Raw genomic sequence first — 67441 nt, 5'->3', positions numbered from 1 at the left:
CAGGAAGCCAACCCCCCTCTGGAAGAGACTGTCCGGCATCGTAGGCCAATGTTCATTACTGCTTCTGACACTGCAGAAAAGAACACAGAAGGGGTGATTCACTGCTGGCAGTGGTGGCACCTGCCTTTAATCCAAGCCCTCCAGAGGCAGGAGGAGCTCTGTAAATTTGAAGCCAGCCAGGTCTACAGCTAGGGCTGTTACACAGAGAGGTCCTACTTCAAAAAAAAAAAAAAAAAGAGTTTGCTTCACAAGTGTGAGGACCAGAGCTCAGATCCCCTGAACCTACCTAAAAGTCAGGAAGGCATGTGTGGGGCCACCTATAATCCCAGCATCCTGGAGAAAGACAGACAAGGGGTCCCCAGAACAAGCTGGCCAGACTATCCCAAGCACACAAGCCCTGGGTTCAACTGAGAGACCCTGCCTCAACAAACAAAGAAGAGTGATCAAGGACGGTGGCACCACAGCACCTTCAGGCTTCCACACATCCGTACGTACACACACACACACACACACACACACACACACTGCACGCACCTTCGCACGTGTACCACATAGATACACACATATGTACAGTGCACATGTATGTTGTAAAACATTTTGTCCCAGCATGGTGGCTCACACCTGTCCTTCAAACACAAAGTGAGGCCTTTTGGGGTGAGGGGAGGAGGTTTGGGGGTGATGGTAGGGATAAGTTAGGTTGTGGGTTGGAGCTGTGGTTCAAGGTAGGGCAGGGTGAGGTTGGGTTAGAACTTGTAGACAGGGGAGTTTGAGGCTGAGTTTAGCCTTGCAGCTGGGTGAGTCTGTGGCCCCATGAGGGATGAGGAAAGCCTGTGAGGAGGCCCTCAGCAAGGTTGGGTGAGGGCTCCTCACGTAGGGATCTGAAGCTTTGCTTGATCTTCTTGTCAGTGGCTTCATCCATGGAACACAGTGACCTGCTGGGGTCCAGAAAGCCCGGGACAGGGAAGAGGAGGAAGAGAAGTGAGAGGTGTTTCATCCTGTAGGAACTGCAAGAGACAAGCAAGAGCCCCAGCTTAGTTCAGACCCTTCCCGTACTGGAGAAGGAGCACAGTGTCCTTCTGTCCCAGTGGGACACAGGGACAGACATTCGGTGGCCCTGGGTCCCCCACATCAGAGCTCTGACTAGGGGAGGGCTGTCACTTACTGTGCAGTGGACTCAGCAAGACACAAATCAGTTCTGCACATGAGCTCCTGCCCCACGGCTCCTTCTTGTAGACGTCTGCATGTGGCCCATCCTGCCTTGGGTAATAAGTCCCTTGATCCCTTGCCCTCCATTGCCACATCTGGGCCAAAAGAAGCGGACTCTAGAGGCCCCAGAGGAGGGACTTCCCTCCTGCACAGTCCTTCCTGCATCAGCTACTGCTTAGGAGGTCATGTCTGAGGATAACTCCAGGGACCACAGTGGGAGAGGCAGGAGTAGGAGTCAGGACTTTACCTTCAGGGAGGGGCTGGAGATGCAAACTGAGACCCTGTCCCTGTGTGACCACAGTTCAATGTATGTTTCTTTGTTTGCTTGGGGATATACACTATAGTCAAGCCTTACCACTAAAATCTAGGCGAGTGCTCAGTTGCTGAGTCACACCCCAGCCCCTCACTAGGAGATTCTAGGCAGACCCCTACCTCTGAACCATGGTCCCTGCCCCTCACTGGAAGTTTCTAGGCAGGTGCTTTTCACCTGAGCTACATTTCCAACCCTTCAGTGGTTGGAACCAACACAGATGGTCTAGCTGGAGCCACGCCCCCAGCCTCTCACTGGGGGAGTGTAAGCAAGAGCTCTACCATGGAGCCATGTCCCCAGCCCTTCCTAGGAGGTTCCAGGAAGTCACTCTACCTGTCAACCACCACCTGAAGCTCCTCACTGAGGAATTCTAGGCAAGAGCTCTACTTTCTGGTGCAGGGAGCAAGGGGTCAGACCCTCTGGGTCCTTTGGAAATCCATCTTTCTCACGTGTCATTTACATGATAAACATGGGGTGGTCATAGTTCCAGCCCAAGTACAGAATATCCATGTGTGTAAATGACTCAGTGGAACCTAGTTTATCTTCTCCGCTTTTAAAACATTATTCAGTTGCTATTATTACATGTATGTGATGTGTATGCGTTTACACACAGTGCCTATGTGGAGGACAGAGGACAACTGAACTCAGCACTCTCTCTCTCTCTCTCTCTCTCTCTCTCTCTCTCTCTCTCTCTCTCTCCTCCTCTCCTCCTCCTCCCCCTCCTCCTCCTCCTCCTTCTCCTCCTCCTCCTGGTTTTTCAAGATTTTTCTGTGAAACTGTCCTGGAACTTGGTTTGTAGAACCAGGCTGGCCTTGAACTCACTGAGATCCTCCTGCCTCTGCCTCCCAAATGCTGGAAGGCAACCTCTATAGATTCAAGGCCAGCCTGATCTACAGGAGCAAGTTCTAGGACAGGCTCCAAAGCAATACTGAGAAACCCTGTCTTGAAAAAACAAAAAAACAAAACAAAAACAAAATCAAGCAAAAACCATAGGCAGCAGCAATATGTTTGCATCTGCCAGGTAAGTTAACATGTCCCTCCCATCCCATGGTTACCCATTCTCTACATGTGTCTACAGCAAGAAAACCCAACATCTTTCCACAGAAACCCCAATTACCAGAAAGCATTATTTCTAAGTATGTGTATGTGCATGCGTGCGTGTGTGCGTGCACAGTGCATGTGTAGAAATCAGAAGACAAAATTCAGGAGTTGGTTCTCTCCTACCATGTGAGTCCCAGGAATTAAACACTGGTCCTCAGGCTTAGATACAAGTTGCTTTACCCAGCGAGCCATCTCATCAGCACCCAGTACAGTATTAGTAAGCGGGGCAAGGCACACACTTGTAATCACAACACTTGAGAGGTAGAAGCCTGAGGCTTGGGAGTTTAAGCTCGTCTTTGGCTACCTAGTTCCTGGCCTGCCCAAGCTGCATGAGACTCTGTCTCAAAGGTCTGATATCGGACCATAGCTGTTTTTCTGTGAGGATTGCTACCAAAATCACTACAATGCTGCTATCAGTTAAAACCTTGACTGGGGTCAGAGAGGTGGCTTAGTGGTTAAGAGTGCTTACTGCTCTGGTGGAATTCAGTTCCAGCATCCACATCAGGTGGCTCACAAACACCTATGAACTCATTACAGGAGACCTAACGCCCCCTCCTGATTGCTGTGGGCAACTGCACTCACATGCACATACATGCACACAGAAACATAATGGAAAAGTCCTTAACTAGACCCTAGAGCTTGAACCCAATGACACCATCATGTTAAAGCAAAGATCCAAGGTAAAGCTGGGCGTTGGTGGCGCTCCCCTTTAATCCCAGCACTAGGGAGGCAGAGGCAGGCAGATTTCTGAGTTTAAGGCCAGCCTGGTCTACAGGGCGAGTTCCAGGACAGGCTCCAAAACAATACGGAGAAACCCTGTCTCGGAAAAAAAAAAAAATGTCTGAGGCAAGAACAGCATCACACCAGCCCCAACCAGCACAGGTTGATCTTTGCCAGCAAGAAGCTAGCAGTTACAGGTGGTTGTGAGCCACCGTATAGGTGCTGGGAACCAAACTTGGGTCCTCTGAAAGAGCAGCCAGTGCCCATGTTGGTTTTGGGATTGTTTGTTTACACAATGTTAAACCAATGTTAAAAGGAACTTCAAAATATACAACTTTACTGAAAAAAAAAAAGCAAAAAACAACTTTCTTAAGTTTATCTTGTGTGTTATATGTACAGGACTGTGTGTAATGTATGTGCACATGTGTGTACACAGGTACATAGATGCAGAAGCCAGAGAAGGACATCAAGTGCCCAGATCCATCACCCTCAGCCTGACTCCCTTAACAGATGATCTCCCACTGAACGTGGGCCTAGGCTGACAGCCAGCGAGCCCTGCACACCTCCTGTCTTTGCCCCGTTTACTGCTGGGGCTAGGGGCAAACAAACACCTAAGTGCAGCTTGTCACATGGGTGCTGGAGATCCACCCTCAGGTCCTCATCCCTGAGCAGCAAGAGCTCTTACTCACTGGGCGTCTCTCCAGTTACCTTCCTTGCATTTCTACTGCCAGGAGTAACCAAAGGGGGGTGGGGACGTGGACTTATGGAGCAACTCAAAACTTCCTCCAAAAAAAGTGTTGAGGAAGGGAAAGTTGGGGGGGGGGGCAGGACCATCTGGTCACCATTTCCTGGAACAAAGTTGAGCCATCCTCCTTCCAATTCCCTCCTCCCATCTCTTCAGCCTCTACCATTAAACTGCATGACTACACAACGCTCCCTCTCTGTTCTTGCAACAGTCCTGTGCAATTTTACAGATGACACAACTGATGTCATGTGAGGTGGATGCACATTCAAAGGGCCACTGGGACCGCTGGGAGGGTGGCTCAGTCAGTAAAGTGCTTGTTCTGCAAGCACAAGGATCTGAATTTGAATTCACTGACCCCCACATTAAAAACAGACAAAAACCTGTGTTCCTATAAGCCTGGTGATGGGGAGGCAGAAACAGGAAGTTTCCTAGGGATGGCAGGCAGGATCTAGCTGGAATCAGCAAGCTACAAGTTCAATAAAAAGACCACCCTGGAGCTGGAGAGATGGCTCAGAGGTTAAGAGCACTGGCTGCTCTTTCAGAGGTCATTCATGAGTTCAATTCCCAGCAACCACATGGTGGCTCACAACCATCCAAGATAAGATCTGGTGCCCTCTTCTGGTATGCAGGCATACATGCAGGTAGAACACTGCATATCTAACAAATAAATAAAATCTTTAATTTAACAACAACAAGAAAAGACCACCTGCCTCAAAAAACAAAGAAGGTGGAGATCTAGTGCTATGGCTCAGGAGAAAAGCCCCTGCCAAGGATCCCTCAGTGAAGGGCTGGGGCATGACTCAGGGATATGCCAAGGCCTTAGGTTCTATCCCAAGCACCACACACAAACACAAAACAGACTATGGACTGGCCATCGCCAGGTGTTGCTAACACTAAGCCCAGGGGACATCATCCTTGGCCCAAAGAGAACACCCTTTCCCCTAGCAGGCCTTTTCCTCACCCCAGACACATTTTCACAATGTTCTTGGCAGCAAGGAGCTGTTGGTCAACTTGTGTTGCCAGATTTGAGCAACTTCACACAACACAAAAATGTTCTGGGTAGAGAATTTGATGGCTTTTTCTCTTATTTATTTTTTAATTTGTGCAGCCGTGAGGATTGAATCCAGGCCTTAACCATGCTAGGCAATGCTATACTGCTGAGGCACACACCCACCTGACTACTGGATTCTAGGCAGGGGCTGTACCTCTGAGCCACACCCCCAGCTTTCTGGGAAATGTTAGGCAAGCACTCTACCACTAAGTCATGCCTATAGCCCCACATAACATCTTACCTGGAGAGTTACTGAGGGCTAAGGACATCCCCTGAGATGACAGCATAGGCTCTTGACGTGAGGCAACAGGAAGGATCCAGCAAGCATAGCCTTTTCTGGCTGCTGACCACTGAATCAAATTAAAATGGGTGCTGTGTTCTAAGCCTCTGTTTAGGGAAGGCAGGAAGGCAGGCGCGGGGACCCACAGATGCTGGGGGACCTATTATGGGTTGTGCCAAGGAAGCCACTAATCAAAGCCACAATGTGGGACATTCCACAGGGCAGGAAAATGGAAACACCATGTAGCAAGTAGTGATGTGGTGGCACGAGCTAAGGAGAGACAGCAGATGAGCTACAGATGCAAGGCTCTGGGGCAGAAACAACGTGTCACTGGTTAGGGGAAGGTCAGCAAGCCCCTCCCCCCCCCCACCCCCACCCTCAGGGGTATACCACATAACACAGAAAGCAAGAGTGGACATTTTATTCTCGTAATATGAGAGGCGTGCCAAGACATCAGATGATGACATTGGCCATGGGGGCCAATAAATTCTTGCGCAATCAGTATTTGTGTTTGCTACAGACACTGTGCTGGCTAATTTTATGTCAACTTGATACAAGCTAGAATCATCAGAGGGAGGCTCAGCTGAGAAAATGCCTCTATTAGGCTGGCTGTAGGCAAGCCTGTAAGACATTTTCTTAATCAGTAATTGATGTGGGAAGGCCCAGCCTATTGTGCGTCCTAGGTTCTATAAGAAAGTAGCCTGATAGGCCAGGCAGTGGCAGTGCATGCCTATAATCCCAGCACTTAGGAGGCAAAGGAGGGGTGGATCTCTGTGAGTTTGAGGCCAGCTTGGGCTACAGAGTGAATTCCAACACAGCCAGAATTGTTACACAGAGAAAACTTTTCTCGGAAAAAGGGGAAGAAAAGAAAAAGAAAGCAGGCTGAGCAAGGCATGAGGAAAAAGCCAGTAATTAGCACCTCTTCACAACCTTGTCATCAGCTCCTGCTTCCAGGTTCCTGCCTTGCATGAGTTCCTGCCCTCACTGCTTTTGACAACGAGCTGCTATATGGAACTGTGAGTGAAATAACCGCCCCCCCAATTGCTTTTGGTCATGTTTCATCACAGCAGTAGTAACCCTAAGACAGACACACCACTTAATGTGGGTAGTGAAGCATGCCTTTAATTCCAGCACTGCCCCCCCCCCTGGTCCACATGGTTTCCATAGCCAGGACTACATTGCATGATGAGGTTTTTCTTGTTTTTAAAGGAGAGATGAGAGCAGTTTAAGCAACAGAACTTTGTTTCTGTTGAGCACCGCTGAATAATCCTTAGCCCACTTCCCAGGCTTCTCTTATAATTAAGGTCACCCAAGCCCTGGCTACAATCTGGAATTAGAGAAAAAAAAAAAAAAAAAAAACGGAAAATTGAGCCGCAGCGTCCCCTGGCGCTCACCTTTCTTAACTACGCAAATAGATCCTGGGAAAGAAACCGCAGTTTTTCCACTAGGGATCGTAGGTTTACGTTTTAAACCTTCCTTCCTTCTTTCCTTCCTTCCTTCTTTCTTCCTTTCTAGAAAGGGAAAGGAAGGGAGAAGGGGGAGAGGAGAGAGAGAGAGAAGGGAGGGGCGGAGTCCTGTCTGTCCTTCAGAGGAACAGAAGGAAAGAGCGGTTTTAAACTTTAGAATTACCTCCGTGCCAGACAACCCCAGCACTTCAGAGCCTGAGGCAAGGCGATAGAGATTCCCAGGCCAGCCTGAGCTACAGAGCAGGAAAAACACCCTTCTCCTCCCTCCACGAAAAACCTGTCCCTTCAGCACTGAATCCAGGACAGCCTGTCTCGGGGAGGGGGAGGGGGAGGGGTGGGTCTGCGACAGCCCACTTCCTCACACACACACTGATATTAATCCCACGAATTTCATGATCTTTCTGTCTGGAGTTGGGGCGCTCAGAACAATCCGATTAGAATCTCAGGGGCTCGTGTTCTCAACTGTTTGGAACATGTCTTTAGATTCCCTCAACCAAAATCAAGAGGGTTCTACTTGCTGTCTGCAACTCTTTGCATGCATGGTTCACTTGCCCAGAAGAGACCCGCGAAGTAAACCTAGCGCCGCCCCCTGATTCGTTCGACTCCAGCCCAGGCCACCAGCACACTTGGATCCTCTTTCTAGATCTCCCTGCACGGGACCAACCATGGTGTCCAATTGCCCATCAGTAACCAAAATCTTCAACAAGTCTGCAAGGCCCCATGTAGTTCTTACCTTATCCTAAGGCCAGGGATGGGACCAAGGGCAAGCACTATAGGCCCAGCGCTTGTCGGTCAGTGGTGCAACAGGCATCCTTCCACGTTTTCGGCTTGAGCCTCCCCATCCCTTCTACTCACACCATCACCTCCAGGAAAAAACTTTAGGGTGCCTCCCATCCCCATGCTCCCTTTGCCTGCAACACCTGCCTGGCTGTGACCCCAGAGATAATGACCCTTCTTTGAATTATTCAGTGAAACAAACACACTTCCTGTCCCCCAACTACTATGAGTTAAATTGTATGTTCCCCAGAGTTCATGTCCCAAGCCCTAGTATCTCAGAGTGGTTATATTTAGAAAGAAGGTCTTTTAAAAGATCATTAAAAAAAAAAAAATGAGGCCACAGGGTGGGCTCTAATCTAGTATGTGGTGTCATAAGAGGAAATTGGAACGCTGTGTGAGGACACAGGGAAATGGTGACCTCAGGGCTGGAGATGTGGCTCAGCTGCAAGAGTGCTTGCCTAGCATGCATGGAAAACTGCTCATCCCCGACCCTGCAGAGACTGTATGGGTGCACTTGGCTTTAACCTCAAAACTCAGGAGAGTGAGGCAGGAGAATCAGTTCCAAGTCATCCTTGGCTATTTAACACGGTCAGCCTGAGGCTACAGGACACCATTCTCTGAAAGAAAACAAAAGATGGCCATCTACAAAGCCAGCCAAGCCAACACCCTGGGTAAAGACCAAGCTTCCAGAGCTGGGGAACAATAAATTCTTATTAAGTCATACAGAGTGAAGTACTTTTATTTATTTGTGTGTGTGCACATGTGTATATGTGTGCACATGGGAGCGCCCACACACTTGCATGTATTCTGAGTTCCCACAGAGGCCAAGAGAGAGCACTGAATCCCCTAGAGTTGTGAGCCACTTAGTATGGGTGTTGGGAACCAAACTCTAGGCGTCTGTAAGCAGCAAGCATTCTTAACCTCTGAGCCATCCAGGTCCTGGGGACATTTTTTAAGTTGGCCCTAATGAACTAGTATGTCCTGCAATTAGAGTCTACAGGCATACCTTGGGGTTGGGGGTGCGAGCAAGTTTGCTGTGTTGTGAATGCTGGCTCTGATTCCTGGAATTGTGGCAGCAAGTTCCACTTGCAGTAGCTCATGGAAGGCTTCAGGGGAAGAGTCAGCATTCAGGCCTAGTCTACCTGCTTCTATTTCTGGGGCTGGAGAGATGCCTGTGGTTAAGAGCACTGCTGCTGGGCTAGAGAGATGGCTCAGAGGTTAAGAGCACTGACTGTTCTTCCAGAGGTCCTGTGTTCAATTCCCAGCAACCACACGGTGGCTCACAACCATCTGTAATGAGATCTGGTGCCCTCTTCTGGCGTGCAAGCATATATGGAGGCAGAATGTTGTATACATAATAAATAAATAAATCTTTAAAAAAAAAAAAAACCCAGGTTTGATTCTTAGCACCCACATGGCAGCTCACAACTATCTATAACTGGTCCCAACACTCTACTTTGACCTCTGCAGGCACAGCATGCATATGCACAGATATACATGCAAGCAAAACACCCATAGACATAAAATAAAAGGTTAGATTTTTTTTTCTGTAATTCTAACCGAACAGCTAAAGAATTCTAGTAACAATGGGGGTCCCAGCCCTGCTGTACCCTGACCTGCACCTTCCTGCTCTCTCCTCTCAATTCGTCTGCTAAGATCAGGCCCTGGGTTTCAGATGGGGTTCCCAGCAAGATAGTCAGGGCCTTGTAAACCTCCAGCCAATACTGAAACCACAGCCCAGATTCTCAAACTTCATGATAGTTGATGATGTGGCTGGGGGCCAGGGAAGGTTCAGGCAGGACAGTAGGGTGTGGGAGGCCTGTAGCACAGGTCTGGCTCAGTACAGCTCCCCCTGGGGAGAAAATGAGGTGAACCCTGAGGGAGAGACAGAAGGAGGAGTTTATTTCTTAGAACAGGAGAACACAGAGAGGCAGGGGCTGAGTCAAGGCAGGGCCATGTCCTCCAGCTTCTGATCCAGGGTCTTGAGGTCATCGAGGAAGCGGGTTGGAGTGAGGATGTGTGAAGAGCCTGGGCAGGAGGGGAAGGTGTGGAGGTAGAGGTCCTGCCTGGGAGTTTGTCACTCCTGGCTAGTGTCCTGGCTGCTAAGAGCAATGTCCTGCCCCTCTGCAAACCAAGGCCCTGTCTTTTCAATGACTCAGGAGTCCCAAAGCTTAGAAACATGGGTGCCCAGCCCCAAGTGATTACTCCCCCTGGGGACTCAAGCCTCAGCCCCTCAGAGACCTCAGATGCCTGTCCCAAAGCCCCAAAACTTCAGAGTCTAATCCTAGGCCTTCAGGGACTCGAGTTCATCCCCAGACCCTCACAAACCACACAGGTGAGCCCCAGACCCCCAAAGGGGTCTCAGAGGCCAGCCCTAGATTCCAAGACTCCAGAGTCCAGCCCTGGGCTTTTAGGGACCCAGAATCCAGCCCCAGGCTCCAAGGAAGCCCAAATCTATCCCCAAGTCTTAAGGGTCCCCACGTCTTGGCCTTTTGGGATATCAAATCTAACTGCAGACTCCAAGGGACCCTCAAGTCCAGCCCTAGATCTCAAGAACCCCTACAGTCAAGCTCCCAGGGACCCCAGTTCTGGCTACTCACCTATAAGCACCTCCCATTTGCCTTCAGTGGCCCTGGTCACCTCATAGGCAGCCCTCATTTCAGACATGGCCACACCACCCACAATGTACACAATGAGCCTGGGCCCAGCACGAGCCTCGATGCCAGCTTTGTTTTTATGCCAGTGGCCAAAACGAGCACTGCTGGGGTGATGGGTAGAGGTCAGTACAGGCTGGCTGCCCCCCCAGGCCCCACCCCAGGCCTCTCCAGGGCCCTCACCTGACAGCTGCCTGGGAACTAGGCACAGGGGCAGGGTCAGACACGAAGGGCCACAGCTTTCGGTCCAGCCTGTCCTCCACCACATCCTAGGTGGCCAGATAGGAAAGGTTAAAGAACCCCAGTCAGTGGAACCCAGGAACTGAAATGGCCATGGGTCACAGCACCACTGACTACAGCTCCTTGTCTCTTGGGGACCCAGGAGTCCAAGAAGCCAAGGTGCAAAGTTGCTGGGCTCCCAAGCAGGACATACCACTTTCTAAGGACTGGGAAGAACAAAGCCCCCAATACATTAATATTTGAGGTTGAGGCTTTGGGGTATCAGGGTGGCCAGGGGCCAGCATAAGATAGGCTTCTTGGGTAACAAGGTATGGATAGACGAGAACACAGAGTATAGAGAAAGCTATAATCTCTAGCAAGGAGTTCCTCTGCAGCCCCAATTCCTGGGGTGCAGTTTTGTGTATCTCCCTCCCCACAGAGCAGATAGGGTGCCAGGGGTATGCTGATAATGAAGGATTTTCCACTAAGCTCCAAGGCTTAGCACTGAGAGCCTGGGTGAGTGGGGTGAAGGGCTTAGTGGCTAATGGGATCAGTAGAGAGGTACAGGGGCCCCAACATGTGTACCTCCATCACATCTTTGATGATTGGGGTCCAACGGGACAGCTGGTAGGTGGGCTCCATGCGCTCCCTCCGCTCCAGCCGACTGAAGGTCGCTGAGCCCTACAGAGGGGGCCAGGTGGGGACGGAACGGGGTTGGGAAGGGAAGGAACCCATCACAGATGGGAAGGGGCTATGAGTGAACAAAAAGATGGGAGAAATGGAGCAGAAAGAGACAGAAAAAGATAGACAGAGAGACAGAGACACAGAAAGACAGAGCAGAGCAAAGAGAGACAGAGAAAGGGATTCAAGAGATACAGACAGGCAGAGGCAGAAACAGGTTGACAGAGATGAGGGCACACATAAAAAAGAGGGGAAGATAGAGACAGAAAGACACAAGATGCAAGAGACAGAAAAAAAAAAGACAAAGAAACAAAGACAAAGAAAGAGGCACATAGACACGAGATACAGAGACGGACACAGAGGCAGGGAGACAGAGGTAGGGATGGAAAGAGAGACTGAAGAAACAGAAATGGGAGGGGGAAAAACAGAACAAAGAAAAAGAAGGAAGATGGAAGTCAGGTGAAGGATACAGAAACGGCAAGAGACAAGCCAGGCACGGCAGGTCACATCTTTAATCCCAGGTACTCAGGAGGCTAATGCAAGGGAATGGCCATGAATTTGAGGCCAGTCTGAGTTATGGTGTGAGTTTAAGATCAGCCTTAGCAGCCAGGTGATGGTATCTCATGCCTTTGATCCCAGCACTAGGGAAGCAGAGGCAGGTGGATATCTATGAGTTTGAGGCCAGCCTGGTCTACAGAATGAGTTCCAGGACAGCCTGGGCTACACAGAGAAAACCTGTCTAAGAAGAAGAAAAAAAGATTAGTTTTAGCTGCTGAGTGAGTTCAAGGCCAGCCTGAGCTACAGAGTGAAATCTGCCTCAAAATAAGAAGAATGTGTGTGTGTGTGTGTGAGAGAGAGAGACAAGGAACAGGGGGAAGGTCAAGGGACAAGGTCTCAGACCTGTGTTACAGCAGAAACAAGGAAAGCTGAATACATAGGTCAGGGAGAGAGACTAGAGGAGAGCATAAGAAACCACCATGTGTGTTGAGTGGGGTGAGAGGTTTACTGAGGCCTCCAGAGGCCCCACTTTGACCTTGTCTCCCAGTTAATTATGACTCACTCTCCCACCTGTCCGAGAGCTGAGGCTGCACACCCATACTGTACCAGCACCTAGAGGGCCCATTTCAGCTCTGCTACCCATCATGCTAGGGAATTGGGGAAGGCCTTGGTACTCTTGGTTCCCAAAAAGCCATGCCATGCTTGCACGTCTGGACTGGGCATGTATGACCCCTAATCCTGCAAGGGCCCAGCTCCACGGCTCATCAGCTCCCCACATACCGCAGAGTTGGTGACGGTGCCCCCTAGCTGCTCCAGATTCCGGATGAGGCTGCTGTAGGCCTGCACATTGGCATGCTGGATCAGCTTGGCCAAGTTTTCCTCACTCACACCTGGGGAGAGTGACAGGGTCACAGTAAGTGACTGGTGGTGTTCTGTGTAAAGGGATTTGTAGAGAGTCTCACAGCTAGGACTTCTCCAATACCCAGAAGTTTCTAGTGTTATAACAAAGAGGAACTGTAGACACTATCTCTGAAAAGGGAAAATGGAAGAGTCTTCCAGAATTAGCTGAGAAAGCTGGAGAGACGCTTGAGTGGGTCAGACTGTTTGAAGCACAAGTATGAAACCCTGAGTTCAAATCCACAGCACCCACTTAAAAACAGGAAGATATTTCTAGACCCCAGCCTAGGTCAGGTTCAAGGAGAGACCCTGTTGCCGAGACTGGAGAGACTAGAGGCCTGACCTGACTAGGGGCAGTGAGGGAATAAAGAAACAAACACTAAAGAAATGATAGGCGCATGTCCAGAAAAACCAGGGTCAGGTGGGCTGTGCACACTGCACACTGATGGAGTGGCAGCCCATTAGTGTTTTTGCCCACATTGGTCAATCGTTTGAAAACACTCATTGGATCAGAGAAAGCCTTTGCTATTCCAAGTCTGACCTAAGGAAGGCTTTGCCACCCCGTGGATCTGAGGCAGTGGGTCTTTGACATGGCTGTGCCCATGTCAACAATACACATCCACTCATGGCTTCCTCAGCTTTCCCACACCCTGTCTCAAGGGGATAAAGCAGAGAATGACACTGGTATTCAGCAGGACACCCAATGCCATACTCTGGTCTTCTCACATACATGCAAAAAGACTTGAGTTCAAATCCCCAGCACCCAGTGGTCATATGCACCTGTAACCAGTGCTTCAGGGATGGGGACAGGCTGATCACAGACTTACGGGACTCCAGCCTAACACAATATTCAGGGAGAAACCCTGTATCACAGGAGAAAGAGAGGGACTGAGAGAGCAAGGTTCAGTGTCCTGCTCTGGTCTCCCACTTGAGCACACAGCACATATAGCTGCACACATGCCCCACACAGAATCGGATGAGATGGGAGTCTTTTCTTCTTTTTGTGTTTGTACATATATGCATTGTGTGTGTGTGTGTGTGTGTGTGTGTGTGTGTGTGTGTGTGCACAAGCATGCACACGCGAGCACGCTCATGTAGAAACTGAAGGCTGAAGACCATCACTCTTCATATTGTTTTTTGAGTCTCAGTAGCTCAGAGCCTGCCAATCCAACTAGACTAGATAACCAGCAAGCTCCAGGGTCCTCCTGTCTCTGTCTCTCCAGGTCCAGGATTACAAGTGGGCATCACACGGGCTGGGGAAGTGGCTCAGTAGTTAATAACACTGGCTGCCCTTTCAAAAGACTGAGGTTCGGTTCCCAGAACCCACGTGGTGGCTCACAACCAGCTAAACTCCAGTTCCAGGGAATCTGATGCTCTCTTCTGGCCCCTACAGTACTAGGCACACACACGGTACACAAACATACCTGTAGGCAAAGCACTCATTCATACAAAATAAGCCTCTTTAAAAAACAATTAACTGGGTGTTGGTGGCGCACGCCTTTAATCCCAGCACTCAGGAGGCAGAGGCAGGTGGATCTCTGTGAGTTCGAGACCAGCCTGATCTACAAGAGCTAGTTCCAGGTCAGCCTCCAAAGCCAAAGAGCCTCCAAACCCTGTCTCAAAAAACAAAAACAAAATATTAACTAGAGCAGGCTGGCCTGTGGGCATGTGAGGGACTTTCTGAATTTCACAGCTGAAGTGGGATGACCTGCTCACTATGAGTGGCACCATCCCCTGGGGAGGGTATCCTGACCTGGGTAGAATAAATAAAGAGCCAAGCACAAGGATGTATCCATTCTCTCTGCTCGACCGTGGACATGCCCAGCTACTGCAAGCTCCTGCCACCCCAACCTCTCCTCAATGGTGATGTCAAATAAACCCTTCTCTCTCTTAAGTTGCTTTGTTGGGGCAATTTATCGTAGCAACAGGCAATAAAACTAAGACAGCATGCTAAGGTGAGAGGCCTTGTAGTTGCAATATTTCTAGGACCTGAGCCTCCCTGGGCCACCGCCTCACCCACCATTCCGAAGAAGGATGTAGAGCAACAGAACCCGGATCTTGTCGTAGGGCGGCACGGAGGCATCCAGCAACACAGGGACAATCAGCTTCATGGCGTCCTTGATCTTCTCGCCCTCAGCATCGGAGCCCATGGCCAGGTCCTGCATGGCATGAGAGTTAACTGTCCAACCAGCTGCTGGGGAAGCATTAGGAGGGTAGCAGAGTGGGGCAAATCAGGGACTTTGGTAAGATGTTCCCACCCTTCTTAGCCTAGAAACTGGTCTCCTGAAACCCACCTAACCGAGCACAGGCCATGCTCTCCCATAATCTCCAACTCTCACTCGGGTCTTGTCTCTAAGTACAACTCTGCCCACCTCTCCAAAACCTTCACCAGGGCCCACACCCCACCAAGACGCCTCCTTCCCCAACCCCACCCCTCCACAAGCTGACTATAAAGCTTCTACCCTCTATCTGAGGCCCTGCCCTTCCCCAAGTTCTCCCTGCCAGAGGGCCCCAACCCTTGTGTCAACACCTCCCTTGCTCCCCAAGTTTTGCCTCATGGAGGGCCCTGGCCACCTCCTCCAGGCTTCACTCCTCCCCTCCCTAGGTTCTGCCTCCTGGGGGACATCCCTGAGGCCCCACCTGTTCCACACCGCACAGCTTCTCCACCGAGCCTTTGAAACGTTTCATGCAGTCGTCTGCTAAATGCAGGTGCGTAGAATACTGCAGAGTGGGTTAAGGTTAAGAGACACGATCGATCGAGTCAGACATCCAGACTGAGCCTGGGGGCGGGGCGGCTGTCCAAGCTTACCTTGTTTAGTTCCTTCTGGTACTGAGGCATCTTTTTCAGGATATGTGACAGGTCTTTGATGTTGGCCTGAAGTAGGGGGAGAAGAGAGTAGAGAGGGTAGGGGTGAGGCCAGGCCCCTGCCCTACAGCAGGGGAGGTTCCACTCTGGGCTGAGGCTCTTGTCCCACCATGGACTGCTACCTTGTCTGTGGTTAGCCGCTTGCTCTCACAGAATGTCTTCAGGAGCTCCGTGACCTTCCTAGCCATGAGCAAGGGCAGGGGAAGAGAAAGGGTGCTGAGACAGTTGAGGAGGGCCTCTTCCTGACAGCTGATGGGGTACACCTAGTACCAGTCCCAGCCATGGGGTGCACTGTGGTGAAGTGCAGTTAAAGGCAGGTCATGGGTCCCCCTGCAGTATGTAACTTATAGGGGGACGATCATGAGGCATGAGGCCTGGGTGCCCCTCCCTCCAGCACTCACTTGGAAACATCTGCTATGTGCATGTGCCGAAGCTCCACCCACAGATCATCATCTTCATCCAGCAGTACAGCCTTCTCCCGGGACTCACTCAGTCCTGTGGTCTCATACCTGGAGGGATGGAACATGTTGGAGCATGGAAGGGCCCAAGTTGGCAGAGGAAGGGGTGGAAAGCACCTTCCTAGATCTGTCTACCTGTATGTGTCCTGTTCAATGTCCAGAAGATCATAGGCCATGGCTTGGAATGTGAGTTCATGTAACAGTGGAGACACAGGATCTGCTGCCCGGTCCATTATGAGTAGCTGTGAGCGTGTTTTCTCTGGGCCCTGGGCAAGGAGAGAGAAGGATGAAGACACTGACTGTGACCCTCTAAAGCCTCCCTGGCTCCTCCCCAGCATCCCCCTCACCTCGCCCAGACTGGGGGTGTCTGCCTTGAAGGCATTCAGCTTGGCCAGGACAGCATGGGCCAGCTGGGCTGTGTCTTCTGGACCCCTGGAGGTGATGAAGACACGGGGCATCAGAATGTGGGGGCTGGGAGGATTGAGCACATTCTGGGGACATCAAGGGTAGGGGTGAGGATGGGAGTTGGGAGACTGGATGAGGATCAAGCAAAAGACTGAACACAGGCACCAGGAAGATGGCTAAGTTGGTAAAACAACTGTCACGCTAGCATGAAGGCCCGCCGATTTCAATCCCTAGAATCCATGTTTTAAAAGTGTGCTTGAATTTACAGCTCTGCAGAGGTGAAGACAGGGGGTCCTTGGGCCTGACCTGCTAGTCTAGTCAAATGCAGAAGCCCTGGACCCAGGGAAGTACCTTGTCTCGAAAACATGGCTAAGCGGTTAAAGGCTCAAACTGCTCTTCCAGGGGACCTGAGCTCAGCTCCTAGCACCCACATCCAGGGGCTTACAGCCACCTGTAAGCTCTAGGAGATCGGACATCCTCTCCTGGAGTACGTGAGAACCCTCACATTCACACACAAAAACATACACATAATTTTTTTTTTAATCTTTAAAAAAATAAAGGTGGAAGGTAACTGAGGAAGACACCTAAGGTTGACCTCTGACCTCTATACATACACACATGTACACACACATGAACACAAGCACACACACTGGGGGGAAATGGACACAGAATGAGAGTGAAGGTAAACAGGTAACATTGGGTTTGGGGTAGAGATGGGTCCCCACTTGCGGTAGCGAATGGATGGGTATTCCTGAAGGGTGGCACATAGTGTGGCTATCTGCTGGGCCAATGCATCAAGCTGCCGTGTCCTTTCCCCAGCCCGGAATGGGCAATAAAGGTTGTAGGTGCTGTGTGGCGCATCCAGAGAGAACACCTGGGGAGGACAGAAGTGTCATGGCCACACCATAGGGGATACCCAACCTGACTTCCAGCCGCTGTCCCTGCATCTTCCAGAGGCCTTCACCATCTTCTGGAATCTGTTTTGCCAGCCTTGAAGCAGGCTAGGGTAGCTCCAGCTAATGTTGAAAGGGAACAGAGATAGCTCCTGGTTCCCTCCCACTTGGGGAATGAGAAAGTTCTGCACTGTGCTTTATGTTGCCTTTTAGGAATTCCCAGAGAGCTAGCGCTCCTTGTTGGTGTTGTCTGTTCTGGAGGGAGCCTGGACTGTTTGGTCAAGGACAGCCCACCCCTTCCCATCACAAGCTGCGGCTGTACCTGGGCCTCATAGGGGAGGAAGGCAAGGTGGATCTCTTTCAGTGTCTTCACCACCTTTGCCAGGCGAGAGCGGCCCAGTTCACTGAACAAGGGTTCAGGGCATGCTGGGGTTGGCAGAGAGGGACCATCAGACCAATGTTCTGTCACCATACTCCCCACCTCATCACCACACCCAGCCCCCCTGGTTCTCCTCACTCACTGTCAGTGAAGAAGACATGGGCTGCTTTGTACGTGAAGGTCGGTGTTCCCCGGAAGTCTGCAATCAGGGCCTGAACCGACTGAGGGGTTGGGGTGCAGATCACTGTTGGAATCAGACCCTACACCCCAGATCTATCTTCTGCAGGGGATCCCCAACTGATGCTCATCCCTCACTATGTGCAATTGTTGGGGGGCAGTGCTCACATAAACACATAAATTGACATATACATGCATTCTGACATGTACACCCATACATACACACTTATACAAATGCCTGCAATCTGATATGTGCACACATATACACACACAAATTCTGGCACTGCACACACATATATGCACAAATAAACACATTTTGATGTGTGCACACTGACATGTACATATGCATATGCAGCATACATATGCACTGGCACTCGTATACACACATGCACATATATACACATACATTGGCAGATGCATACACATGCACTGAGACATGTGTGTACACACGCATCATGTATGCACATACATGCATTATGGCATGTGTATGCACACTCAGATACATGCATTGACATGTGCGCCATGCAAGCACACGCAAACCCATGCACACATAGGCTAACTCCTATAGGCACCTTCTCCGTGGGGCTCAGCAAATAAATGGCCTCCAAGCTGGGAATGGGTTCTCGCCGTTTGTTGATGTCTTCCACAACTAAAAGCAACAGAGGAAGAGACACGCATAGGTGGTGGCATGGAGAAAGAGACGGGGAGTCTCAGGTTTAGAGAACTTGACCCATGGTGTGGGTGTTTTAAAGGGCTGTACTACTACTCCCTTGGATTCCTAACAGAAATATATACCTAAGGTTCCCCCATTTAAAGAGCTACAGAGTCAGGGTTCTGCACATCTGGAGTAACACAGCCAGCCATACTCATGGGGAGTCTACAGACTCTTGAGAACCCAGAGTCGCTGGGCAGTGGTGGTTCACATCTTTAATCCCAGCACTCAGGAGGTAGAGGCGGGAGGAGCTCTGTGAATTCTGGGACAGCCAGAGCTACACACAGAAACCTTGTCTAGAAAAACAAATAGAAATATATAAGTAAATAAATAAATAAGAGAGCCCAGAGTTCACACAAGATTCTTACAGAGACACCTATATGGGGTGCACAGTCATTGTTTTATTTGTTTGAGACAGGATCTCATGTAGCCTAGGCTGGCCTTGAACTCACCAGCTGACTGACTGAACTTCTGATCCTCCTGCCTCCACCTCCTGAGTGCAGGGTTTACAAACACTTGCCACCATGCCCATTTGATATGGTACTGGGGATCAACCTCAGGGTTTTGTTCACCCTAGGCAAGCACTCTGCCAATGGAGCTACATTCTCAGCCCGGAGGGTTGAGTTGGTTACAGTCAATGAAGCTGACCCTTCAGGGGGTGCCACCAGGAAGGTCTGTATGTGCTCTGGGCTATATAGGGAGAGCTATGTGCTGAACCAATCTGAAAGGATCCCACACTTAAGGCTACACCCAAAGGTCCCACACTCAAGAGGCCCCACACTTGGGTTCTATCTGGGGAACAGGGGGCAGGCATCCACTCACTGGTGATGCCCTCTGCCAGGATGTCTGACATTTTACAACAGGAGGACAAGATCCGCATGCTTGGGTGATCCATGATGAGCACCTGTTCAGATGGATGGACACACATAGAAAAATGAGCCATGCAAAAAAAGCCTGTAGCTGGTCCCACAAGGATCAGAGGCATTGGGGCACCCATCTACCCAACCCAACTCCTGTGGACCAAAGGATTCTATGAGGAGTTTTTGAGGGGATTCTCACATTCTGGGAGTCCTACACAGACTGGGTAAAATACTACCCCTGGATACCCAGACACTTTGCCTTGGCCCTACCTTCCACTCGCCATCCTTCTTAACGCTCCGGATAACACCGCTTAGAATTTCTACAGGGAAGGAAGAAGGGGAGAAGAGTGCTTGGGACACTTGTTCTCTGCGCTGGACCCCAACCGGGTTCCTGAGTGACAGCTCCTGGCATCACTTCCAATTTACAGATAATCAAAATGAAGTCCTGTGAGGTCTGGTAACTTACCCAAGCACCTGCATGTCTAGATGGTACAATGCTCAGAACAGAGATACATCTTTAAGAACTGAGTGAATGGAAGTGAGGGCCTCCTGGTGTCCCTTAGACTAGAATACTTGGTTCCCATCTCTGAGGGGTCTCATCAACCTCCAAGCCTGTTTCCTCTATCTCCCACTAACCCTTGCTTAAGCAAGGCTCTGTTCTGCCCAGAGAAAGGAGTAGGGGAAAGGGGAAAGAAAGGTACCCTTGCCCGGGCCCTGGCCAGTGCACCAGAGTGTCCAGTCCACTGTTATCAGGGCGGAAGAAGCAGCTGAGGCCGGAACTACTGGAGGTGGGGGAGGGGAATCCTCAAACCCTCTTCTCCCCACCAAGAACCTGAGCTTGAAAGGCAGAGAAGCCAATCCTCAGTTGCAAAGACCTCTTAGGCATGATGCAAAAAGGAGAGCGCCCATTTCTCCACCTCCATGGGGAATGTGCACACCGCCTGTGTGCTCATAGGCTACTTGAAGGTGGCTGACCAAGGCACTGTGGGACCTCCGGAGTCCAGCCCCTGAACTTTCCGGGTTAAGACTCTCAACAGCCTGTAGCTGGAGCGGGCCCAGACGTCTAGACTCGAGCCTGTGCCTCCCTCTCCTTGCTCCTTTGAGTCCCAACTTTGTTCCGCCGGCTGCATTTAAGGGGCAGGCAGTCCAGCTGGGCCCAAGTCCCCCGCCCGTCCCCTCAAGAGTCAGGTGCTCTCCCCACCGTCACGGTGCCAGGATCCCAGAATCCGTGCACCGCTCCTCTCCCGAGGCCTCCAGCCCCCTCCAAGGGACAGCCGAGGGAACACCAGAGCCCAGCCCTGGGGTGACACTCACTTTCTCCCACCACCGCCTTCAGCCCCGAGGGCGCCATCTTCACCCAAGGAGTACGGCCGCTTCCGGGTTGGTCCCAAGGTGGGGGCGTGGCCCCGCCCGTCATCCACGTGGGCCCCACCCCGCGGGCTCGGGCCACGCCCCCTGCGCACCTGGTCCCGCCCCGTGGTCATCGGTTCTCTCCCCGCCTCCAGGAAGTTGGGTCCCAGCTGCAGCTGTTTGTTCCACTTCGAGGGCAGGTGCACTGACAGGGGCTCAGACCTCAGACCTACAGTCCCCAGCTTGTGTGAGCCCTGGAGGAGTCCTTCATGGGAGTGCTCCCTTGCTCACACACATTAAGATCAGTTTGCTCAGCGCGATGGCAGAGCTGTAAAAATACCCATCTCACCTGGGTACCAGGACCACCCTGTCTAGAAGTTCCTCCGTCTGTGATTATAGTGCGCCCACTCAAAGGACAACCGGGCCTTCTAGATCTGGAACTGTTACAACTGCCTTCTGTAATCCAAAGACTAGTGGCACCAGATTGAGCAATATTTGGTAGACTCTGGAAGCTTAGAGACCCCACCATGTACTATGTACTTTTTCTATGCAGTTTTCTCAGTCTTATCATTCTGTGGCAGACCCGGGCAGAAACAGAAACTTAAGACCCGGGGACTGTGACCACATATCTGTGCCTGTTCATAAAGATATGTTTCCCAGTCTTTTATATCAGCATATATTAATTGCAGGTGATATTTTCATACATGCATGTAATGTATGTTGATCGTATTCACCCTCATTCCCCTCTTATGCACATTCTGCATGATCCCACTCGCGGTCCCAACTAGGAGACACCCCCCCCCCCCCCGCTCAACAAGGGCTCCCTCCCGGACCCTGGATTAGGCGCAAATCACACCCAAACACCTCTTTCCACAGAGATCCTTTAAGCGGGGAAGAAAAGTTAAAGTGACTCCTTTCTGACTCAGGCAGAAAACAGCAAGCAGCAAATGACCTCGTGGGTGTAATTTTTCAGAGGAGTAAAGGGAGAGGTCTGTGTTAGGATGGGCTAGGATGCAGGCACATGTTAATTACGGGAACCCAAGCAGGCTTATGATCGCTGGACTTTGGTACACATCCTCAGGAATGGGTCTGGCATAGGAAAATGTCCAAATAAGGGAACAGACCTTGGGGGCTAGTTTTAGGGATTAATCTCATGATTTTTTGGTTTTTGTTTTTGTTTTTTTAGCAAGGCAGAGGGAATGGAGAGGGGAGGGCAAGGCCTGCCAGTGTCACCCGCTCAAGTGGTCTAGGGTCCCTTCAGTGCCCCTCCTACCTGCAGCATGTATACGTGGAGTCCTGATGGATTTTAACTGGGGTCGCTTACAGGAGCATAGCCAACTTACCAAGGACTACATCACTGAAGAAAATGTCTCCCTCTCCTTCAGCAAATACTAACTTCCAATAGTTCTGTGCCTGTGATAATCATATCCACCCCAGATTCCTCCCCCCACTACCCCAGATCCCTCCCAATATGTAGCCCTCCCCACTTCATGTCTTCTCTTGCTTTGTTTGTTTTGTAAGCCATTGTGTCCAGTTAGTGCTGCCTTCTAGAATTTTGACTGATACTGTTGGCCTGATCTTGTGCAGGTTAACACCTTAAGTGCAGGTTCTTCATGAATGTAATAGCCATGTCATGGCCTGAAGACAGCACTTTATAGCACTTCCTCCCCCTTTCACATTCGTCCCACCCCCTCATCCACGTGTTTTCTGAGCTTTGAGGAGGTTCCTAGTTCCTAGTTCTTAAAAAGGGGAGGGGAGAGGGACCATGACTGAGAATCAAACCCAGGACCTCACATGTACTAGGCAAGCACTTTATCACTGAGCTACAACTCCAGCTGTTTGTTAGTCTCATTATATGAAGAACCACACACACAGGCTGGGAGGTGGTGGTGCTCACCTTTAATGCCAGCACTTGGGAGACAGAGGCAGGTGGATCTCTGTGAGTTCAACACCAGCCTGGTCTACAAGAACAATTTCCAGCACACAGTCAGAGATACACAGAGAAACCCTGTCTCAAAAAACAACAAAAAAGAACGACACAGGATGACAATTGCATCTGTGTGACTATTTAACACATCAAAGTGGACTCGGCCACCAGGTTCTCCCAGCATCCTTTAGTCCCTACCTTTTACAGGGCCCTCCTGGCTGTTGCACCCTGACACCTACCCTGAACTCTCCACCCCAGGGACCAAGCTGGCCTTCCCTGCATACTCCAAGCATCTCAGTTACTTGCCCTCTTTGAACCTTTGGGCCTCCTGACTGCTACATCTGATTCCCATCCCCTCCCACCTCCCTCCTCACATGACTGAGCACAGTCTGGCCATGTCCACTCTGGACTCTCCCAGATGTCCCTGTCCCTGACAATAGCTATGTTGTCCCACATATCTGCCTTCTCCTCCATCATACATAGGAGCAGTCATGTTCCCTTTCTTTCCCTTTTTATTTATTTATTTATTTTTCATTCACAATGATTAAAGCAAGCTGTGCTTTGGAGTGCACCCCGGCCTGGCAAGTTCAGCTGCTTCTCCCTAAGTCGGGATTTAAGACAGCAGCCCCTGCCTCTTGAGGTCCCTTTTACAGGAGAGAGAAGGTGTTCACAGGGGTGGGAGAGTTGGCTGTTATACATTGCTAGAAAGGTACAATGAAAGGGAGGGAGCAAGTGCCAGGATCGTGTGAATGGGATCACAAGTTTAGTGTAGGTTGAAAAACATGTTTTCCAGAAACAGGAACTTATTCTTTTTTTAATTTGTTTATTTTTATTTTATGTGCATTGGTGTTTTGCCATGGGTGTTGGGTCCTCTAGAACTGCAGTTACAAACAGTTGTGAGCTGCCATGTAGGTGATGGGAATTGAATCCAGGTCCTCTGGAAGAGCAGTCTGAGCCATCTCTCCAGCCCAGGAACTTACTCTTAATTATAAATAGAAACTTGCAAGGACTTAAACACAGAACAAACAGGAACTTATTCTTTAACTACAAACAGAAAACTTAACCTGCACAGGGCAAACTTACTCTTCATTGTCTTAACTGCAAAGAGAACCCTTAACCTACAAGGTATACTGTTCCTGTTTTGGTCTCACAGTTGTTTGAGCCTGGGTATCCTCATGTAACTCTGGCTGATCTGGAGCTTCTTGGTCTTGAACTTGAGATCTTCCTGACTCAGCTTCCTGAGTGTTGGGTTTACAGATGTGTATCTCAAAGGAAGTAGACAGTGTTTCTGACAAAGGAATTGTCCTCTGGCTTGAACACTCATGTATACACACATGCACTGTAGACATATGAATACACAGTATTTTTTTAAATGGCCTTGAGCTGGCAAGATGGCTCCATGGGAAGCACTTGTGCAATTCTAAAATACTGTGTGAGTCCCTAGAACCCACATGACGGTGGAAGAAGAGCTGACTCCAGGAAGCTGTCCTCTGACATACGCATTCACCCACACAAAATAAGTGAATAAAAATGTAAATGGCCTTCTAGCCACTGAGTATGGTGGCACACTCAGAAGGCAGAGACTGGAGTGTTGCTGCAAGTTCAAAGTCAGCCTGATCAACAAGCTCTAGGCCAGCTGGCGGTGTATTGAAAATCCTATCTTAAACAAACAAACAAAAACCCAAAGCTGTTAGCTTATAAAGATGAGGACACATAGAAAGAGTATCATGTGTCTACACAGGCAAGAACCCAAGTATAGCGGCTGCCAGCTACAGAACCCCAAGACCAGAAGTATGGAGAGGCAAGGCAGAATGCCCCCACACCTGGGTTTCAAAAGGAATATGATACAGTAAATCCCTGCAGCTTTAAACCACCTTATGAGGGACACTCTGCTCCAGGAGGCCATAGGAAATGCAGACATTCTACAACGAATAGGACACCATACTGTTTACTAAGGATTGGGACCTGGATGCTTGTGGCAGAGCTAAGGCGGGTGGTAAGAGTACTGATTTGATAAGAGTACCTTGGGAGGGTTTGAGGACTAGTCTTGGTTGTTGACACACCTGGAAAAGGGAACTACAGTTAAGAATTGCCTCCCATCAGATTGGCCTGTGCGCATGTCAGTGAGGGCATTTTCTTGATTACTGATTGATGTGGAATGTTTAACCCACTGTGGGAGGTGCCATCCTTGAGCAAGTGGACCTGTATGTAAAAGAAAGAGCTGGGCTCTGGTAGCATCAGAAGGAAGAGAGAGTTGTGAATTCAAGGCACCCTAGTCTACACAATGAGTTCCAGAACAGCCAGGGCCACATTTCAACATTTCAAAAAGGAGGGGGGAGTAAGGGGGGAAAGGAGGGAGAGAGGAAAAGGAAGGGAGAGAGGGAAAGAGGGGAGAGAGGGAGGGAGAGGGAGAGGGAGAGAATAGAGAAAAGATAGCTGGGAGCTGGAGAAATGGCTCAGTGGTTAAAAGTGCTTTCTCATCTTACACAGAACCCAGATTCAATTGCCAGCTTCCACACGGTGTCTCACAACCATTATAACTCCAGTTCCAAGGGACCCAATGCCTGCTTCTGACCTCCCCGGGCACATCACATATGTGATGCACATACATACATGCAGGCAAAACACCCATACACATAAAATAAATATAAAAGTACTTTTAAAGCCAGAATGTTCGATGCCCGGCCAGTCTTGCCGAAGCCAGGAGCTCAAGGTTTAATTTTTTCAGTCTGTGTCTCAAAAGAAGGTAGGTAGTGAGAGAGGGAGAATACCTCATGTGTACCTGTGGTCTTTACAAGATCATGCACACACCACATGTGCACACATACACTAAATATACAAATCCCATCCACTCACCCCCAAAAGAAAAATGTAACTTTTTAACTTATTTGGACTTTTTAAAAGGTTTGTTCTATTTTATGTGTAAGTATTTTTGCCTGTATGTATGTATATCTGTACACCATGAGTGCGCCTGGTGCCCAGGAAGGCCAGAAGAGAGCAATAGATCCCCTTGAACCAGAGTTACAGAAGGTTGTATGCTGCTATGCAGGTGCTGGGAATTGAACCTAGGACTCTAGAAAAGCAGCCAGTGCTCTTACCCAGGAGTCTCTCTAGTCCTGGAAAAGGAGCTTAACTGGTTTCCTAAAAGGCTCTTGGAGACAGGACCAGGTTCTCAGGGCACGGTCAGAAAGCCACAGCTGTTTGCTGTGGTAGACAGGGACTTCCTCTCCTGTTCTATGTGGCAATGAGAGACTGAAGACACTTAACTTGGCCTTTGAGGGGCAGATGAACAGGAGATCTGAAGTTTCTTTCAGGGTGGCCCTAGGGGTGCTACAGGACCTCAGAGGTGGTGAGGATCATGAGCCAAGTTGCCTTGTGTGTCTGTGGAGGGTACAGGGATTTGAAGAGGAGTTGTAGACCCCTAACTACCTCCTTGGCTATCCCCCTGCAGATGTCACCTGCCCTGCAAGGGGATGAACCTACAGACAGCAACTGGATGGCTTGGGTAGGGACATTGTGCAGGCTCCACCCTCCTGTTGGTTGGTCTTCAACATTGCACTGGCTTCTTCCTGGCCCCACTTGAGAATCCTCAAGGCCCTGTGAACATGGCTGTGCCCAGTGAGGTCCTAACCAAGACTGCCCCACCCCCTCCACCCACACCCACCCCCTCCACCCACACCCACCTCAGCATCAGTCTGGATGAACAATTACCTAGAGATCATCTTTCTGGGGCTTAAGCGTGGATGGGAGCAGATGGGATGTGAGCTGGGGATTTGGGGATGGGGAAAGTATCTGCCCCCCTCCCCCCCCACATCCTGGCCCTTTAAAAGGCCCTTTCAGGTGTGGGGGACCTGACACAGGCCAGGAGGAAAGTGTGGGAGAGACACATGATGGATCAGAAAGAAGCAAGGGGCGAGGGGGCCTCAGACCTTCTGGACAAGGTAAGAGGGCTCTGCCTGACTCTACCACCAGCTCCTTGAGGTCTCAGCACCCGTGATTGGCAGGATCACTTCATTTGTAGGGCATCTAATTAGCAAGCAAGTCTCTGGGGTCCTCTGACCCAGTTACCATAACACATGGGGGGAGTAGTAGGAGGGTATAAGCATCCTCCCCCTGCCCAGGGCAAATGGATGGATTCTTAGTACTGTCTCCCCCAAGAGATGGTAGATGTTATGATTTAGGGGCACTTCTGAGCCCCATTTCCTTGGTAAGCGTCCCAACCCCCCAAACCATCACCAGTCTGGTCTTGATCTAGGACAGTGGTGGAATACTGTCTCTAGAGGCAGTACCTTGTAAAATTGTGCTGCAGGCTGGGGCCCCAGGCTGGGAGGTAGGGGGCAGGGGGTGGGGGTGGGGGGTAGGGATAGGTCAGGGAAGGAGACTCACGTTTCATTTGGAGAAACTCTACAGACCTGTGAGGACTATGGTGAGAGCAGAGATGGGAAGGCAGACACCGGTTCAGGTGGGAGCTGGAAGGAAGACAGGAACTGTACAGCACCCAACTAAACCAAGCATATCTGTCCCCAAGGCAGGTTCACCAGACCAAGAAGGCTTCTTCAACCTGCTGAGCCACGTACAGGGCGATCGGATGGAGGAGCAACGCTGTTCCTTGCAGACTGGTCCGGGCCAGACCCCAGAAAGCCGTAAGCTGGACACGCTGCAGGATTGGGGTGGGGGGTGCTTCCTGAGAAGCAAATGTGGCAGGGATGAAGGGGTCCTGAGATTTTGTGGGTCTTGGGAGTCAGGGTGGGGAGCACCATGTGACCTCCTTTGGAGTCTGTATCTATGGCCCACCTGTCTCTGCTCCAAGTAGAGGGTGGCTCTGCTCCAGAGATGGATAACCTCATGGATATGCTGGCAGACACCCAGGGCCGCCGCATGGATGATCAGCGGGTAACAGTCAATTCCCTGCCTGGCTTCCAACCTATCGGTCCCAAGGTAGGTGATGTCTCAATAACCTGTGGAGTGTAGCAGTGTAACTCTCTAGGTCTATGCCCCATCTCCAGCCAAAATAGGATGGGACCCTATCTCTACACGTCTTGAACTCTGGGAAAGGAAAGTGCAGGTGGATGTCAGAGGGGCTGAAGATCATACAGGGCTCATTCTGGTATCAGAGGCATGGCTGGAAGTCACAGCTCCTGCCACAACATCTGTGTATCTGAGAAAGGGCACAGGGAGAAAACAGTTTTCCTATGGTCACCCTGGTGGGAGGAGGGCATATGAGCTCACACACCCATATTAATGAAGAACATGGGTTGTTTGGAGTGTTTTGTTTTATTGTTTTTTGCAATAGGGTTTCATGTAGCTCCAGGTGACCTCAAATGCACTAGCCAATGATGACTTTAGACTTTCAGTTTTCCTACATGTACCTCCTGGGTGCTAGTGTTACAGGTGTGAGCCACCAGGAGCATCTGTGTGGTTGGGGATGGAATCTAGAACTTTGGTGAATTCTCTGCCAACTGAGCTACACCCTCAATCCTGTGTCTGGGTACACTAGCATACATGTTACAGGTTCATGTGCCCATATGCAGGTGGAGGCCAGAAGTCAACCTTGAAACTGTTCCTCAGGCGCTGCCATCACCTTGTTATTTGAGACAGGATCTTTTGCTGCCCTGGAACTCACCAAGTAGACCAGGATTCCCTAGGGATCCTCCTGACTACTCAAGCACTGACCGAGATTACAAGTGCATAAGGCCACATCTGGCTTTTCACTTTGGGGTTGGGGATTAAACTCAGGTCTCCCTGTGTACACAGCAAGGATTTTAATGACTGAGTTATCTCCTCAGCCCATTTATTTGTTTGTTTTTGAGTCAGGGTTATGAACCTGGAACTTTTTGTGTAGACCAGGTGGCTTTGACCCTGAGATAATTCTCCATCCTCTTCTTGAGTGCTGGGATTACAGGTGTAAACCAACAGCCCAGGTTCTGATCAAGACCCCACTGGGAGCTAACCATGTCATCAAATACCACCCTGATTGGCAGACAAAAAGAAATGTTGTGTGGAGGCACCTCTCTGGCTTGCACTTTCTTGGTCCCCTCCCTATTTCTGACCCTTCTTCATCTGCAGGATGGAATGCAGAAACGACCTGGGACCCTCAGCCCTCAACCCCTGCTCACCCCTCAGGACCCTGCTGCACTCAGCTTCCGCAGGAACAGCAGCCCCCAACCCCAGACACAAGCTCCTTGAGAGTTCTAGTCATCCTGGGCCCCAGACTGGCCCCTGAAAAGAACAATAAAACACTTGGCACTATTAACAAAGAATTGAGTGTGTGTTATTTCCTGGGTGGAGGGGCTGGGACTTGAGGACTTGGAGGTCTCAGGGGTTCTGCTGAGCAGCTTTAAGAAGTCTCTCTTCCCTCTGCTTCCGGATCTTCTGTTTGAATTCTTCTAGTTCCTGGCGCTGGAATGAAGAAAGGGGTGTGACAGAAAGGAAGGAGGGGCACACACCTCAGGGCCTGGACTTACTCCCACTACCCTCCCTTTGGCTTGAGAGTTCAGTATCCATACTGGGACCCCATGCCAATCATAACTACCATACCAGTGCATTCAATTCATCCTTCAGGGAGAAGGTAAAATATTAAATCATTTGTGTCCTCCCACTTTCTAAGACAGGGTCTTACATACCACAGGCTAGCCTTGAGCTCACTATGCAGCAGAAAATATCCAGAATTCCCAATTCTCCTGTAACCATCTCCTAAGTGCTGGAATGCTGGAATTACCTCCCCCTCTTCCAGGCTCCCTCTCTCTAGCCCTATACAGCCCAGGCTGGTTTCAATCTGGTAATCCTCCTACCCCTGCTTCCAAATGATCGCAGGCGTATACATCATGAACAGTAAGAAACGTGTGTGGAAACAAGGTCTCTAGCTCTGGATAGCCTGGAACTCCTATTCATTTTTCTGTTTCCAATTTCCTATTTGAGGCTGAGGGTGAAATGTATTCCAAGCCCCCTGGAAGAATGGGTTACTTACCTGACCCTCCTTCTCTCGTGGCCACAGCTCCCTCTGTGGGACAAAGTCACAGGTGAGAACACAAGCCAGAAGAATCCAGAGTCCCACATGCAGCGCAGGGTTGACTTCATGGGAGGCAGGTAATGGTCCCAAACACCAAGCCTCCTACCCTGCTTTCCCCATCCCCAGGAATGATCCAGCAAGCACTCTCCTGATACCCACCTTTCGCTGGATAACAGAGTCCTCAAACCACTCTGCCTGATTGGAGATCCAGAACATAACCACGGGGAAAGTGAGATAGAGTGACATCTGCAAAAGCAGAGATGGATAGACAGAGCCCAGAACTGTCACCACCCTGGTACAGGGAGATTGCAGGAGAGCCCGGAAGAAGATCTATCCTCCTACACAGGTCAGGATCCCGGCCTCAGCTCCTCCCCCGGAGCCCCAGAAATCCTACCAGGAGAACGGAAACCCGGCACCTTAAAGCCTGGGCTTCATGAGTCAGAAAGCTTTATTCGTAATAGTCCTGTCCTAAACACACACACACACACACACACACACACACACACACACACACACACACACACACACACACGGGAGGGGAGGGGGAGAGAGGCAGAGCAAGGGGGGGAGAGAGGCGTGCATAAAGGAGCGCGGTGGAGGACGGGGGAGGGGAGGCAACAGTTCAAGAGCTCCTACTACAAAGACACATCCTTCAGACGTTATTACCTCCCAACCTGATCGTCGAAACATTTCAAATAGAGGGGCCTCGTTTTTTCAATCATACTCTCCTACATCTAGGAGTAAGCCTATCTGAGGCCCATTATGAGCCCAGGGATCTCCTTCTGAAAATCCCGCTCTGTATCTGAAGCCTCCCTTCACCCTCACTGAGACGCTTCCTCGGGCCAAACCCAGACTCTCCATTCAAAGCCCCCACACCTAGCGCTCCTTCCGCGGGGGTTCCAACACACAGCTCAGATACTTTCTCCGTGGAACTCCCCACTCTGCACTTCTCTCACTTCCCACATCTATCCTCAAATTCAGAAAGAGCCTGGGTCCACACGTCCGACACACTCCTGGGCTCACTGACCCGAAACACCTCCAGCTTCACCCCCATCTCGCTTTTCCGGTTCTACGAAGCCACTTCCGCCCAAAGGCGATTCTCCAGCAATGCAAAATCTCATTGGTGCATCTCAAGAAGCAATACTGAAGCTGAGTGGCCATAACCTCTCGTTGGCTGCGTCATCTTCCGGCGCCCCCTCTCTGCTTCCGGTCACAGCCTTGACGATACGGGTCTGGTCGGAGGGGGCGGGCCTTCTGTGAATGACGCCATCAGAGCACGACTCTCGTCTGTACCTGGAGTGCCAGGAAGATGGTGGTGATGGCGCGAGTACCGCGTCCCGAGCGGCCGGATCTTGTTTTTGTAAGTCTGCAGCGAGGCCACGGGTGCTCCGCGAGGGAAGACCCGAAGCTAGTCCTTCCAGGGTCGGAATCTGACTCTCGGGCGTGTAGACCCAGACTGTGCTTGTCCAATCCATGGAGAGCCTAACGAGCCAAAGGCGACATGTCAAAACATTGGCCATGCCGGGATTAAAGAACCGGATCTTTCGTCGCCTGAGTGAGGGGCTGCTGTTGAGGTTAAGGCCTAGATGTCTCGGGCCGGGAGAAGTGAGGTCAAGAGGGGAATGGGATAGCAGGGGAACGGCATGGATGTTGATAGGCATAGTGGCAAGGTTCGAGTTGTGGCTTCTGGATGGCACCTTGATTTCTGGGGCTACAAGAACCTTGGAGTATGAAGAAAAGTCTAGTGATGTAGATAGCCCCTAGAATCCTAAAAAGGTGAAAATTTGGTGGCTGAAATAGAGGCCTCATATTTAAACCGCGTTCATAGTGGTCTGGGTTAAGGGCCATAACGGGGTTGTGTGTTTAACCAAGGGTCTCGTGCATGCAAAGCAAGCACTCTACAATTGATCTATATCCCACCACACACACACGCACGCACGCATGCATCCCACCTCCTGAGAATGTAAAACCTTTAGCTTGCAATGTCTGGGATAAAGTTGAGCTAAAGTACAGGTTAATGGGATCCTGGAGGGCCAGAAGTTTGATGGACTAGGTGGCTTAAGTAAAGATTTAGTCACCTGGGGCTGAGGAGGTGGCGCAGTTGGTAAAGTGCTTGCTATACAAGTGTAAGACCTCAGTTCAGAATCCTAACACCTACATAAAATGCTAGTGAGAGACCCTGTCTCAAAAATAAGGTGGAGAGCAATTGAAGAGGACCTCCAGCCTCTGCCAGCACCAGCTCCCACATGTGTGTACATGAATGTATACACAAACACACAAATTATTTTTGTTTGAGATAGGATCTCACTATGTAGCCCTGACTGGACTGGAACTTACTGTAGACCAGCCTGTCCTTGGACTCATAGAGATCCACCTGTACCTGCCTCCTAGAGGAAGCTGGAAGAAAAAAATTAATTAATTAAAAACATTAAAATTGGGCTGGAGAGATGGCTCAGAGGTTAAGAGCACTGGCTGCTCCTCCAGAGGTCCTGAGTTCAATTCCCAGCAACGACATGGTGGCTCACTACCATCTGTAATGAGATCTGGTGCCCTCTTCTGCATACAGGCCGAACACTGTATACATAATAAATAAAGCTTTAAAAAAAAAAAACATTAAAATTTTGAGCCCAGTGTAGTAGCACATACCTTTGATTCCATCACTTGGGAGGCAGAGGTAGGCAGATCTCTGTGAGTTTGAAGGCAGTGTAGTCTACATAGTGAGTTTCAGGACAGCCAGAGCAAAAAGTGAGACTCTGGCAGGTAGGGGTGTGTGTGTGTCTGTGTCTGTGTCTGTGTGTAAACCTTCGTTATCTGGGCCTGGTATAAAGATATGGTGACAGTGTGAGCATGGGGAACAAAGGCCTAATGTCTGGGAAGAAGTGTGTTGTAATTAATACAACCTGCTGTTCGTGGCAAAGGCTTGGCACCTGGACCTGGGCCCTGGTGTTATGCAAGTCTGGAGATTATGGGATTGCATGGGAGAGGATAATAGATGGTGAAAATGTCTAAAATTCACTGCATATGTGTATGAAATTGTCAAAGAATTTTTTAGAGTGTGGGGATTGTGATCAGGAAGTGGGCAGTAGAATTTACTGGCCACAGCTGATATCTCATTAACCACTAGTGGCTGAGAAGTCTGTGTGGACAGTTGAGTTCTGAGGGCCAGAGGTCTGAACTAACACTCTAACACAGTGGTTCTCAACCTTCTTAATGCTGTGACCCTTTAATACTTTTCTACATGTTTTGATGACCCCCAACCATAAAATTATTTTCATTGCTACTTCATAACTAGGTTTTTTGTTTGTTTGTTTGTTTGTTTGTTTTTTTTGCTGCTGTTATGAATCACAATATAAACATCTGTGTTTTCTGATGGTTTTACGCGACACCTGGAAAGCGTTCTTTGTCCCCTCAAAGGGGTTGCAACCCACAGGCTGAGAACCACTACTCTAGCATCTGAGTGACTGGTAATCCCATTTCAACAGAAGAAGAAACCATGCCTGGGACACTGCTATGTTGTGTTTCTTTATTTGTTAAAGTTTTGTTTTTGTTTTTTGTTTTTTGAGACAGGGTTTCTCTGTGTAGCTTTGGAGCCTATCCTGGCACTCGCTCTGGAGACCAGGCTGGCCTCTAACTCACAGAGATCCACCTGCCTCTGCCTCCCAAGTGCTGGGATTAAAGGCATACACCACCAATGCCTGGCTTTTTTTTTTTTTTTTTTAATCATGTTTATGTGAGCACATCTTTAATCCCATCACTTGGCGGGCAGAGCCAGGCAGATCTCTTGAGTTCAAGGCCAGCCTGGTCTACAGAGTGAGTTCCAGGACTGGCAGGACTGTTTCACAGGGAAACCTTGTTTCAAAAGAAGAAGAAAAAAAAGTGTGTGTGTGTGTGTGTGTGTGTGTGTGTGTGTGGTGTTGACAGAGGCTGGAGTTACAGGTGGTTCTGAGCTGTCTGATACGAGCGCAGGGAAGATGAGGATAAGTTCGAGTCCTCTGCAAGAGCTCTTAACTACTGACCCATGTCTCCAGCCCTCAGCCCTGTTTGTTTTTAAGTATAGTGTGTTTGTAATGTGTGACTGTGTATTGGCCAAAAAGAGAGGTTAGCTGTATTCCTTAGTTGCTCTCCATCTTACTTTTTGAGACAAAAGTCTTCTCACTGTACCTGAAGCTCACTGGCTGGCTAATGGGCTGCAGGGATCTCCCTGTGTGTGCTTGACCAGCACTGGGATTATAGATACACACTGCCATGCCTGGCGTTTACATGGGTGTTCTGAACCAGGTTATCATGCTCATGCCTATGGACTAGGTCATCCTTCCACTCCTGTTTGTTTTGTAATTTTAGCATGTTCGAGAGGTAAACCGTATGTGCCACTTGTGTGCAAGTGGAAAGTAGAAGACATTGATTCTCTCCTACCATGTGGATTGAACTCAGGTCCTCAGGCTTGGTGGCAGGTGCCTATACCCGCTGAGCTTTTCACCAACCTCCCATTTGTTTTGTTCTTTTGAACAAAAACAATTCTTTTGTTCTTTTGGTCTTTTTGCCTCTGAAGTGATGGGAGTATAAGCTTGCACCACTGCCTTTTGGAGGAGCATAGAATTGTAGTAGAAGCCTAGAGTTTGGCACTAAACCCTGTGTGGGGTGTGACTCCACTGAGACTAAGGATGGGCCTCTCTCCTCCCCTTCCCTGGCTCTGGCAGGAGGAAGAGGACCTTCCCTATGAGGAAGAAATCATGAGGAACCAGTTCTCCGTCAAATGCTGGCTTCGTTACATCGAGTTCAAACAGGGGGCCCCAAAACCACGGCTCAATCAGTTGTATGAGCGGGCACTCAAGCTGCTTCCCTGCAGGTACAAATGGCCTTCTCTGTGCTACCCTGCTCACCAGCCCCCACCCCTCCATATACAGTCACACACAAGTAGTAATGTGTCCCAGATGATCACTGTGTATTCCCTTATATATCCTGTATATTCACAACCCCTGCTGGGTTACACCTTTCCTCATTCCCAGTATTTCCCTTCCTTGTAAGAACTCTCACCCCTCCTCAGTCCCTTTTTGTACCACAGTTGCCTCTGGAGCAAGGAAAGGGTTCTAGAGTTCCATAAGCCATATCTGTCTTCACTGCTCTCTAGCTACAAACTCTGGTACCGCTATCTGAAGGCACGCCGGGCACAGGTGAAGCATCGCTGCGTGACTGACCCTGCCTATGAAGATGTCAACAACTGCCACGAGAGGGCCTTTGTGTTCATGCACAAGGTGGGGAGCTGGGGAAGGGGTATGCAGTGGGAACTATTTTCCCAGGGAGATGTAAACAGGTGTCTACCCCTTCCTTATAGTGCTCCAGCAAAATAAAGTATAGGTCCACCAAAATGCTCCACCTACTTGAGGAACTAACGAGTTGGCTTATTTACAGAGCCTGAGTGAGGGGTAATGAGACCTATTGCCTCCCTGCTGCCCTTATGTCCTAGATGTGGATGGTAAGCAAGCCATGGAGCCTGTGGCTCAGACATGCCTCACCCATCACTTTCCATTATTTCCAGATGCCACGTCTGTGGCTAGACTACTGCCAGTTCCTCATGGACCAGGGACGAGTAACACACACCCGCCGCACCTTTGATCGCGCCCTCCGGGCACTACCCATCACACAGCACTCTCGCATCTGGCCCCTGTATCTTCGATTCCTGCGCTCCCACCCACTGCCTGAGACTGCTGTGAGAGGCTACCGTCGCTTCCTCAAGGTAAGCACCATTGAATAGTCCTGTTCCCAGGTCGGCTTCCAAACCTTGACTCACTGGGATAAGGGCCCTCATGCAACAGATAGGCTGCAGGAAGAGGCTCCTATGGTGTGTGGGTGTGTTTTGCATACCCATGCATGTAGAGGCCCAAACTTGACACTGGATGTCTTCCTCAATTACTGTCCACTTCATTGAGGTGGGATTGCTTACTGAACCCAGAGCATACCAGCCAGAACCAGATTTGGCTAGTTCTAGCTAGCCCCAGCAATCCCCTCTCTCTGCCCCTCCAGTGCTACCATGCTAGCCAGTGTTTATGTGGGTTCTAAGGATGCAAGCTCCAGTCCTCACACTTGCAAGGCAAACGCTTTGTACTGATCCTTCTCCCAAGCCCTGTGGTTTATTATCTTTAGTTTCTAAGTAGTTAGCTTTTGCCTTACACCTTTTCCACAATCTGTGTTGACTTACAGTGATGGAGACTCACTCTCTCCATTCCTCTTCCCAGAATTCTTGTAGTCTGGTAGCCCCACCTACACTTCCTGCCTGGCTACATCCTGCCTGTCCATTGGCCAAAACAGCTTTATTCATCAACCAATAAGAGAAACATATTCATGGCATACAGAAGGACATCCCCAATCAGAGAGGTGTCAAGGCTAAAGGAATGGCCAAGGCTGGACCACTCAGGTCTGAGGCTGAAGGCCCAGGCTATATTACTGCCTCAGTTCCTCTTCCTGTGGCTGTGACAAAACACCCTGAAACAATCTTACAGGGAGAGGGTTTGTTTTGGCTCATGGTTCAGATGTACATCGAACAGAAGCTAGCCACATCACATCCAAGATTTAAAAACAGCTATGCATGCATGCTTGTGTGCTGGTCACTCTCTGTACATTATACAGGATCCCTGCCTGGAAATCCATAAGTAACATGAGTGTTCTTGTCTAAATTAACATAGTCCAGATAATCTCACACATGCTGTAAGGCCCAGCTCTGAGTGATTCTGGATTCTGTCAGATTGACAGTTAGCACTCACTATCATAAGAACTATAGCCAGGCTAGACCCAGAGGGGCCAAGGCCAGACCAGTAAGGTCTGAGTCTAGACCACCAGAGAGCTGAGGCTGGCTTAGTAGGGGCTGGCTGTTTGCTAAACAACTGATAAATGGGGAGTAAGAGCTCTAGAGCCCCTGAGTGAGGAGAGAGATGTCATCTCCTGCAGCCCCATTCACCAATGGGGTGGGTATTCTCCAGCTCAGTCCTGAGAGTGCTGAGGAGTACATCGAGTACCTCAAATCCAGTGACCGACTAGACGAGGCTGCACAGCGCCTGGCCACGGTGGTGAATGATGAGCGCTTTGTGTCCAAGGCGGGCAAGTCCAACTACCAGGTGGGTCTACTGGAAGATGGAGGCGGGGTGAGAGTTGTCCTCCCTCCTGGACCAAGACTGAGATGTTCCCCCGACACCCTGTGTCCTGCAGCTGTGGCACGAGCTATGCGACCTTATCTCCCAGAATCCAGACAAGGTACAGTCCCTCAATGTAGATGCCATCATCCGTGGTGGGCTTACCCGCTTCACCGACCAGCTGGGCAAGCTGTGGTGCTCCCTGGCTGACTACTACATCCGCAGTGGCCACTTCGAGAAGGTATGTGGGTACTGAGGCCTCAGCTGTTCGGTGGGTCTCTGGAGGACACTCTTGGAGTGCATGGGCAGGAAACGTGTGACACATCACATCCATGCACACATTTGCCGTTCTGGCACTGAGGATAGGTGCAGCAGCAGCCCCTTCAGGGCCGCTGACTCGGGACCTGCTTCTCTTACTTCCTAGCTGTGTAGTCTGGGACCTTGTAAGCATGAGTGTCCTGTTTGGGAGCTTGTTTGGAGGCGTGCAGCCACTCGTGTACCCTTGACTGAAGCCCAGGCTTCTCTGTTCAGGGAACATTGTCCTTTCCGCATAGTGACATAGCTTGCAGCTTTAGGAGAGACATACATGGTGCAGTGAGGAAGGAAGAGGACATGTGCCTAGCCAACCCAGTCAGCTGAATCAACCCAAGCTCTCAGTGGGGTGACAAATGTCCTTGAGTGTCCCTATTTGCAAAATGAGGGTGATGGCTTCACTTTACCTGTAAGGAATTGGTGTAACAACAGAGTAGGTTGCCTGTTACCTGGTGTGAAAAAATTCCCCTCGTGACTGTGGCTTCCTTCCTGCTTTGCTTTCCAGAGGCATTCGGGGAACAGAGGGTTGGGTGGGATGCTGAGAGTCTCCAGAGGACTAACTGGGACTATTGTGGTCTAAGAAAATTACTAGGGAAGCCTGGAATGAGTAATGTCAGGGGATCGGGATTTGCAGTGGTTGGGGTGGGGTGGGGAGGGGAGCGTGTCCTGGGCAAGACAGAAGGGTCCAGGCATGACAGTTGCAAAGCTCACAAATGCCCTTCCCCTGGTGCTTGCATGAGGACATGGGGTAGAGAAATGGGACTGTGTTCTGTGGGGTGTAAAGAGTAGAAAAACACAAGCTCGTGAGTTGTTTGACTTTTCCTGGCAAGACATGAACAAATGTCTGTTTACTACAGATAGAGTACCTGGTGATTTATTTCTTTATTTTACAAATGTGAACCCATAGCAAACCTGTGAATTTTTTGGGCTTCCTTACAGAAACATGGGTAAGGGGTTAATTACAGGAACATGGATGACTCAAAAGTAGCTGCATCACTGAAAACGCACCTGTTTGGGTGACAATTTACAAAGCGGTACTCCTGGCTCTTCCTGCATGACTTGGAGACAGCCTGGGCCCTGGAGACTGGTTGGAGTCCCCCCACACACACACACCTAGCAGTTATTACTGCTTATATAACTTGGGGAGGGGTCTCATGAGTCTTCCGAGTTTCATTTACTTTTTAAGCCGTAGGTGCCTCCTCCTTCCTCCAGAAGGGAATGTTGCAATTAGGAAGAAATAACTTCACAGCAAGCTGAGCTCAGGGTTCTGTGGAAGCTGAAGTGTCGCTGCTCACCTGTTCTTTTGTTTTTCGGGACAGGGTTTCACTGTGTAGCTCTGGCTGGCCTGGAACTCACAGAAATCCACCTGCTTCTGCCTCCCTAGCACTAGGATTAAAGGTGTGTGCCACCATCACCCAGCGATCGCCTGTTTGTACAAGGCCACGGCTTTATTGAGGTGTCTCACTTGAGTCTTGAGATGCTGCTGCACAGGGGATTACCCAGTTTACATACGCCCTGCAGCTCCAGACTGTCAGGCAGGGTAGGGCAGGGACAGGCCAGTAGGCCTCCATTCTTTGCCCAGCACTGGTCAGCCCAGCAACATGGTTGCTGGCAGTGGGTGCTTAGGGAGGGCTCTCATGCCTCTCCTCTGTACTTTTTCTCATGCCATGTCTGAACCCCACAGGCTCGAGATGTGTATGAGGAGGCTGTGCGCACTGTGATGACTGTGCGGGACTTCACCCAGGTGTTCGACAGCTATGCCCAGTTCGAGGAGAGCATGATTGCAGCAAAGATGGAGACTGCCTCTGAACTGGGGCGTGAGGAGGAGGGTGCGATGCGGGATAGTGGGCTGGGGAGGAGAGGGTTGAATTCCTAGCCATTGCAGTGGAACAGAGGCTGGCAAGGAGAGTGGCTGGGTGGACACTGGAGCCAGGGTGTCTTGGAGTAGCCATAAGTGGGACAGGCATGGCAGGAGGCCTGGGGCTAGGTGTAGGTTGGTCAGCCTGGCTCTTTAGGGTCTACAACACTGGGCTTGGAGGGAAGGAAGGAAGCTTAGAGACAGGTAGCCAAGGGCCTGTGCCGTCACCTCCATCCTCCCTAGCTTCATGAGCATGTTTGGCCCCCAGATGATGTGGACCTGGAGTTGCGCCTGGCCCGTTTTGAGCAGCTCATTAGCCGGCGGCCCCTACTCCTTAACAGCGTCTTGCTGCGCCAGAACCCACACCATGTCCACGAGTGGCACAAGCGTGTGGCCCTGCATCAGGGCCGCCCCCGGGAGGTGGGTGACAGTCCCCCAACCCATCTTGCCCTGCCCCTTATAGCTGCCATGGCCCAACCCTGCCCTCACCTGTCTGACCCTCCTGTTGCAGATTATCAATACATACACAGAGGCTGTGCAGACAGTGGACCCCTTCAAGGCCACAGGCAAGCCCCACACACTGTGGGTTGCATTTGCCAAGTTTTATGAAGATAATGGACAGCTGGATGATGTGAGTTACATTTATGCATGCCTCTACATACAGGTCTTTTCACAGTGGGATTTGGGGGTGGCCAAGTGGCAGAACCTCAATTGGTCTCTGCCTATCACCATAGGCCCGTGTCATCTTAGAGAAGGCCACCAAGGTGAACTTCAAGCAAGTGGATGACCTGGCAAGCGTGTGGTGCCAGTGTGGAGAGCTGGAGCTCCGGCATGAGAATTATGATGAGGCCTTGAAGCTGTTGCGGGTAAGGATGTGAAGACCAGCCAGGGGTGTGTGGTGGGGTGCAGGACAGCCCCTCAGTGTCTCTTTGCCTCGGCCACTGTCTCTGTACAGAAAGCTACAGCATTGCCTGCCCGCCGGGCTGAGTACTTTGATGGTTCAGAGCCCGTGCAGAACCGTGTATACAAGTCGCTGAAGGTGTGGTCCATGCTTGCTGACTTGGAGGAAAGTCTGGGCACCTTCCAGGTCAGATGCCATGGGTAGTGGTGAAGCAGAGCTGGTTCCCAGCCCCAGAGCAGAGCATTCCCTGACATATCTTTGTCCCCACAGTCGACCAAGGCTGTGTATGACCGAATCCTGGACCTGCGAATAGCCACACCACAGATTGTCATCAACTATGCCATGTTCCTGGAGGAGCACAAGTACTTCGAGGAGAGCTTCAAGGTGAGGTGTGCCTAAGGCTGCAAGTCAAGGCCAAGGCACAGTAAGGCGGTTCCTCCGTGTCTGCAGATGTCCACTTATTTTTGTGTTCTCTCACTACCACTGTCTTTTTGGTTTTTCGAGACAGCGTTTCTCTGTGTAGCCTTGGAGCCTGTCCTGGCACTCGCTCAGTAGACCAGGCTGGCCTCGAACTCACAGAGATCCACCTCTCTCTGCCTCCCGAGTGCTAGGATTAAAGGCGTGCACCACCAATGCCCGGCTACTACCACTGTCTTTATGCATCTGTGTTTAGACACATCGGGACCATGGGTAGGGCCTCATATTAGGTATTCTCACTGTTGTTGGAACAAAATGTCTGACAGGCAAGTGAAGGGAGGAAGAGTTTATTCTGGCTCGTGGTTAGAGGCTATATTCCATCATGGTGGGCAAGGCATGGCAACAGAAACACCCTGTGGCTATGTACATGGCACCTGCAGTCAGGAAGCAGAGAGGGGTGAGTGTCAGCGATTGGCTCAGTTCTTTTATGTAGTGTAGGATCTCAGACCCTACCCCACCCCCGCCCCCCCCACTCACTCAGGGTGGATCTTCCTGCCTCAGTCAACATAAGTAAGATAATCCTTCAGACATGGCTAAAGTTCGTCCCTTAGGTTATTGTAGAATCCTGTTAATCTGACTCTGGGATCCTGTTAAGCTGACAACAGTAACTATCATGAGGGCAATTTTTATTCCTTTTGGCATTCAGAGTGGGGCCTCTCGCCACTGAACAATATCTTGGTCCTTGATCTCTTGTGAAGACATCAGTCATGACTAGTTAGGCTTACCCTAACAGTGTCATTTTAAGTCTGTTTCCTCATTTCCAAATAAAATGCTTGTGTGGTGAAGCACTGGGCGTGGGATATGGCCACTTCCCCCATAGCCAAGGAGAGTCTTTCTCCAAGTACTCCTGTGAAATAGAACCAGTGTGGGAGCCATGTATGTCATTCCCATTAGCCATTGTTCAAGTAATAGGGTGTAGGTGGGTGCAGTGGTGGCTGTGGGTGTGTTTGTGTTTGTGGTGACCATAGACAGATACATAGGTAAAGAGGTTGCACTTATTCTCATATCCCCAATCCTTCTGCCTAGGAATGTGACCCCTTTCCCAGGACAATGGGTGCCTGTGTCTGTAGAAGTTAGGAGCTACTTGACCTCTACGTTTGGCACCAAACTCTGTTTTAAGTCCCTGTTGCATCCATCCCAAGGTCCTTGTAGTTGGTGGAGGGAGAGAGGGTGACATGCTTATATGTGCCGTGATGGAGGGAAGGGAAGGGGCCCTGGGCAGGCTTATAGAAGATAGGAGCCACGGGCATCTGGGTCACGGGACACCTGCATGGCTTCCTTGGAAACAGGCATACGAGCGTGGCATCTCACTGTTCAAGTGGCCCAATGTGTCAGACATCTGGAGCACCTACCTGACCAAATTCATTGCCCGCTATGGGGGCCGCAAGTTGGAGCGCGCACGGGACCTCTTCGAGCAGGCACTAGATGGCTGTCCACCCAAATATGCCAAGAGTAAGAGGTCTGGGCTGTCACAGGACATTGGGATGTGTGTTGTGGGTTGAGCTGTGGTCTAACTGGATCCTTCCACCCTGTGCAGCCCTATACCTGCTTTACGCACAGCTGGAGGAGGAGTGGGGCCTTGCCCGCCATGCTATGGCTGTGTATGACCGCGCTACCAGGGCCGTGGAGCCAGCCCAGCAGTATGATATGTTTAACATCTACATCAAGCGGGCTGCTGAGATCTATGGTGTCACCCACACTCGTGGCATCTACCAGAAGGCCATTGAGGTACCTGCCACTAGTGACCTGGTATGGGGCTAGGGTTGGGGTTCAGGAAAACAGAAGGGTCCCAGAAAGCCTGCATGCTTCTCTCACCCCTGCTCTCCCTGACCACATGGTGCCAGGTGCTGTCTGATGAGCATGCCCGTGAGATGTGCCTGCGATTTGCAGACATGGAGTGCAAGCTTGGTGAAATCGACCGTGCCCGGGCTATCTACAGCTTCTGCTCCCAGATCTGTGATCCCAGGGTAGGACGGAGCCTGGGTTCGGGAAGGTAAGAGTGGGCAATGGGAATCTGTACCAAGCACTTGGCTCACTCACATGCCTACACCCCACCACAGACAACTGGGGCATTCTGGCAAACATGGAAAGACTTTGAGGTTCGGCACGGTAATGAGGACACCATCAGGGAGATGCTGAGGATACGTCGGAGTGTGCAGGCCACGTACAATACTCAGGTCAACTTCATGGCTTCACAGATGCTGAAGGTGTCGGGCAGTGCCACAGGCACCGGTGAGCTGCTGTCACCTCCCTTTCCTTACCATGACCAGGCCACATGGGGCAATGTCTTCCCCACCACAGAGTGCTCACTACCCAGCCTAGGTCTCCTGTGTCTGGCAGCACCTGGAGTCAGTCGTAGGAACCTCAGCCTGGGCTGGTCTGATGTGCCGTGGTGAGGGCCTAAGGCCTGACCCTGACCTTTCCTCTCACCCACCCTGCACCTCCAGTGTCTGACCTGGCTCCTGGGCAGAGCGGCATGGATGACATGAAGTTGCTAGAACAGCGGGCAGAGCAGCTAGCTGCTGAGGCAGAGCGGGACCAGCCTCCTAGGGCCCAGAACAAGATCTTCTTTGTGAGGTGAGGGCAGGAGAGGGCATGGTCCAGCCCCTGTTAGGGAAGGGGTGTTCCAGGGAGGCTATAGGGGAGGGGGGCCCACTGAGACCACCTTCCCTCTCCAACTCTAGGAGTGATGCATCCAGGGAGGAGCTGGCAGAGCTGGCTCAACAGGCCAACCCCGAGGAGATCCAGCTGGGCGAGGAAGAGGACGAGGATGAGATGGACTTGGAGCCCAATGGTCAGTGGCCTGCCCAGGGGCCGGGGTCAAGGGCAGAGGTGGGCCACTCTCCACCCCACCCCCAGGGGAGTAACCACCTCCACACCACCTTCCCCCACAGAAGTCCGACTGGAACAGCAGAGCGTGCCGGCTGCTGTGTTTGGAAGCCTAAAGGAAGACTGACACCCTCCACACCTTTTTTCTCCCTATGGTCCCACCCCTGTAATACAGCCCCTCTTTGTACATCACTGTCTCAGCCTCCTTCCTGCTGCCCAGGTGCCTCAGGGCATACTACCTTAGAGCTGCCTGGCCCTTAACCCTGATTGGCTGGGGCAGGAGGTGGGGTAGTCTGGGGCGGTGGCAGGTGGACAATCAGCCCTTACCCTGTAGAGCCAGTTCTGGACGCTGCAGGGCCAGTTCCCTGCCCCACCCCAGGCTTCTTGTCAGGCTTGCCCAGTAAGAAGTCTCCTTGAGCCCAAACTGAGGGGCACTTGTGTGCATGTCACAGCTCTGGGACTTCACAAACCAATGAGCCCCATGTAGTCAGCAGGCCCTGTGAACCTACTAGTGAGGCACTTGTATCGCTGGCTAGAGGCCAGGAGCTGGGCCCTGTGCACAGGCCACATCCTGGGTGGAAGCCTTACTGCTTAAGCTCTGGGAAGCCATTAGTTGCCTCTAAACCATTAAGGGGCTTTTGGCATCAGGGGATATAATCAGATTGTGTTTTGAGCAGGTCACACAGCCTGCCATGTGAGCAGGGGGCAGTTGGAGTCAGCTGTTGGCTTGATCATAGGCTAGTCAGAGGGGTGGCTTTGGGAGGTGAGCTGTATATGATTTGGCAGTGTGTGGGGAGCCAGGCCTAGTAGTGAGCTTTACACCCGAGCCCTGCACCTGCAGTGGGAAGGAGCACGGAATCCCAAGCTCAGAGGCTGTAACTGAGCCCAGAAATGAAGGCAGGTTGGCAAGAGGAAACGGAGATCAAGGAAGAAGCTGGCTGCACACCAAATGCCAGGAAAGATGAATAACAACAGCCTGGTGGAGGAGGGAAGTTAGCGGGTGGGGGTGGGGAAGGCCCAGGAGAGGATAGCTGGTCTGGAGCCTCCTGCCAGGTCAATTCAGAGGTGGCTGAGAACATCCCAGGGGAGGGAGTGTCAACAGGAAGGTCACCACAGACCTTGGCAGACTGCCTCAGGGCCACCAAGAGGGCAGTGAAGACGGGCTGGAGCTGGTGAGAGAACACCAGACAAACTCCTCCGTCAGGTCCGGCTCAGGGAGGAGACACCATGCCTCAGCTTCTCTTTTCAATTATTTTATTCAAGAAAGTAGAGGACAGACAGGGGGACTGAACTGAGCCCTGAGTCCCTGAAGCTCCCAGCTCAGCCCCCACAAAGCATGACCAGACAGGGTCAAGGAATAACCAGTCACTGTCCTCCAAGAGCGCAGTGGCCCAAACACAGCAGACCCAGTCTGTGCACTGCCCAAGGTGGGTGCTATTTGGGGGTGCCGCCACCCTTCTTGGGCGTGGTGGGCTTCTTGCTTTGCCAAAGGTGTCCCTGGATAGTGAAGGCATCCACACTCATAGACATGGTCTTGGCAGGGATCTGGGTGAAGCGTTTGCGATCTGAGTTATACTTATAGATGCCTTCCACCATGGCTGGAGTGACAGTACGAGGCCCATAGCCTGCCAGCCTCGACAGCTCCTCTGTCTCCCCAGACAGAGTGTAGAGTGCCCGAAACTGGCAGCTTGAGTCCCGGAAGAGGATCAGGAAGTGGTTGGCCTTGCTCTTCTCAATTTCCTGAGGGATGGTGTTAAGAAGCCAGTCAGCTGCTCAGGCCGGACCACCAACCCACCCCGCCACCCCTACACACCCAGGCAGACTCAGGGCTCACCTCCAGAATGCGGTTCTTCTGGGGCTCGTTCACCTTGCCTGCCAGGCAGCAGTGTGACAAGGCATTGTGGATGATAAACTTGTTAGACTTGGCGCTGGGCTCTTTGTACAGCCGGGGACCTAGATGGCAGGCAGTCAGCAGGGTTGGGGCAGGTAGAGAGCCTGTGGCTTCTAACATTATACAAAGCGTTGCTTACCTGTGTACTCAGGCACTGACGCTGGGGAGGAAGCGTTGCTTCCATTCTCCCAGTCACGCTCTCGACTACCAGGCAGGCGGCTTGGAGACATTAGGCCTGATGGAGAAGGGGCTCTATAGAGGAGGGGAGGGATGGAAGTGGGGTCAGTAGTATGTGAAGCCCCCCCCCCCATGTACAGTGAGATTAGGGAAGTGGCAAGCTGCAGAGGAGAGGTACATGTATGTTGCATACTCCCATAAGTTCATGCAATGCCCTCCCATATGCTTAACCTCTCTGATAGACCTACGTGACATGGGGTATGTGCTCCAGCCCTCTCCATCAGACTCCCCAAATCCTATCTGTATATTCATGCTTCCTTCCATCTATACAATCCATTCATATCCCGCTCTAGATTCCAGAGAGAGCCCCTGCCTGCCCAGACTCACCGAGATGTGGGCCTCTTCACACCAAGGTTATTGGAAGCCTCATTGGCCACAGTAGACAGGGACAGAGTGGATTGGGAATAGATCTTGCTGAGCCGTGAGCCTAGGAAGAGAGAGGACCAGTCAGCCCTACCTAAGGGACCAGGGTCTGCACTTCCCAAAAACCTTTCAGCCCTTTGCAGCCTGACTCCATTTTTGTGTTTGCTTCATTGGCAGTTTTTTTTTTTTAAGACAGGGTCCTCTGGAGCCCAGGCTGGCCTCAAACTCTATTTGCTGAGGATGACCTTGAACTCCCAATTCTCCTGTCTCTACTTCTGAGTGCTGGGATTATAGGCCTGCACCCCTATACCTGGTTTATGCCAGAGAACTTCCTGTATGCTAGGCAAGAACTCGACCAACTTAACTGGGCCACACCACCACTCTGAACTTCTCGTGTGTGTGTGTGTGTGTGTGTGTGTGTGTGTGTGTGTGTGTGTGTGTGTAAGTGTAAGTGTGTTCTGAGACAGGATCTCAATGTGTAGCCTAAACTGGCCTGGAACCTGCTCAGGAGGCCAGATTGGGATCAAAATCAAGATGCTCCTGCTTCAGCCTCCTGAGTTGCAATGACAGACATGTGCCACCATGCCTGCCTTAATAAGGCATGGAAATTTTTTTTCTAGTGCTGGAGATTGAACCCAGGGCATCATACACTCCAGACAAGCACTCTAGCCCGGCACTTCACCCTCCCATCCACATACCTACAGAGAAGCTCCGGAGCATTGCTTAGACACATTCTCAAACATCCAAGGGAGTTGCTCACCTCATTGGAAATCCTGCTCACCCCAATACCTGCCCCATCACTGCCCCACTGCAGATGCGCCCCTTTCTCCACAACCATGGAGCCTCTCCCAGTCACATGGTAGGCCCCTCCCACAGGGTCCTCACCCAGCAGGCCGCGGGCTGGGCTTCGTGCCAGGGCCGAGTCATCACAGCAACCAGAGCGTGGCCGGGTCGCCCTGCGCCCGCCCCGCCCTGGTCCCCCGGTCCCTGAGGCCCGGGGCCGTAGCACCTTATCAAGGTCATCCATCAGCTTCAGTTGTGCCCGGCGCTCATACTCAAGCCTCGTGAAGTCCCCTCGCCGGGGGCCCACCTCTTCCTCAGCTGGGGCTGCCGCTCTGGTAGAAGGAGCCAGGGTAGCCACTGGGACAGTAGAGGCTATGGGGGTGGCAGGGACCTCCTCCTGAGCCAGCCTGCAGATTAAACAGAAGGAGCAAACAGAATAGAATATGAGGGCACTGAGGCAGCAATATCAAAGACTAGGGTCCCTTCATTTCAACTCAAGCCTCACCTAGCCGCCTCCTCTCGTTTCTGTTCCTTCTCGGCCTCCTGCCACTGTTTGCGCCGCCGGGCCTCCTCTGCACGCCTCTGCTGTCGCTCAAGCAGGCTAGCTCGCTTTTGAGCCATCTCATCCTCAGGCTTGTCTTCGTCCTGGAGGATGACATCGGAGTACAACTGACCACACCTCCCTGCTACAACTGGAGTCTGATTTTTTCCACTGACTCAGCCTGTAGCTCACCTGACCTTTCTAAAGTCCTCAGAGTACTTAGTTGGTGCCTACTTTATGCACAGCCCCACAGACCTGGGAGCTGCACTCAAAGCATTTGACCCAAAGAGGAAGACAATCGAGTGATACACACACCTTTAATGCTTTAACTATGGTTGGAGTATGGCCAGACTGGACTACAGTCTATCCTATTCTGGGGCACCAAGCAAGGCTTCCCAGAAGTACCCCTGAGAGATAATGAAAGGGACTTACTTAATTGGGGAGAAGTGGGGGGAACTTTCCAGACAGATGGAATAGAAAGTTCAAAGGCCTTGAGGCCAGAACAAATCAGTATGTCTGGAACATGGAGCTGGGGAGAATGATATAAGTTGAAGTCAGAAGGTAGCAGAGCCCAAAGCAGTGGACAGGGTTTTAGTTCTCAGGGAAAAGGGGCAGTCAAAATCCCTAACTGCTCAGGGAAACAAACAAGCAAGCAAAAATAAATACGTTTAGACCCCAGGAACTGATATGCATTGTTCAGTTACAACACCACTGTGGCCCAGGCTGCAGGTGGCGTGAAGATGGGGGATAACTAAACAGGATCCGTCAGGAAAGAACTCTAAGATCATCCTAGCCCTGTTTGTCCAACCACCCACACCTGTCCATCTGTCTTGCACTCACTCAACCCCTCCATCTGCCTTTCTGTCTACCAATCAACCTTCCCTCCCATCTGCTCACCCACCTATCCGTATATCAATCCCTCTTCCATTTATCTATCTGACCAACCTATTCATCCACCCTCCTTCTAACCTATCCATCTACCTATTCATCCACCCTCCCTCTAAACCTAACTATCCACTTTCACTCTAACCTATCTACCCATCACCCATCCAGCCTATCAACCTATTTCTCTACCTACTATTCACCCACCTACCAAACTTATCCATCCATCCACCCACCTATCCACCCACCCATCCATCCAAGAGAGTTAGCAAACTAGCCACTGCCTAACCAGCCAGGTATCCATCCATGCACCTAGTCTATACATCTGTCCATCTACCTACTCATTAATAAAGCTCTATCCCCAAACATTCATTCCACTACTTCCCATCCCCCTTGGGACATCCCCACTTGCCACCCAATATCTGTTCACCACCTCCCATCCCTCTTATTGTCCCCCTAGAGCATCTCCACTTCCATCCATCCATATGTCACCTATTGGCTCACCTGTCCCCTTTCTCACCTGCCCAGGTGACTCACCTTATAAAAGAATCCAAGCCCAGACCGGGGCTCTCCCTCAGAAGATGCCTCTTCTTCTAAGGAATCCTCAGCCCCAGCGGGGCTCCCATCTCCCTCCTCATCAGCAGTAGGCTCTCCCAGGCTGGCTAGGGAGATCTCAATGAGGGCAGGCTTGGTGGTAGGCTCCTCAGGAGGTGTCCCCTCCGACAGGAGGATAGAAGAGCGAGTCTGTACAGGCACCTGGCTGGGCGAGAACTTGCGTAGGTGAGGGAGGCTGTCTACATCATGGGGTGGTGTGAGCACCCTTGTTAGGGGTGCAAGCTTCAGCTCTGCCGGCCTTGTGTGTTTTGGACTACGGGGTGTTGGGTTGGGGCCTGGCCCTGGGCTGCGCCTGGCAGCTGGGGCACGACGGGCAGGGCTAGGGGATGCCGCTTTAGGCCCAGTGGTGGGTCCAGGGATGACCCAGGCTGCAGGTGGTGGGGCAGGTCCAGGGGCCTCTGGAGGGGCCAGAAGCCGCTGTTGCTGGTCTGTGAGCCTCTGCATGTCCCGTTGCAAAGAGCTCAAAGCGGCACTCAGCTTACTGACTGCTCGATTGTAATCCCCCAGTCCCTCTGGGGGCACCGGGCCCAGATCTGGAGAGAAGGTGACTGACTTAGGGCGTGAGGATGGCTCACCCTGGCCCTCACCTGCTGGTCGTTCCCCACCAGGAACCGAGCCCAGCTCAGCCTCCTCCTCAGCCTCCCCTGCAGCCTCCCGAGGTTGCACCTGCAGGAAAGCACTCTTGCCCAGTCTCTGCCTGTGCTTGGCAAAGATGGCCTCAATGCGTCGTTTCTGAGCCTCTATGGCTCGGCGCTTCTCTTCCAGTCGGGCTCCCAGCTCGCTCATCTCTGAGCTCAAGGCCTCAGGTGCTGGGGGAGTAGAGGTTGGAGACCCCATTCCTGATTCGGCCTCAGCTTTCACCAGCTGCTTTTTGCGTTCAGCAAAACTGGTCATTTTCACTTCTGAGTTGTTGGCTGCTGGGGATGAAGCCACAGCTTTTGGGGACCCCTCAGATGGGGGTGGTGGTTTCAACACCTCCCCTGCTGGGCAGGGAGATGGTTTTGTGGGGGTCTCAGGGTGGGATATATAGATGGGTGCTTTATTGAGCCCATCAGATGATGGCTTTGAGGCTCCTTCAGGAGGGTAGGGAGAGGCCAACTGTGGTTTGGAGAGACCCTCAGGAGAATGGAGGTAGAAGCTGCCATCAGCAGCCCCATCCGGGAGCAGCCGAGGCTCAGCACTGTGGATGATCTGCAGGGCCTCTTCAATTGTGGGTAGATCTCCAGACTCTGGAGTTGACTGAACAGGGTTCCGGGATGACGACGACGACACAGGACGTGGGGGGCCCAGGCTGTCTGAACTGACGGAGCGGAGCAGGACAGGATCTCCCATGACCACGTCAACATCGCTGTCCAGGCCAAAGGGAGTGCTGAACGACACAGCCTGGGAGAGGGGACGGCTGGGCGGCCAGAGGGAGGGGTCAGCCCATGGGACAGGCCTCTGCCCTACCCTGCCTTGATTAGCCCAATCCCTCTTCCAAGACCACAGGGCCCCTTAAGATGCACTCACCTCAGCTGGCGGTTCCAGGCCTTGCCAAGAGCCTCCATGTGAGACATGGATGGAGATGACTTCAGGGAGCCTGGGGAAGACAGTGCATGGTCACTGTGGAGGGGGAGGTCGCTGATGCGGGGGTTGCCTAGTATCTGGGGCAACCTCTGTAATATCACCAAGTGAGTCACTGACGGATGGGTCATTATGTGTCTGGTTGTGCTAGGTTTCCAGAAACAGCTGGCTGGAACTTCTGCGATGGCTCAATGATGCACTAGTTGCCTAGCGTATGTGAGGCCTTGGATTCAATTTCTAGTATTGGGAAACACAGTAGTTTCTTTTGGACCAATGAGATGGCTCATCAAATAAGGGCACTTAACTCCAAGCCTGATAAACTGAGTTCAATACTGGAGACCTACATGGTGGCCAGAGAGAACCAACTTCTGCAAGTTGTCCTCTCTGGACCTCCACACATGCATTGAGGTACATGTTCATCCCCACACATACACAAATAACAAATACAATTTAAAATTTGAAATGAAATGACCAAACATTTTGGAGCTATTTGGTGTCATGCAAGGAGTCTTCTCTGTTTTGTTGATATGGGATCTCACTGTATAATCCTGGCTGGATGGGAACACTCGATGTAGACCAGCCTGGCCTCCAACACACAGAGATTCACCTATCTCTACCCCTTCAGTGCTAGGATTAAAAGTATGAGCCACCACACCCAGCTGATTCAAGGGTTCTTGAAGCTAGCCACAAAGGAAGCCAGAAAGACCCAGTGAGGGCCATTCGAGGACTCAACATGAAGTCAGCTGGGGGATTCATTCTTGTGGTTGAAGTTTCCTGGTATTAGAAGCCATAGTCTCTCTTCACCTGTGGATCCTCGGAGTGGGGACTGTGGGCCACCAGGTGACAGTAGCGGGTGACGGAAGTTGAACACAGGAGAACTGCCAAACAGATAGCATCAACCTTCAGTCACCACTCACAGGTGTCCCTAGTCTTGCCCCAGCACCCAGGTAGGCAGGAAGAACTCCCATGAAAAAATAACTCCACCCCAATGAGGACCCGTACCTGCTACCACTGTTGTTCTGAGATGATAAAGTCTCAGTACCTCGGGGGGAGACAGCTATTGGATGCACAAAGGAAGAGATCAGGGAGGGCAGGGCTCCTTTTCCCTCTTCCAGACCCCAAGGCAAGCCCAGAACTCCAGGGCTCACCATGTCCATCAGGCAAGTCTTTGGCCTGCACAAAATCAGGCTTCAGAACCTCAAAGCACATATACATCTCAGCTAACAGCACCACCAGATTGACCTGCAGGCCAGAGGGACGTCAGCTGACTAGTGGAAGAGGCCTGGATGTGGACCTCAAGTCCTGAGTTTCACCCCCACTCTCCCAAGACGGCCTTACCTTGAGGGGTGGTGGAACATACAACAAGTCCTCAAGCGACAGGGGGCAGCCGCGAGGAAGATGGGAGGCACAGAAGTCTTGCACCAGCTGGAGGTTGTACAGGCTGTCTGCCACAGACATGGGGTCCTTGAGGCACACCTCTGTGGGAACAGTCTGTCTGGGTCTCCAACTCAATGGAAAGGAAAATGGGGTCCCAGGGAAGCCCTCCTATGAGCCAGGTTGTCTGCCTTCTGCAAAGTGCACGCTGTAAGTGCCGACCCCCTAAGACTTAACTCGAGAGCTCTTTTTTCCTTGTCCCCTGTATGCGTGTGCACACGTGTGCACAAGTCTGCAGGCTAGAGATTGGCAGTGGGCACCTTCCTTTCACGTGCTCTCCACCTTAAGATTCTAAGACAGAATCTCTCACTGAAACTGGAGCTTTCTGATTGGTCGAATTGGCCAGTGAGTCCCTAGAGTCCTCCTGTCTCTACCTCCCTGGCACTGGACTCTAGGGACTCACTGCTATACAGAATGTTCATGTGGGGGCAAAGAACTAAACTCAAGTCCTAGTGTTTTTGCAGCTTATCAACTGAGCCATCTCCCAACCTCCTCAAAACACGTTTTCTGGAGAGATGGCTTGGCAGTGAAAGGCAGGTACGGTTCTTACAGAGGACCTGACTTTAGTTCCCAACACCACATCAGATGGGTCTAGCTACAGGAGGTCCAACACTCTTTAGCTAGCTCCAGGCTTACCTGTATTCACATGTGCCCAGACCCACACACATATACACATAAGTGAACACTAAAATAAATCTTAAAAACAAAACAAAAAACCAGCTTCCTAAGGGCTGGGAATACAGGTCAGTTAGAAGAGTGCTTGCTTATAATATACAAAGTCTGGCTTCCACCCACTGCATCCCATAAATTTGGGCTTGGGGATACATGTCTGTAATCCCAATACTTGGAAGGTAGAGGCAGGACTATCAGGACTTCAAGGCTAACCTTGGCTATATAGTGAGTTTGAGGCCAGCCTGAGCTATGTAGGACTCTTATTTCAATTTTATAAAACAAAAACAAAAAGCCACTTTTTCCTAGAGAGATGTACTAGCACATACCTATAATCCCAGCACATGGGAGGCCTTGGGCAGGGAGGGAGATAGGAAGCTTGAGGCTGGCCTGGGTTACAGAGAGAGAGACTTCTGTCTCAAAATAAAAACACACTCTCTCTCTCTCTCTCTCTCTCTCTCTCTCTCTCTCTCTCTCTCTCTCTCTCTCTCTCTCTCTCCTCTCTCTGGTTTTTTGAGACAGGGTTTCTCTGTATTGCTCTGAAGGCTATCTTGGAACTCGCTCTGTAGACCAGACTGGCCTCTAACTCCAACGCCCCGCAACAATGTCTCTTTTTCTTAGCCAACCATTGCCCTTTGGATACCTCATTTGACCCAAAAAGATACTTCTAGATAACTTCATTATCTCTTTTCCTCAATGGGAATGTTTAGGAAGTCAAGAGTTGCCTATGTTTCTGGGCACCTGAGAGGGGTCTGGAACATGACCTTCAGCAAGCATGAGCTCTTAAAAGCACAGAGAAGTTTAGACTCTTGTACAGAGTCACAGAGCCAACTAAGGGGAGGGAGAGAGAGAGATGCAAACTTGAATGTTCTGGTTCTAGGAGACTTTAGAGGCTGGGGGTATGGCTGAATTGATAAGAGTACTCTCCCAGTGTGCAAGACTGCATGAAACAGACATGGCAATACACCTGTCATCCCAGCACTCAGGAGGTGAAGACAGAAAGATGAGAGGTTCAAAGTGAGGTCAAGGCTAGCCTAGACTGTGTGAACCTCGGCTCAATACTGAATTATACTGGCCTTGCAGACTCAGAGATGCCTTTCCAGGATCACTACTCACCCTCAAGCCTCAACAGTTGGGGACAATAGCAGTGGATGGTGGCAGCCAGTGCTGCCCCACTGGCCAGGTCCTGAAGGGTGGTCACATTTGGAAAGCAGGGGGCCCGCCGGGCAATGGCACGGTCCTTTCGGTATCGAATCTGCAGACAGGAGCAGAGTGAGGTTAGCAGTCAGGCTGGCCCTCCCCAGGTTGGCAGTCATGCAGGCTGGAACAGGGAAGACCGGGATTTCTGCCATGAAGGGGTGGGAAGCTCGGGATCCCCAGAGCCAGAATGGGAGGGGAGGGAGGGCCAGCCTGGAGCAAGGGAAGGACAGCAGCGAGAGGCAGAAGACTTGTCTGCGAGCAGCCAGGCCAGCAGCAGGGGCTAGGGACAGGGCCTCCTGCGACCCCGGGGAAGGGGGATACATTACCATAGGGGGTTTGTTCCCCGACTCCTTCAAACAGAAGGCAATTGCGTGCTGGGGGGGGGAAGGAGCGGCCGTCAGCAAGGCCTGCTGGACCCCCAAAGCCTCCTCTGGGGAAAGGAGGAGTGCTGACCCTGTCCTGAGCCTTGGCCATCTAGCTCCCTAATTATACTCTGGCCAGCTTCGGGGACCCAGCTCCTCCCAGCCCTGAGGAACCCCACAAAGCAGCCTCCCATGACAAGCCCAGGCCCCGGCTTAGGAAGAAGATGCAGAGGAAGCAGGTAGGCAGAAGAAATAATCAACGCCCCCAACCCAGACCCCAGGGTGGGGAGAAGCAGTGAGCAAAGGTGGGGACCCCTACCCAGCCCCCACTTTCCTTTATTTATATACTGCAGGAATAAATTATATTAAGCAAGAAGAGGTTCAGATCATTGTGCAAGATCACACAACTAATTAATGGAAGAGATCGAGAACTTAAACTCTTTTAAACCTCAACCACCACCACTGCCCCCACCTCAGGAAAGGTGAAGATTCTTCCATGTATCTGCACTTTGTGGTCAGCATCTATGTATCTGGTAGGTGGAGGAGCCCCACTCCTGAAGCTAAGGACAGGCGCAGGGAGTCCTACCTCCTTAGTTAATGGAAAGTTTATCTACTTTGGATTGTTTTAGATTTATTTTTATTGTATGTTTATATATGTGTGTGTGTGTGTGTATGGGTATGTGTAACTGCATGTAGTATACATGGAAGCCAGAAGAGGGTGTTGGATCCCCTGGAGCTGGAGTTACAGGCATCTCTCCAACTTAAACCCCCAGTCTGTCTGTCTGTCTGTCTGTCTGTCTGTCTGTCTGTCTGTCTGTCTATGGTTCTTTTAAGACTGTCTCCAGATGGCTAGCCTGAAATTTGCAATACTCCTGCCTCAGTTTCCCAGAAGCTGGGATGACAGACATGCATAAGCATGCCCACGTCTACCTTTGCTAACAATGGAGACTCCCCACATCTTGGGTTCCAGAGCTCTCCCAATCCCTAGGGCCAGGGTGCTACCTCCATTGCTCACAGCTGGGGACAGGGGAGGATGCAGGCCATCAGGCAGAAACAGACACAGACACAGACACAGACAAGACAGAGACAAGCAGGACAAGCAGACAAGACCGACAGACAGCCCCACTTACAGGAACCAGCTTCCAGTACCAGCGTGTGGGACACTATTGCCAGAGGGACAGAGAAGGGAACAGCAAGGGCCGGTGCAAGAAGAGGTGCAGAGAGAAAGAGGAAAAGAGAGTCACCTCCAGGCCAGCCCCCAACCTCAGCAACGGCCAGGAGGTACAGCCATCCCTTCCCACCCAGCCTCACAATCATCCATCCATCCATCCATCCATCCATCCTTCCATCGCCCTAGCCTCACCGAGGGCTGGGCAGGAGCAGCCCCATCCAAAGGAGCTGCAGGAGATGCGCGCTGGGCTGCGTCTTGCTCTGTCTTTTCCTGCAGCCGCCGGACGGTCTAGGGGTCAGAGAGAAGTCACTTCCTGGTCTCTTGGCTAATGCCGCTGTCTCCACTCCTGGCCTGGCCTGACCCTACTTACTGTGTCTACCCAGAAAAGGAGTTTGTGCTCCAAGCTGCTCAGAGCCAAGGGACCAGGCAGTGTCTTTGTCCACTCAAAGGAGAAGGCAACCATGAGGGCATCGATGACAGCTAGGTGGGCTCCCTGTGGGGGCAAAGGCTGGAAGATGAGACCAGAAGGCAGGCCAGGAGGCTACCCTTCCTCCTCTAGTTCCAAAGAAGAAGAAAAACCTTAGAGTAGGAAGGGCTGGGCCAGCAATTGGCAATGGGGCTAGGGATTGGAAGGTGGGACCTTGAGGGCTAGAGGGAAGAGGCACACAGCATGGGCTAGGCTTTACTAAGATTTACAACAGAGTGGCTCATGTAGGGAAATCAAAGGCAGAACTAGAGTTGGTTGGAGGAGACTGAGTAGAAGGTTATAGGAACTTGAGGAGGAGCCATGAATGATAGGCAGAACTGAATGTGACGACCTTAGCTTGATGAGAAGCTAGGTTTGAAAAATGGAGATGGGTTTGATAGAAGGAGCTAAGCTTGTGGGAGGAGCTATATCTAATAGATTCAGCATGGGGGCGTGGCTAGAGAAGTAAAAGATTGGTGGGAGGATCCAAGATTAGTGGGAGGAGTTTAAAGGAGGTTGGGAAAAGACACTAGAAATTTTGGAGGAACGGGACCATTGGGGAGGCTAAAAGGAGAAGCCAAGCCTGGTAGGTGGAGCCTCACAGGCTAAGAACAAAGCCTACCATGAGTATTGGCTGATGTCTGAGATCAGCCTCGCGCACTGGGTGTTCAGGCAGGGAGGGCACAGTGCCCCTCCTTGCCAGCAAGGCCAGCAGCGCAGAGGGGCTGGGGGGTGGCTCGAGCTGTGGCAGTGCCTGGTGCCAGGCCCGGCAGTAGAGCTCCGCAGAGAGCAGCAGACGAGTCACCGGGGGCTTCACGTGCTCCTGTGCATACTGGTCCGTGTAGAACGGTTCCCACAGCTCCGGGGGCACATGCTCTGCAGTAGGGAGGGGCACCACAGGTTTGATCAACACATAGCCCACCTTCTCACCCCCCTACAAAGACATGATCCCACGGAAGGGAGGGTCTGCCTAGGAAGGGACTATAGAGCCAGACACGCAGGTACAAGCCATTTGCCAGAGCTACTACAGGGTGTTCCAGGCCACCTGGGCTGGCAAGGGAGTGAGAATTCTGAGTGTTGAATTCACTTTAAGGCTTCAAATCTAGAAAGTAGCCCAGGCACCATGGTGCTCCTTTTTTTTCCTCCCTGTATGTGTGTGTGCAGGTGTACATGCCTGTTGGTGTGCCTGTGGAAGCCAGAGGTCCCTCCTGACTATGTTCTTCTGTGGCTTGAAATTTTAAAAATGTGTGTGTGTGCATGCACATGCACACACATGCCCTGAACAGGTGCCTTTGGAGGCCGGGAGAGGGTGGCATCAGAGCCTCAGAAGCCAGTTATAGGTAGTTGTGACCCACCAGACATGGAAGCCAGGGAATCAGCAGGGTTCTCTAGGACAGCAGCAAGAACTCTTGACAACTGAGCACATCTCCAGCTTCTACTGGTGTTTTGAGATTGAGTCTCACTCAATCTGGGAGTCTCACTGAACCTGGGCCTTGCCATTCCAGGTGAACTAGCTGGCCAGTGTGAGCCCTCCACGATCCATGTGACTTCACCTTTCCAGGGCTTAGGTTATAGTCTGTCCAGTTCCTTTTTTTCTGGATGCTGGGGATCTGAACTCAGGTCCTCATACTTTCCCAGCAAGACACTTTACCCACTGAGCCATCTCCTCAGTCCCCGTTTGTCTGGATTATAGAGGTTGTATTTCATATTTCCCAAGCTAGCTTCAAAACTGCCACGGTGCTAAGAATGACGTGAACTTCTGATCTTCCCATCTTTTCTTCCAGAGTCCTATAACTACAGGCATGTGCGACCACACCCAGTTTATGCCCTGCTGGGACGGAACGAAGGGTTTCCCACAATCTCCTCAAGCACTCTACCCAGCATACCCCATCCATAGTCCTGGGAACTTCATTTTATAGATGGGAACTAACTTTACAGAGAATGAGAAGGAAAGGAAAGTGACCAGCCTAAGACTGCATGACTCTCCGAAACTCAAACTCGGGTCTTAAGCAAACCCTGTGCCTTCTGTTATCTTGGTGGCTGGGGTGGTTGTGAGGCTACCTACAAGGTATACATGTCAAAGGCAGGCAGAGAGCAGGTTCCTTGAGGAAATGGAGGGCATTAAATTTGGTGACTAAAGAAAAAGAGGCGAGAGGGGAAGATGACCAGGGCTCCATGTGACAGGGAGCAGAAACAGGTGAGGCAACTGACAAGGGTAAGAGCTGGGTGTGCCAGGCCTTGGGGGCACTGTAAAGCAGAGGACATAGGACCAGGGACTTAGGGGAAAACTGAGTCAGCCAGGAAAACCACACTTGAGGGGTATGAAGGAGAGCCAGGTCCAGTGTGCACAGCTATAATCCTAGCCTCGGGAAACTGAGAAAAAAATTCTATGACTCGGTAACAAGCCAGTTTGTGCTATGACACCCTGACTCAAAAAGCCCACTAAATCTGAGTATGGTGGCCCGTGTCTATAACTGCAGCACTTGAGAGGCAAGCAGATTGACATCAAGGCCTGTCAGAGCTGCAGTGAAACCCTGTCTTTAAAAAAAAGTAGTCAATAATATGGTTCAACATTGTTACCAAGCCTAAGTTCCATCCCCAAGACCCACATGGTGGAAGGAGAGAACCAACTTCCACAAATTGTCCTCTGACCTCCATATATACTCCATAGCACAGACACACCCCTCCCACACACACATAAATAAAAAATCAAAAGGGAGGATGTGAAGGGATGGGTAAGTGGGCAAAGGTGCTTGCTGATAAAGTAACAACCCTAAGGTCACTCCGGAACCCACATAAAGGTGGAGAGAACTAACTCTACAGTGTTCTCCTCTGACCTCCATACATGCACTACAGCGATCAATACCCCTTACACACACACACACACACACACACACACACACACACACACTAAAATTAAGGTGGGAAACTAGCAAGGTGTGGCAGGTCACATCTGTAATCTCAGCACTCAAGAGGCTGAGGCATAAAAACTACTGCAAACTCCAGGCCAACCTGAACTACAAAGAGAGTCCCTATCTTAAAACAACACCAGGGAGGTGGTGTCACACACCTTTAGTTCCAGCACTCGGGAGGCAGAGGCACTGGATCTCTGGGAGTTTGAGGCTAGCCTAGTCTACAGAGAGAGTTCCAGGACAGACTTCAAAGCTACAGAGAAACCCTGTCTCAAAAAACAAAAACAAACAAACAAAAAAACCCAACAACAAAAAAAATCAAACAGGGAGAGTCGGAGGGGAGTTGCCAGTGGATGGGATAAACATACACTGTATACATATGCGTATGAAACTATCAAAGAACAAAGTTTATTTTAAAAAGAGGAGAAAATCAGGAAGAACTCCTGAGGTTACGGAGGTGGTGATTAATTAAGATCACTTGGTCAGGGACCGCCTCAATCCCGGCTTCAATCAGTCCAGCTGACTGTGTGTTACAGAAATAGGTAAGGGAGCCAAGCATCCCAGCACTCAGGAAGCAAAAGCAGGCAGATCTCTATGAGTTCAAGGCCAGCCTGGGCTACAGAGAGAGTTCCAGGGCAGCCAGGGCTACATAGAGAAACTGTATCAAAAAAACAAAACAAAACAAAACAAAACAAAACAAAAAGTGGGTGAGGGAGATGCTGAAGGAGGAGCTCAGGGTAGAGCACCTGCCTAGAATTCCCGAGTAAGGACCTGGGGGTGTGACTCAGGGTAGAGCTCCTGCCTAGAATGCCCCAGTGAGGGCCTGGGGGTGTGACTCAGGATAGAGCTCCTGCCTAGAATGCCCCAGTGAGGTGCTGGGGGGTGATTTAGAGGTAGAGCCCCTGCCTAGAATACCCCAGTGAGGGCCTGGGGTGTGGCCCAGCATGGGGGGGGGCTTTTTTAAAGCAATTGTGAGCCTTTTGTCTTCACAAGTAAATAAGATGCATCAACAATGTAAACAAGATACATCAGACCAGACCATTCATTCTTCAAAGCCAGGCTCCCACGAGACCACTTGACATAAGGACTTGGCATCATTGACAGAAACCCAGTCCTGCTACATACCCTTCCACACCCCCTAAAACCACACTTGACCTTCCAGGAGGGGCAGTACTCCCATGAGGAGTCAAGTGCACCTCCCTGTCCTTGGCTTTGCTCCTTGAAAGATTTCAGGCTGGCTAGATGTCCCAACAGGTAAAGGCACTTGCCCAGCCTCAAGACCTGAGTTTGATGCCCAGGATGCATTGCACATGATAGGAGTGGAGAACCAACGTCCAAAAGTCTCCTCTAGCCTCCACATGTGTGCCACAGAGGTGCATGCCCATACACATTTTTTAATGTACTTTTTAAATTTTTAAAGAAAGATGAATGATTTGAAGGCTCAACTCCTCCTGCTCCCTGCCCCTACTCTCCTATCACTGGCCTTTCCTCAACCTCCCTGTTCTGGCTTCCATCCTAGACCTGGCTTCTGTTTTCCTGTTCCTAGCTTCCCCAAGGCCAACAGCAGTCAGCCAAACACACACCCACAGGCCCATGATGAACCTAGGCTCTGTGCCCAGTACCTCCTTCCAGAGCCCTTCCTCCTGCCATCTTATTCCAGAGGGACAAGCCCCACCCCGTCTTGCATAGGCTTGTGTGGCCATCTGATTTCCACCTGCTACAGACCAGGGTATGTCCTAGTGCTCCTGGCACCTCCCACCCCACCCCACCCCACCCCCCAGTCTACATCCCAGTGATAAAACTCCACCATGCTGCATCCAGCCTCCTGACATCACACAAATCCTGACCCTCATCTCCCCAGCTCCCCCGCTGAGCACTTCCTGTTCCCAAGAGCAAAATGTGAGGACTTTCCCTGAGGAAGAAAAGTGACCTAGAACCCCTTATCACTGACTTTTGATTCATTTTGCTTTGTGACAGGGTCTCAAGTTGCCCAAGCCAGACACAAATTTGCTATGTAGCCAAAGAGGCTCTCCACTTCCAATCTTCCTGTGCCAGGAGTACAGCCATCCAAGTGCCACTACGCCTAGTTTATGCCTCACTGGGGAGGGATTGAACTCAGGGCCTTGAGCACACTATGCAAGCATTCTATTAACTAAGGTACATCTACAGCCCTTGTCTAGGATGTATTATCAAGTACTCATTCTACACCAGTGTCTTTCCACTTGACTGACATATGGGGTGGGGGGATACAGGGTATTATTGTATGAGGGTTAGCAAAATTCCTCGTCAATATTCATGGCTGTACCATCTTCTTCCAAGGTAGAGATAGCCAGCTGGGCATGCTGCCACACTTGGGAAGCAAAGACAAGAGGGTCATGAGTTCAGGGCCCTCCTGGACTAAATAGTATAATTGTTTCAAAAAGGCAAAAGTGCCAGATGAGGTAACTCATGCCTGCAAGCCCAACTCTTGGAAGGCTGAGGCAGGAGGATGGGTTCAAGGTCAACTTGGGCGCCATGGTAAGCTCTGAGATAACCTGAACTATAGAGTATAATACTATGTGAACAAAACAAAACAAAAGAACCAGTGAGATGGCTCAGAGGTAGAGAAATGTGACACTAAACCTAACAGCTTGAGTTTAATCTCTGGTACCCACATGGTGGAAGGAGAGAACTGATTCCCAAAGTAGTTATCCTCTGACCCTACAACACTCACCATGGCATGTACATGGCATGCATGCATGCATGTCTCACACAGACACACACACAAAATAAACAAATGGTAATAAAAATTAGTTAAAAAATAAAATAAAATAGTACCAGGCATTGGTGGTGCACACACTTGGAAGGCAGAAGCAGGTGGATCTCTGTGAGTTCAAGGCCAGCATGGTCTACAGAGTGAGTTCCAGGACAGGTTCCAAAGCAATAAATAGAGAAACCCTGTCTCAAAAAACAAAAAAATAAACAAAAATAAAATAAAATAGTGAGACAATACTAAAAATAAAAAGTTAAGGGGCTGGAGAAATGGCTCAGAGGTTAAGAGCACTGACTGCTCTTCCAGAGGTCCTGAGTTCTATTCCCAGCAACCACATGGTGGTTCACAACCATCCATTATGAGATCTGGTGCCCTCTTCTGGTGTGCAGATATACATGGAAGCAGAATGTTGTGTACATAATAAATAAATAAAATCTTTAAAAAAAAAAGTTAAAAGTAGAAACAAATACCATAAATCTGGCAAGTTTATTCAGCCCAATACACACTGAACACCATTTCAATACATAAAGAGTATCAAAACATTAAGAGGATGCTTGATTTTTGGTTTTGAGGTAGGGTCTTTTGTCGCCTAGGTTGCCCTCAGATTCAGCAGAAGATGACGTTGAACTTTTGACTTTCTGTCTCTACCTCCCAAGTGCTAGGGTGACAGGTGTGTCCCACCATGCCCAGTTTATGTAGTACTGGGCAACCAACCCAGGTTTCCTGTGTGCTAGGCAAAGCACTGCGAAGCCCTGGCTGTCCTGGAACTCACAGATCTGCCTGCCTCTGACTCCTGAGTGCTGGGATTAAAGGCATGTGCCACCACATCTGGCTGTTTTTTATTTTTATTTATTTATTTATTTATTTTTGCGTTGTTTTGTTTTGTTCTTTAAGACAGGGGCCTTGAACCCATGATCTCCTGCTTCTGCCTCCCCAGTACTGGGATGACAGGTGTGGAACACCATACTTTGCTCCAGTGTTTGGGTTACCTCACGTCTGGATCACACTAGTCACATTTCAAGTGCTCAGTAACCACATGGGGGTTAGTCCCAACCCTACTGGGCAGAACATTTCTATAACATTGTAAGCACTGTCTATTCCATGACCTTCTATGTGTTTAATCCTAAAACATACATTTGTTGTTGCCCTGGTAAATAAGGTCTTGTCTTGTGTGTGACTGAGCTCCATTCCTAGCCCCTGAGACATTTATTCTAATACCCTGTACAGACAAGAAAACCTGGGCTCGAAGAACTAAGCTGACTTGCCCAAGATCACACAGCCAGTAACAAATGAAACCAGTTTCCCTCATGTACGTCTCTCATACTCCCAAGGCCTAAGGCATGATGGTCGGTATTTATCAGACTGACATAGACATAGACCCCTTTCCTATCTCCAGGTTTGTCTCCCGTGAGCCCACCATCCCTCAATCCTCACTCCCATGCCTTGGGGGACACCAGAGCTATCCCTCAAGCCTCAGTTCACTGCCTGTCATATCTTGCTGGTCCTCAGACACCTTCTCTGACTCCCGGTTCCCTCAGATCTTGGCCTAAGAGACTTTCCTTCTGGAGCACACTCTGCATCCTTCTGCTCTGATCTCCAGCCACCATGAGAAGCTTCAAGTTCTCTTCTAAGAAGTTCTTTGCATACTCAGGCTCCTCCCCATGGTGGCCTTCAAGACAGCTTCTCAAGGAAGCACCCTTCTCTTCTCTCTCTCTGGAAGATCTTGGGAATTTCTCCTGCAGGCCCAGCTGCCTGGACCATACCAGGTCTTACCACTATAGTTATCCAGGATCTAATTTGGTGCCCACTCCATTCTCCTGCATCCTTCCCAGCATCTCCTCTACACCCTAACACCCTGCAGTGGCCTGCTTGTGAAAGAATCCCAACTTTGTAGGGCCTGGTGGCATAAGACTACTATCCCAGCAAATCAGGAGGCTGAGGCAGGAGAATCAAAGCTGGAGTCCAGGGAGATGGCTCAACAGGTAAAGGTGCTTAACATGCAAGCCTGGTGACCCGAGTTCTAGGCCCAGAACCCACACAAAGATGGAAGGAGAGAACCAACTCCTGAAAAGTCATCTCTGACCTCCACATGCCTTCTGTGGTAATTTTTTTTAATCAGAAAAGAAAGTCCAAAGCCTGCCTGGGTTACTCAGTGAAAGTATAAGTCAACCTGGTCAACTTAGTGAGACCCTGTCTCAAAATAAAAAGTAAAAAGAGGGCTAGGACTTAGGCTCAGCAGCAGAGTGCAAGCCTAGAAGTCACCAGTGAGGAGTTGGAAGTGTGGCTCCCTGTCACAGGGCCTCCATAGAATCCACCAATGAGGGGCTGGGGTCATAGCGCAACTGGAGAGCACTTATTAGCATCCCAGTCCTAGGCTTCACCCCAAGTGCTGGCAACTAAAAACCAAGCCAAAACAAATAGAAAATGCCACAAAGAGAGAGATGGTTCAGCTGGTAAAGGTACCTGCCACCAAGCCTGACAATCTTGAGTTCAAGACCCAAAAGGAGACGGAACACCCCCAAGTTGTCTTCTGACCTCTACACATACCCTGTGGCACCCAGGGCATACACACACAAATATTATATTTTTTCTTTCTTTCTTTTTTTAAGTTGATCTAGCCTAGTTCCTCATCATTTCCTCTGGCCCCCTCCACTCTTGTTTGGGAGAGACAGGGAGATGACAACTTGAATTTGATCCCCAGGGCAGCTGCAGCCACTGAGCAGAGCTACACAGTGGATGGGGCTGGATCAATAGGAAGAGAAATGGTTAATCTGAGCTTGAGGGGCTCCTTCAAGAGGCTTTCCTTCCCTTCTGTAATTTCTGCACTATCCTCTGGCTAAAGGACAGTGAAAGGTATTAATAAAATCCTCTCACCAGTCACAGCAGCAGCCACTGTGAGCACCCACCAAGCTGTGGCTTGTGCCACATACTACAATGTATTCATCTCTCAGCAACTTGTATTGGGGCGGGGGTGTCAGGCTAGCAAGATGGCTCAGCAGATAAAGGTGCTTGCCACCAAGTCTGACAATGTGAGTTGGATCCCCAGGACCTTTGTTGTTCTCTAACTCCACATATGTGCCCCCCACACACAAATAAATAAATAAATGTAATTTTTAAAAAAAGTACTGGGGTCACCAGCTGTGGTGGTGCATGCCTTAAATCCCAACACTAGGGAGGCAGAGGCAGGGGGATCTCTGTGAGTTTAAGCCCTGCTTGTTCTACAGGGTGAGTTCCAGGACAGCTAGGACTACACAAAGAAACCCTGTCTCAAGGGGAAAAAAAAGCACTGGGGTGGAAAACCACCGCATGTGCCACACGGAAGAAACTTCTATGTGTTTTCAGGCATGGATACAAAAAGAAACATAAGTTCAAAGAATTATTCTTCCACAATGTAGAGGGACCGAGGCTCAAACTCATTTTATGACAACAAAGTTGTGTTCTTGGGCTGGCAAGACTGCTCAGGGGGTAGAGGTGCCTACTTGCAAAGCCAGATGACCTCAGTTAGGTGTCCAGAACTCGCATAAAGGTGGAAGGAGAAAACTGACTCCACCATTGTCCTCTGACCTCCATGTCCACTCTGTGACGCACACCACACTTACGTACTCGCATAATAATAAAAATGTAAAATTAAGAAGCCTACAAAGCCAGCCTTTCTAATCCAATTACTTCAGCATGTGAGGGATTGGGGCATAGGTTCCAATTCCCAAATCTTTTTTCTCTAGCAAATCGGGAGGGGGGGCAGGTGTCGGAGCTAGCTGGTCACACAGGGATGGGTGCAGAGAGTCTAAGAGAAAGTGGGAAAGACAGGATTGGGTAGAAGCAACTGATGGACAGCTGTCACAGGAGACCCACACCCAGAACAGGTTGGTCTGGGAAGGCAACAGAGTCGGGGGAGGGGCTGCACCCAGTTAGTGCCAAGATCAGTAGGATCGCAGGGCATCTCCCACACACACACACACACACACACACACACACACACACACACACACACACACACACACACACACAGAGCTGCCGCTGCTCTCAAAGAAGGCCTAGACCTTAATTAACCCCTATTTTCCCCAAGACCAGGCCTGGCCTCCCTTGTTCTGGCCTGCGGTGGCTGTAGCCGCCCGGTGCCAGGACTAGGAGAGCCTTCCCAGGTCGGATAACCCACCCTTATTCTCTCCAATAGGGACGGCCCTAGTCCCTCAGGCCTGTGGGCATGGGGAATGGAGCAGAAGCAAAGGTCGGCTTCAATAAGGCCTGCTAGCCGGGGCTGCCACCGCAGTTCACCTGGTGGATGAGCCATTTATGCCCGCAGGAAAATGGGGCAATAAGTCACAGCTGCCACCCTGTAGCAAGAGCCATGGAGATGAAAGGAGGGGTTTCCCAGAGTCCCCCCACACACTCTGGCCACCCGCAACGCAGACAGCTAATGCAGGGTGTGTGTGTCCCAGTCACAGAGCTGAAAAGCTGTAGATCTGGGCTCTTAAAACGCTCCTTAGGGAGCCCTTGGGGTGGGGTAGGGGGAATCCTCATAGATTTCTGATGTGTGTAAAAGGGGAGTTGACCAAGCAGTCAGACCCTGGGGTCTGAGGAATGGGGTGGAGGCGGGAAGCAGAGGACTATAGCAGGAGACCCTTCCCCCACACACTCAAAATTGGTCTGCAGACCCCGCCCCTGCTCACCTGGGGGCTCTTATCCCAGGGTCCCCCGGTGCACAGCTGCTTGGCGGGCCCCACCCCCCACTGCGTTTCAGCGACCCGGGCGGGCAAAGTCCAAGGGCCCGGGCCGAGCAGGAAGCTTGGAGGCCCAGCTTAGCAGAGTCGAGAGCTCGGGGGACCCTGGGCAGCCCCGATGCTATTGTTCCCACGGCCCCGGCTTGGCGCCCCGCCCCCCGCACCTGCCGCGCCCCAGCCTGGCGCCCCCGTTCCTTCCCCAAAGGCCCTCGGGTTACCTGCTCCCCCGAATGCGGCCCGCAGCACCCACGTCAGGCTCGCCGCCGCCTTGGCCCGAGAGAAATCGTACTGGTCCAATGACTTGATCTCGGGGACCAGGAAAGTCCTCCGCAGTGGCCCGGACCCCGCGGGCGCCGCTTCCACCATGGCGACGCCGGGGCTACAGCCACCCGGATCGGCGCGCTCGGATAGGCTGGGCTGGCTGCTGCGGGGCGGCCGCCACCACGGTCCCCGCTGCCCAGGCTGCTGCTGCTGCTGCTGCTGCTGCTGTTGCTGCTGCTAAAGCTGCTGAGGCGCTGCTGAACCAGGTGCGGCCGATCGCGCTGGCGACGCAGAGTCGACCCCGCCTCGAGGCGGAGCCCAGGTGCGCCCCGCCCCCTGGGTTGGACTCAGTCCCCTTGGGTCCCTTAGGTCCCCACGGGTCCACACCCGCACCACCAACGCTTCTGTGGATCGTCCTGCTGCCAAGGGCTGCGGTGATGGCGGAGGAGGGAAGGGCTGCAGATGAACGCATGTGCGCGTGTGCGGGTGTGTGTGTGTGTGTGTGTGTGTGTGTGATCCTGCTCACGCCTGGACCCTGGAGAGGCTTAGTGAGCCTCTATGGATGTCCATTCAGGCTCATGTCCATATTCAGGTCGCTGAGTGAGCAGCACCTGTGTGGTTATACTTCTTTGCCCTGTCGGGGCTGAGTGTGTGTGGATGCACCTGTTGTATTTCTAATTGTGTGGGTACAGCAATGGTCAGTGCAGGTGGTGGAGATGTGGCTCAGCAGGTAAAAGAACTTGCTGACAAGCCTGAAGACTTGAATTCAATCTCTGATGCATGCCCTCGCGGTGGGACACAAACACTGATTTCCACATGTTGTCCTCTGACCTCCATGCCACCCCTTCCATTAACAGTGATTTTTAAATTAAATAAAATTTTATTTTTAAAACAGTAGAAGAAAAATAATGGTGCCACATGCCCTTGATTCTTCATATAAACATGTGGATCTCTATGAGTTTGAGGCTACCCTGGTCTACACAGTGAGTTCTAGGCCAACCAAGGCTACATAGCAAGACCCCCGTCTTATTTTAAAAAGAAAAAGAATATGTTTATATCCATGTGCCTGGGAGCACCTATGACTGGATTCCATCTCTGTCCCTAGATATCTAGCTATGTGTAAAGGTGTCTGTTTCACACATGTTGTATGTACAAGATTTGTAATGCAGGGCTGTGGCTGTACTCCAGTTGGTAAAGTGCTTGCCTAGCAAGCACAAAGCTCTGGGCTCATCCCCAGCACCACATAAACTAGGTATGGTGGCACAGGCCTGTAGTCACAGAACTTGGAAGGTGGAGAGAAGATAATTTCCGAGAGTTCAAGGTCAGCCTGGGCTATATAAGACTTTGTATAATCAAAACTTTGTATTATACAAGTTTCTGTGTTCTAAGATTGAAACTGGGGTGTGTGTGTGTGTGTGTGTGTGTGTGTGTGTGTGTGTGTGTGTAAACTTGTTTGTCTAGCATATAAGGGTGTGA

The 67441-nt window shown here is 51.0% G+C and overlaps 6 protein-coding genes across 16 annotated transcripts in view; 2 read left to right on the top strand and 4 right to left on the bottom strand.

The window, feature by feature from the left end:
• The window catches only part of Retn (resistin), a 1904-nt gene extending 451 nt beyond the window's left edge, over positions 1 to 1453 (bottom strand). Inside the window, exons 1-2 of the mRNA XM_035444161.1 lie at positions 784 to 1453; positions 1 to 70 (exon numbers count right to left, since the gene is read on the bottom strand). The exon at positions 1 to 70 is cut by the window's left edge and continues 8 nt beyond it. Of these exons, the coding sequence (XP_035300052.1) occupies positions 1 to 70; positions 784 to 994 (281 nt within the window). The 5' untranslated portion in view covers positions 995 to 1453. The remainder of the gene's footprint in view (positions 71 to 783) is intronic.
• Positions 1454 to 9536: 8083 nt separating this feature from the next.
• Positions 9537 to 20755, bottom strand: Stxbp2 (syntaxin binding protein 2). Of its 3 annotated transcripts, none has more exons than XM_027415795.2 (19): positions 20670 to 20755; positions 19626 to 19675; positions 19318 to 19399; positions 18356 to 18432; positions 17749 to 17866; positions 17550 to 17653; positions 17060 to 17208; positions 16277 to 16361; positions 16065 to 16195; positions 15873 to 15980; positions 15594 to 15651; positions 15415 to 15480; positions 15246 to 15326; positions 14626 to 14764; positions 12489 to 12598; positions 11115 to 11210; positions 10494 to 10579; positions 10257 to 10414; positions 9537 to 9684 (listed from the first exon to the last, which is right to left on the bottom strand). In XM_027415795.2, the coding sequence occupies exons 1-19, from the start codon at positions 20704 to 20706 to the stop codon at positions 9599 to 9601; spliced, it is 1821 nt and encodes a 606-aa protein (XP_027271596.1). In that variant the 5' UTR covers positions 20707 to 20755; the 3' UTR covers positions 9537 to 9598. The 3 variants fall into 3 exon arrangements, with proteins under 3 accessions (XP_027271596.1, XP_027271594.1, XP_027271595.1); XM_027415793.2 differs by having other exon boundaries at positions 10257 to 10417; positions 17749 to 17827; XM_027415794.2 differs by having other exon boundaries at positions 17749 to 17827.
• A 5767-nt stretch (positions 20756 to 26522) lies between these two features.
• Positions 26523 to 28818, top strand: Pcp2 (Purkinje cell protein 2). The gene is made up of 4 exons (XM_027415790.2): positions 26523 to 26573; positions 27161 to 27275; positions 27446 to 27570; positions 28699 to 28818. The coding sequence occupies exons 1-4, from the start codon at positions 26523 to 26525 to the stop codon at positions 28816 to 28818; spliced, it is 411 nt and encodes a 136-aa protein (XP_027271591.2).
• Positions 28391 to 30818, bottom strand: LOC100767979 (PET100 homolog). 2 transcript variants are annotated; one of them, XM_027415791.2, is made up of 4 exons: positions 30669 to 30818; positions 29801 to 29887; positions 29600 to 29632; positions 28391 to 29031 (listed from the first exon to the last, which is right to left on the bottom strand). In XM_027415791.2, exons 1-4 carry the CDS (start codon positions 30693 to 30695, stop codon positions 28948 to 28950), a joined length of 231 nt encoding a protein of 76 aa, XP_027271592.1. In that variant the 5' UTR covers positions 30696 to 30818; the 3' UTR covers positions 28391 to 28947. The 2 variants fall into 2 exon arrangements, with proteins under 2 accessions (XP_027271592.1, XP_027271593.1); XM_027415792.2 differs by lacking the exon at positions 30669 to 30818 and adding an exon at positions 30308 to 30511.
• A 45-nt stretch (positions 30819 to 30863) lies between these two features.
• On the top strand, positions 30864 to 43334 carry Xab2 (XPA binding protein 2). Its single transcript, XM_027415786.2, has 19 exons — positions 30864 to 31001; positions 34339 to 34487; positions 34770 to 34893; positions 35178 to 35375; positions 36616 to 36750; positions 36842 to 37006; positions 38762 to 38906; positions 39204 to 39355; positions 39447 to 39566; positions 39670 to 39801; positions 39891 to 40022; positions 40107 to 40220; positions 41603 to 41765; positions 41851 to 42041; positions 42158 to 42280; positions 42374 to 42545; positions 42761 to 42890; positions 42998 to 43107; positions 43208 to 43334. The coding sequence occupies exons 1-19, from the start codon at positions 30951 to 30953 to the stop codon at positions 43267 to 43269; spliced, it is 2568 nt and encodes an 855-aa protein (XP_027271587.1). The 5' UTR covers positions 30864 to 30950; the 3' UTR covers positions 43270 to 43334.
• Positions 43335 to 44379: 1045 nt separating this feature from the next.
• On the bottom strand, positions 44380 to 66070 carry Camsap3 (calmodulin regulated spectrin associated protein family member 3). 8 transcript variants are annotated; one of them, XM_027415785.2, is made up of 19 exons: positions 65923 to 66070; positions 55942 to 56195; positions 55224 to 55346; positions 55046 to 55141; positions 54813 to 54845; positions 53647 to 53694; positions 53237 to 53375; positions 51356 to 51495; positions 51166 to 51259; positions 51020 to 51074; positions 50822 to 50895; positions 49964 to 50033; positions 48377 to 49853; positions 46922 to 47061; positions 46519 to 46823; positions 45598 to 45697; positions 45173 to 45285; positions 44977 to 45095; positions 44380 to 44882 (listed from the first exon to the last, which is right to left on the bottom strand). In XM_027415785.2, the coding sequence occupies exons 1-19, from the start codon at positions 66068 to 66070 to the stop codon at positions 44577 to 44579; spliced, it is 3834 nt and encodes a 1277-aa protein (XP_027271586.1). In that variant the 3' UTR covers positions 44380 to 44576. The 8 variants fall into 8 exon arrangements, with proteins under 8 accessions (XP_027271586.1, XP_035299106.1, XP_035299105.1 ...); XM_035443215.1 differs by having other exon boundaries at positions 48377 to 48599; XM_035443214.1 differs by lacking the exon at positions 53647 to 53694.
• Positions 66071 to 67441: the final 1371 nt, after the last annotated feature.

The sequence above is a fragment of the Cricetulus griseus genome, chromosome 4, assembly GCF_003668045.3.
Source record: "Cricetulus griseus strain 17A/GY chromosome 4, alternate assembly CriGri-PICRH-1.0, whole genome shotgun sequence".
NCBI lineage: Eukaryota > Metazoa > Chordata > Mammalia > Rodentia > Cricetidae > Cricetulus > Cricetulus griseus.
This window is presented reverse-complemented; position numbering and strand designations above follow the sequence as displayed.

Bases quoted from the DNA above. Each gene is read 5' to 3' on its own strand.
- Stxbp2 (XM_027415795.2), bottom strand. From the start codon at position 20,706: ATGGCGCCCTCGGGGCTGAAGGCGGTGGTGGGAGAAA. The intron at 17,654-17,748 runs GTGAGTGAGGAG...TGCCAACCCCAG, and splicing joins CCATGTCTTCTTCACTGACA to CATGCCCTGAACCCTTGTTC. The intron at 11,211-12,488 runs GTATGTGGGGAG...CCCCCTCTGTAG, and splicing joins GCACCGTCACCAACTCTGCG to GGCTCAGCGACCTTCAGTCG.
- Camsap3 (XM_027415785.2), bottom strand. From the start codon at position 66,070: ATGGTGGAAGCGGCGCCCGCGGGGTCCGGGCCACTGCGGAGGACTTTC. The intron at 53,695-54,812 runs GTAAGTGGGGCT...TCCCCCCCCCAG, and splicing joins GGTACTGGAAGCTGGTTCCT to CACGCAATTGCCTTCTGTTT. The intron at 45,286-45,597 runs GTGAGTCTGGGC...CCTCCTCTATAG, and splicing joins GTGAAGAGGCCCACATCTCG to AGCCCCTTCTCCATCAGGCC.
- Pcp2 (XM_027415790.2), top strand. From the start codon at position 26,523: ATGGATCAGAAAGAAGCAAGGGGCGAGGGGGCCTCAGACCTTCTGGAC. The intron at 27,276-27,445 runs GTAAGCTGGACA...TGCTCCAAGTAG, and splicing joins GGGCCAGACCCCAGAAAGCC to AGGGTGGCTCTGCTCCAGAG. The intron at 27,571-28,698 runs GTAGGTGATGTC...CTTCATCTGCAG, and splicing joins TCCAACCTATCGGTCCCAAG to GATGGAATGCAGAAACGACC.
- LOC100767979 (XM_027415791.2), bottom strand. From the start codon at position 30,695: ATGGGGGTGAAGCTGGAGGTGTTTCGG. The intron at 29,633-29,800 runs GTGGGTATCAGG...TTTGTCCCACAG, and splicing joins ACTCTGTTATCCAGCGAAAG to AGGGAGCTGTGGCCACGAGA. The intron at 29,032-29,599 runs GTAAGTAACCCA...TCTTCATTCCAG, and splicing joins CACGAGAGAAGGAGGGTCAG to CGCCAGGAACTAGAAGAATT.
- Xab2 (XM_027415786.2), top strand. From the start codon at position 30,951: ATGGTGGTGATGGCGCGAGTACCGCGTCCCGAGCGGCCGGATCTTGTT. The intron at 36,751-36,841 runs GTGGGTCTACTG...TGTGTCCTGCAG, and splicing joins CGGGCAAGTCCAACTACCAG to CTGTGGCACGAGCTATGCGA. The intron at 41,766-41,850 runs GTAAGAGGTCTG...CACCCTGTGCAG, and splicing joins TCCACCCAAATATGCCAAGA to CCCTATACCTGCTTTACGCA.